Source organism: Clytia hemisphaerica, unplaced genomic scaffold (genome assembly GCF_902728285.1).
Source record: "Clytia hemisphaerica strain Z4C2 unplaced genomic scaffold, Clytia hemisphaerica genome assembly, whole genome shotgun sequence".
In the NCBI taxonomy this organism is placed as follows: Eukaryota; Metazoa; Cnidaria; class Hydrozoa; order Leptothecata; family Clytiidae; genus Clytia; species Clytia hemisphaerica.
In genome coordinates, this window is record NW_027103929.1 from 324,001 (window position 1) to 393,142 (window position 69,142).

At 34.3% G+C, this 69,142-nt stretch overlaps 4 protein-coding genes across 8 annotated transcripts in view; 1 reads left to right on the forward strand and 3 right to left on the reverse strand.

The window, feature by feature from the left end:
- LOC136809776 (uncharacterized) overlaps positions 1 to 1,181 on the reverse strand; it is a 2,486-nt gene extending 1,305 nt beyond the window's left edge. Inside the window, exons 1-2 of the mRNA XM_067066331.1 lie at positions 870 to 1,181; positions 198 to 273 (exon numbers count right to left, since the gene is read on the reverse strand). Coding sequence (XP_066922432.1) covers positions 198 to 273; positions 870 to 1,145 — 352 coding nt within the window. The 5' untranslated portion in view covers positions 1,146 to 1,181. The remainder of the gene's footprint in view (positions 1 to 197; positions 274 to 869) is intronic.
- Positions 1,182 to 8,050: 6,869 nt separating this feature from the next.
- Positions 8,051 to 25,331, reverse strand: LOC136809754 (innexin inx3-like). Of its 4 annotated transcripts, none has more exons than XM_067066302.1 (3): positions 25,266 to 25,331; positions 11,081 to 11,532; positions 8,051 to 9,803 (listed from the first exon to the last, which is right to left on the reverse strand). In XM_067066302.1, exons 2-3 carry the CDS (start codon positions 11,301 to 11,303, stop codon positions 8,812 to 8,814), a joined length of 1,215 nt encoding a protein of 404 aa, XP_066922403.1. In that variant the 5' UTR covers positions 11,304 to 11,532; positions 25,266 to 25,331; the 3' UTR covers positions 8,051 to 8,811. The 4 variants fall into 4 exon arrangements, with proteins under 4 accessions (XP_066922403.1, XP_066922406.1, XP_066922404.1 ...); XM_067066305.1 differs by lacking the exon at positions 25,266 to 25,331 and adding an exon at positions 22,481 to 22,559; XM_067066303.1 differs by lacking the exon at positions 25,266 to 25,331 and adding an exon at positions 17,217 to 17,289.
- A 725-nt stretch (positions 25,332 to 26,056) lies between these two features.
- LOC136809753 (pre-mRNA-splicing factor SLU7-like) lies at positions 26,057 to 48,491 on the reverse strand. 2 transcript variants are annotated; one of them, XM_067066300.1, is made up of 21 exons: positions 48,339 to 48,491; positions 42,069 to 42,131; positions 41,655 to 41,742; positions 41,320 to 41,397; positions 39,124 to 39,186; positions 38,465 to 38,502; positions 33,692 to 33,755; positions 33,406 to 33,477; positions 32,475 to 32,554; positions 32,269 to 32,314; positions 31,725 to 31,822; positions 31,334 to 31,401; positions 30,082 to 30,221; positions 29,730 to 29,786; positions 29,369 to 29,411; positions 28,935 to 28,996; positions 28,484 to 28,591; positions 27,931 to 28,053; positions 27,317 to 27,433; positions 26,660 to 26,928; positions 26,057 to 26,407 (listed from the first exon to the last, which is right to left on the reverse strand). In XM_067066300.1, the coding sequence occupies exons 1-20, from the start codon at positions 48,473 to 48,475 to the stop codon at positions 26,740 to 26,742; spliced, it is 1,734 nt and encodes a 577-aa protein (XP_066922401.1). In that variant the 5' UTR covers positions 48,476 to 48,491; the 3' UTR covers positions 26,057 to 26,407; positions 26,660 to 26,739. The 2 variants fall into 2 exon arrangements, with proteins under 2 accessions (XP_066922401.1, XP_066922402.1); XM_067066301.1 differs by having other exon boundaries at positions 26,378 to 26,426.
- Positions 48,492 to 51,414: 2,923 nt separating this feature from the next.
- Positions 51,415 to 55,064, forward strand: LOC136809755 (uncharacterized). Its single transcript, XM_067066306.1, has 3 exons — positions 51,415 to 52,384; positions 54,346 to 54,473; positions 54,920 to 55,064. The coding sequence occupies exons 1-3, from the start codon at positions 51,460 to 51,462 to the stop codon at positions 54,935 to 54,937; spliced, it is 1,071 nt and encodes a 356-aa protein (XP_066922407.1). The 5' UTR covers positions 51,415 to 51,459; the 3' UTR covers positions 54,938 to 55,064.
- The last annotated feature ends 14,078 nt before the right edge of the window (positions 55,065 to 69,142 follow it).

Sequence of the window (69,142 nt, forward strand, 5' to 3'; positions counted from 1 at the left end):
TGCCCGCTAGGCGTTCACAAACATACCCCTTGATCGAGGGACGTTTCAACTGCAGTCGGCTCAATTTCACTTAGTTCGAAAAACAATGGTGTTTCATGACCAGTTATTTTCTAATGAATTTTTCATTTGGAGCCTTAAAGAAGGCTGTCGTCAAAAAAGAGGTGGAAGGTAATGGCCATTTAAAGTAAAATGCTTACCAAGTTGATCTACATATGGGACGGTGGAGGGCGTGATTTTAGTATTGTTAGCGGTTCCTTCTTCAGCATTTGTCACCTAAAAAACGAAAAGAAAATGCACAAACGGTATTATCTCTTTTCTAATAAACAGCTTTTTACTCCGGTGGGTGTCAACGAAAAACTTGCGAAAGTTGTAAAATTGTTTCTTAAAAACTCAAGTCAGTTTGTTGACCAAATTTTTTTGCAAGTTCCCATAAGAAATTAGTGAGACTATCCTTTGAGAAAAAGAAGTAAAAGAAGTCTAGGGATTCAATAAAGTCTAAAATATCGAAAATATGAATATCGTGATGTACAGTATGTCAGGGGGGTCCAATGGCTGAGTAATTTATCCTTGAGGGTGAAAATGGAAATATTTTATCACCAGGAGGCTTTGTGATATACCTTAAGTGAAGAAATTTTGGCGGATTTGAAAATTTGAAAATTTCTTTTTTCCACCATCCGCCAAGTTTGATTCCCTCTGAAACTCACAGTCCACCAAATTTAATACCCTCTGAAAAAACTTTTTGCGCCATCCGCCAGATTATAAATTCCCGCCAAAATTTCTTTCCTTAAAATACATATTCAGAATATCAGATTTCAACTTATCATAGGGGTATGGCTCGACAATTTTTTCAATATTTACAATTTATTTACCTTCTTAAAAATGGTACCGTTGACTGAAGTGTTGTCACTGTTGTGTTGGATACTATCCAAACAATAACATTCCTTATTCTCACCATAGAAAGGTGTTTTCTTTAAACTTTTACATTCTAAAATACATTCCACTGCTGAACTTACAGACTCAATAGAAATTGCGTTGTTTAAAGATGTTTCAACTTGTTGCGATTCGTATAAACAACAAAATGATTGATAAATGAAGCAAAGTAAAATACTACTAGAAAGTAACATGAAATTAATTTTCAAATCCATTTGGAGCTTTCCATCGACAGTTCTTATACGTGTAGCTGTTTTAGGATCAAAGTTAAACTGAAAATTCACTCCAAAAATATAATTCATATGCTAATTTGATTAACTGGGACCTAACATTCAATATTTACTCAAGCCATAAGATTGATTAAATTGACTTTCACGAAAAGATAGGAAAAAATTTGGGTTTCTAATTAACATCCAGTAGGGATTTCTTAAATTTCTAATTAAACTGTTCAAAAGGTAGCAATTTCTCCCTTACATTAAACTGTCCGTGAATGGCCGGGAAAGAAGACTTTGCCAAAATGATATCAAAGTATTGTGATTGCATTGAGGATCTCATTCCTCGACATTTACAAGATAAAAATAGAACCTCCACAAAAAAAAGACATGCCTCTTTTATATAAGAGCCAGTAAAGCCCCCAAAAAATTTTGACTCAGACAGGGCTCTTAAATTTTTTTGAAATCTTCAGGTATAACTCTTTCATGACGGCCCAGCTAATTTCCTTCAATTTGGAACGATACTTTTGGCTGCCGTAATTTTTGTTAGGATTTAATTTAAAACTCTGGCACACTGAAAAGATAGAGCATAAAAAGAGCTCTCCAACGAACCCAAACATGGCCTACACGCTTTTTTTTTTATAAGAATGGTGTAAATCCATTTCATCATGGATATTCTTAACTTTTTTGGGAAAATCATCCTAAAATATGCTTACAGCATTCTTATTACTTGGGGGTAATTGGTAATTTATAATTTAAAATGCTCTAAAAATGACATTCTTTGCTTGAGTAGCAAAATTCCATGATGGTGATATTCTTAGCATATTCTTAATTTTTTGGCCATTTTCATCATGGACATTCTTATAAAGTGTATTCTTATAAAAAAAAAAGCGTGTATTTAGATTGCTCCAAAACTGAGATAATTGCATCTGAAGTTGTAACTTCTAAAAACGATTTTTTTGATTTTCGTTGCCCTGAAAGAGTTAATGTTCTTAAAATGTTCTTGATTCTGATTATCAGACGTCTGTATATTTTTCGAGCCTTTACAGATAAAAATTTGGCGGGAAATACTAAAATAGCTATTAACCCATGTGTATAACGGTTTTCATTTTTCTATATTCTTGATTAAGTCTTTGTCTCGTTTAGTTTCTTCTTATATATTCTCTAGAGCTGAGCCTCAGATTGCTCTTAATTTGTTTTTAGATTTTAGTCAATTTTCAACCTTGCGTTTTTGCAAAAGTATTCTTATATATAAAAAAGCGTGTAACATTTATCTATATAAATAAAAAAGATTGATCTGAAATTAACTAAGCATATCATCACTTGGCAGCCCTATTTATTCTCAAACCCACTTCGGCATAATCACCGTTGCTTTGAGTCACTTTTTTTGTTTTGAAAGTACCAAACAAATCCGTCACAGCGAGAAGTTCTCCATCAAAATCAGCAATCAAGTCATCACTTCCACTGTCAGATTCTTTAATCATACCATCCAATACAATGAATTCATTTGGATCGGTCACGTAACTTTCGTATTCATCAAAACTATGAACAAAAGTTACAACCCAGGGCCGACCTACAGGTTGTCTTGAAAACTTGTTTTGAGCCAATGACCATAATTGAATATTTTGGTTTTGAGGCAATCGACCGATACTTAACAAGAAGTTTCCATAGTATTCACAATTGTTGTTTGGATCACTTGTACACATCATCGATAAAGTACCAATCATTGAGTATCGGACTATTATAAAATACGAAAGTATACCAGTTGTCATTTAGTGAAAACATTTTTCTAAAAAAACCTCTGATTATGGAATTGTCATTCTAATCTAGCGTTTTCCACCCGGAGGGTACTACCCTTTCCATCAACCGACGGGGGTGCTCCACTGAGATTCGAAAAATAGACCATACGTGGGACTCGTTTTTTCAGAAAACTTTCCGGAATTTGCGAAAAAAATAAAGTCTGAATGGGACTGAAATTCCAAAATTTTCTCTAATTTTCTACTTTTTATCCAAATTTTCCAAAAAAGGCGAGGGACCTATTTTTCTATTTTGATGTTTTTGTGACCCTACCGGCCCCTACCTGGGACTTGCGGAGGTTGAAAAAGGTACCCTGACCAGCGGCGCATCCCCGTAACCCATTTTGCCCAAGTACCCCCTGGGTTTCCAGGCATCCTAAAGTACCCTATAAAGGTCGAGGTGAAAGAAAGTGCACTATAATTGTGTAAAAAAGTGAGAATAACAAAGTTTTTTGGACTAAATTTCTGAAAATCTGACTGAATTATTTGCCTTATATATGTAATGGACAAAGATTTTCAAGGAAATGCACGGGTCATGCAAAAGGGTAAATTTTCACCGAAATTTAAACAAATTTGGCTAGATTGTCTGCACTGTATTTTTAAAAGCCTAATTTTCGGTAAGTGTAGTCGGAGTCATTAAGAAAGCAATTTAACAATAAGTCCCAACGAATCAGACTAAAAAACTGCATTAAAGATCTGAGACAGGGGCTTCTCTTCATGTTGGTACGGTGGGTAGTTGATCCCGTCCCCAGGACTGTTGCTATTGATTGGCCAGAGTGGTAACGCGCTTAGTTTCTTGTCTTTAAAGCTTTTAGGCATGGTTTATACAAGTATTTTACACCCTCTTCTCACAGACCCACTGGGATACCGCCCCACTGGAAAAATCGGCTAAAATATTGTCCCCGGTGGGAAATTATACTCCAATTATTGTCCCCACTGAAAATAGACAATCAAATCAATCCTCACTGCCAAATATGTGCTATTTTCCCCATCCCCACTGAATTTTCTGACTTGAAAACAAAAGAATTTAAATCCCCATAAAAAATATGAGAACATCAATCCCCATCGAGTTTCAGTTTGTTAATTTATCCCCACTGGCTTAAAAAATCCTCCCGGGTCTGTGAGAAGGGGGTGTGATTTCGGATAAAAGCGTTATAAAGAAGTATACTGTAAAAAAGCTGTTAATATTTGTTTTACCTATTGGATTTGGTTTGGCTGGTTCAAAATCTGTTTCTCCCTCACCAAATTTTACCTGGAAAATAAAAAATAAATTAATAGAAAGTCAACCATAAGGGTGGGTTGGTGTACGGGGTTTGCGATTTCCGAGATATCGAATAATTTTGCCAAAATTTCCGAAATTCTGTAAAAAAATACTTGCAATTCCGATACCGATTCTTTTGGGTATTTTTCCTCGTTTTGGCTAATTTTCATCAAATTTGATTTTTCATGTATGAATTCTGAAAAAGGGGGATAAAAACTTATAATACCGAAATTTCGAAGCAAAAATTCATGGATTTCCGATACCGAAGCAATTTTAGAATTCCGAAATACCGAAGGAATTTTGCCCAATTTCCGAAATTCCGAAGAAAAAAGTGTCGATTTCCGCAATTCCGAAATACCGTACGCCGCCACCATAAGTTGTATAAATCTTCGTGGCGTTCAAGGTCTCAAATGACTAGATACGTTTACAAGTCTAGACACACCAAAATTATGAGTGCAATTAAAAAAAGACAAAAGTTTTGGAAGGACATACTATTAATTATCTTGATTTTAGGGCAAAAACATCCCAGAAATCAAGTTAAGTTAATTAAAAACATTTAAAATTACAGTTACAAATGCTCTAAAAATACACCCCTGTCTCACAGCCCGGTGGAACTTTTTCCTCAGTGGGGATAGAAATTCCTATTGAAATCCCAATGGAGATAAAAATTATAATGTTCCAAGGTTGAAAAATCCAATGGGAATGGTTTTGGAGCGCGATTTTTAAACATCGAATTTCGAATGGGGAAGAAATCAAAGTCAATTTCCCAGTGAGTCTGAAATTAAAGGGTTTTCTTCCCATCGGGGAAAAAATTTTTGCCAAACTTTCCAGTGGGGCTTGGGTCCCAGTGAGTCTGTGACACAGGGGTGTAAAAATGGCATTGAAGAACGCTTACAGACAAAAAAAAATCAAAATGCTAGGAAATCTAACCTTTTCAAATATTCTACCCGTTTTAGTAGTGTTTGTGGAATTATGTATTGTTGGATGTCCATTGAAGCAAAAACATTTCTTTTCTTCAGTGTATAAAGGTGTTTTCTTCAACCTTTGACATCGTAAAATACATTCCACTGATGACCGTGCATTTTCAACAGAAACTGTGTTGTTTAAAGATGCAGTAACTTGTTGACCTTCGTATAAACAACAAAATGTTTGAAGAAATGAACACGATAGCAAGAAAAAAATCAAGAAAAATTCTATGGTTTTTCCTTGAGGCATGGTTGAAGATGATGATTAAATTCATTCATTTACCAAGTTTATCAAAACCTATGCGAGATCCAATTTCACGTACAAGTGACGAAATAAATACTTGTATTATTTTCCTTGATACAAAATTAACAAGACGACTTAAAGTCGAAAATTTCGCCTAGAATTTAAACTACATAGGAAAAACAAGAAGTAGAGATTGAAGCCAATTTGAAATCTACTTTACATCGAGCCTTGATGAAACAATTTTACAAGAACAACGAGGCTTAAAATCGCTAAAAAAAGAGACCAATTTAAGAACAACTGTTGTTTAATTTTTAAGAACTAATAAACAAAGGTAATATCACCGTCTATCAAAAGTTATTTATTGGATTCTTTAAGCAAATGCTTATATAAGAAAAATGAATATGCTCATATTGTGCGCCATCTCTTGTTTATTTTGTAAGAGCTAATTACCGAAAGGTATATTACCGTCTATCAAGAGTTATTGATTTGATTCTTATAAAGTAAATGCTTATAAGAAAAATAAATATGCTCATAATGAATGTGCGCCGTCCCTCGATTACTTTGTAAAAACTAATTACCGAAAGGTATATCACCGTCTATCGAGAGTTATTGATTTGATTCTTATAAAGTAAATGCTTATAAGAAAAATAAGTAAGCTCATATTGTGCGCCATCCCTTGTTTACTTTGTAAGAACTAATTACCGAAAGGTATATTACCGTCTATCAAGAGTTATTGATTTGATTCTTATAAAGTGTATGCTTATAAGAAAAATAAGTCAGCTCATATTGTGCGCCATCCCTTGTTTACTTTGTAAGAACTAATTACCGAAAGGTGTATTACCGTCTATCAAGAAATATTAATTTGATTCTTATAAAGTAAATGCTTATAAGAAAAATAAATGAGCTCACATTGTGCCTCCGTTCCTTGTTTACTTTGGAACAACTAATTACCGAAAACTATATCACCGTCTATCAAGAGTTATTGATTTGATTCTTATAAAGTAAATGCTTATAAGAAAAATAAGTAAGCTCATATTGTGCGCCATCCCTTGTTTACTTTGTAAGAACTAATTACCGAAAGGTATATTACCGTCTATAAAGAGTTATTGATTTGATTCTTATAAAGTATATGCTTATAAGAAAAATAAATATGCTCATATTGTGCGCCATCCCTTGTTTACTTTGTAAGAACTAATTACCGAAAGGTATATCACCGTCTATCAAGAGTTATTGATTTGATTCTTATAAAGTATATGCTTATAAGAAAAATAAATATGCTCATATTGTGCGCCATACTTTGTTTACTTTGTAAGAACTAATTACCGAAAGGTATATCACCGTCTATCAAGAGTTATTGATTTGATTCTTATAAAGTATATGCTTATAAGAAAAATAAATACGCTCATATTGTGCGCCATACTTTGTTTACTTTGTAAGAACTAATTACCGAAAGGTATATTACTGCCTATCAAGAGTTATTGATTTGATTCTTATAAAGTATATGCTTATAAGAGAATAAAGAAAAAATCAAAACTGTGGAGCTAAAGACAGAAAGATATATGACGTAATCCAAAGAAAACCCAGGAAAATCGTCCGTGGTTATACGAGCGTGTAATTTGTAAATTAAATTTAGTGAGTTGGTCCACCGTATCAAGCACTTTCGTTTTCTAATTTTTTTTCCGATGACACCGCCGCCGCGAAAGGCTATTGTAATACTTTCGCTAAGCGAAATTAACAAATCTCGAACTTTCAAAATGAAAACCATTCGTTACCTTTATCTAAACTAATTGAAAAGTGAAAAATCGAGTTCACAAGAAAAGTTCCCTATTAATGGTCTACTACTGTCAAAGTCCCCTATAAAGAATTTGTTAACAAACAGTGTTTGAAGATAATCATCAAAAAATTTGTCACAAAAATTATGTGTAGAGACACAATATCACCACATTCAAGGTTTTCAAGGTAAAAGAAGGCGAGGGAAGGAAGCAAAGTCTCTAGACTGGACATTCCAAAAACCGGCTGAAATTTTGGGCAGGCGTTGAAAGTCAGGGAAGTGAAGTGACGCCCAATAAGGTATTCCTGACAGCTTTTAAAGGAAAATTTATAGCTTTCCAGGTATCTAAGAAATAGTATTTTCAAAAAAAAATTCATAGGGACAAGAAACGAATCTCTATTTTTATCCTAGTGAAGCTGGAGTTTTATTTTCCACCTTTATTTAGGATTACCTAACAGAAAGACTCTAGATAATTAAAGTCATCTTTAGATAACTAAAGTTATCAAAAAACGTTCGAAAAATTGTCTAAAAATCATCCAAAGTAGTTTGTAATCGATATACCGGATTTATGAGAAAAAATCCCATTAAACCCCTGTAAATCAAATCAACTCACGTCAGTTAAAAATTGGCTGTCATTTGGAAATCCAATTAGCGAGAAGACACCAAATGGTTAGGAATAGTTGATTTGAGTAATGACTTTTAGACAGACATCTTGTTTTGCGGCAGATTAGTGAGCGATTAAAATCTCTTTAATTGCGTCCGGAACCTTTTATCTTATGACAAGCGGACAGGTTATAAATCATATTAAATAAACCGCCAACTAATTGTACAAAATAGGGAACAAATTGTGCTATTAAGGATTTTTTTGTAATTAAAATAGTTCATCTTTTCTTTTCTGGTTTTTAAAAAAGTTTGCTTACTCATGCCCTTGAATATTTACGCATGCGCTTTACAGTATCAATTAAAATTACAATCTGTCAAAAGTAGAAAATCTAGTAAATTCATATAATACCGCCTAAGGAAAAAACGGCCACAACGCTAATTGTAAGGTATTAAGTCAATGGAGTCAATCAGTGGTTAGGAACTGGAGATTCTTTTTGGTAATACTAAAATATTATAAAACACTGCGGCCATTATTGGCTCTATTGGTCATTGGCTATTTACGTGCTGTGCTTATTGGCAGCAAAAATCTACTAAACGAGGAAATTCAAGATAGATTGGTTTCTTAAAATTCTATGTTACAAAAAAGAGATTAAAAGTAGTAAAAAATGTTGACCTCGTAATATCTGAGCTCGTAATATCTGAGAGGTCATGAAATAAAATGCTAAAAGTTGTCTAAAATCTTTACATAAAATGATGTGAAAATACTTACTAGTGTCTTTAAAATGTGTTCGGTGAGCACCACATATGAATAAAATTCAGTACTAAAAGTGTTTTAAAATCCGGCAATTCTGTAATGTTGTAGAATTATGACGTCATGGTCGAACAAGATAACGTCAGCATTACGTAAGAGTTCGGTTGGTGTCCATATGAAAGTACATACAAATATCTACTGTGTGAAGCAGCTTTGATAGAAAAAATCCCTTAATAAATGTTTTTGTTTTGGTAATGGTGTGTGTAAGTGTAGGTATTTTACAATTGTGCAACATCGTTTAAGAGTTTTTGACTTGGTCCGTACGGGTTCATTTTTTGATCCTCAGGTGCATATCCGTTGTTGCCCTGGAAACGATCTAATCTCTCTTCCTTCAATTTGCGGATCAACCGACCGTAGACCGGCAAGTTTTTCTTACGGACATACTCGAGATATTCACATTCCCGTAAGGTTAAGGATTGGTAGACGCGTCTAGCCTGTGAGCCTTGAGATAAGAAACATGTGATGGTGACTAAATGGTCGACCACTTGCATGATGAATCCAATACAACTAACAATCATACCGAAGATGAATAAAAACCACAAGACAATCAAAACGTATTGGTATAAGACATTCTGAGAGATTTCGCAAACGAATTTGTGTGTATTGAACAAGTGGTGTTTGATATCTTTGCTCAGTTCCAAAACTTCACAGAAACCGAATGTTGGAAGCATGATTTCTCCAGGTCTCAATCGTTTGCGTCCAGCAGTATAATCATAAGCTTTGCTATTGCTTTGTTTGCTCCAGTTAATCCATTCGGTACCGTATCTTCGGAAGTCACCATTCAACAGGTTGTCCGTTGCAACAAAGGCAATCACGTTAACGACGAGATAACAAATCTTACAGAAAATGTTCGCAAATAATCTCAATCGCATGCGCATTGGGGGGTTGATCTGGTAGTTGAAGTAATTCTTGACAATTCCATCAATGTCTGGTTCGACAGCTTTGATGCTACTTTTCAAACTGATTAGATCTGTGTTGATGTATCGGAACAAGACATAAGGGAGATAATAAAGGAAACCAATGACAGCGATGTAGAAGGGAAACCATTGATATTGGAGATAAAAGGTTTTCTCCAATGGCTCACATTGAGCATTTGTTTCAGTTTCGCAAAGAGCACCATTCATCATACCATCTTCTTTAAGATTTCTTGGGATACCATAATAAGCCATCTTTCCTTGGACCATAGGTAAGTCACGGTAAACGTAGAAGCCTAATGAAAAGCAAAGAATTGCAAGTTTAATATCATCAAAATACGGACAAGAATGAGTCTAATATGATATTGAGTAATCATCAGATGTGACTGTACTGAGGTCTGAGAATGCACAATAGTGTACGTTTACATTCCTTGAAATTCCTTCTCTTGGGATTTTATGGAGGCTTTTAAAGCGTATAAAGGTGGTATTCTCATTCAATATCAAATTTTTGAATTTATGATAAATCAAAGATATCTATGAAGATTTGATTTCTCAATGTAATGGTTTTTTTTTCTGGTAAAGGTAAATTACAAAGAGGAAACCATAACAAACTGTGGTGGTTTAGGAGAAAAGGCTGAGGAAGTGACTATTTAAACGCATACTTTCAAAATGTGCTTTTAATTAAACGAAATAGTTGACGCAGAAAAAAGGAAATGACTTTGGAAAGTATAATGATGATAACGTAAAAACAGGAGGAAACGACCAAATTTTCGAGTTCAAGTTTCTACCGCATTAGCAGTTAAGAAAATTCTTTTGGCTATCGAGTACTTTGTTAGTTTTAGATGGAGCTTTATTCTGACTATTAACTGAGTCTTTTCATTTTCGGACGAAAATTCTCTCGAGAATATTGATTTATTAGTTGTGAATCTTTTTAAAAGAATCGATAAACTGACTTGAATTTTCAGGAAATTTTCTTATAAAAAGAAGGTAAATTTTTTCGCTTTACAATACACGCACTTTTGAATGATATAACTGTTTCGGCTGCTCTAAATAATGAATCAATCGTAAGAAAATTCAGTATAGTGTTTACAAATTTCGTGCTATTCTTTCTGGCTATTGTTCTTTCATTGATAAATGTTTTATTTAACAAGATTTTTCATCTTCATTTTCAAATTTAAATTTTTAAAGAGCGTTTTTGAAGAAGTTGCTATGACATTACACCACATGTTTTACCGTTATCTTTCGACATTTTTACAATTTAGCGGAGCAAATAAAATCGTCCGAGAAAAAGCAAATGTATACATATGTAAAAGCCACTAAACCCCTCATTAAAAAAAATCTTAAAACCTGTTAAAACCACCTATTTGAAAAAATAAACATATGATCAAATGACTATCAATTCTTTATCTTATCTCCGCTTAGCTAACCAAACTATTTCCCTTCAAATCTTATTCCTTGTGAATTTAAAATTGAGACAAAAAACTGCTACACATTCATCTACTGAAAATCTGGTAAATTTCAGAGATAAAAGCACCAAAGTCTAAACACAGTGTAAACAATAAATCATATATACCTTGAATCCAGCAAGCTTCATGGACATATCCTTTGTCAATACCAGCAGTGCCAGGGATGACGCATGTCATTGTATCTTTGAACCAATTCAACCCTAACAGCATGCTGGAGACCATTGCCATTTTGACCATGAAAATACGGTTAAATTGATCAGTTAGCGAATCATGACGGGCCTTAAATTTGATCTGTAGCAGACCTTTGATACTTCCAGTGATCATCGACATTTTGGTGGTTGCTGAGAGTTATATATCGACAAATCCAAGTTTTTGATTTTTTTGAAGAGAAGCGTCTCTCTTCTACTATTTCACACACGCAACCCCCTTTTGCGTTTCGTGTTACGACGTTTACACACACTGTTTGTGTATGTGCTCACCTGCCTTCTTTGCTGAATGGTTTTTTGGACACTTTAATTTTTTGCCGCGATTTTAGAGGTGCACCGGGTTGGCGAGTTATCTGAAAAAAGAAATAAAATGTCACATTTATTTCAGGGTATTCAATGTAGATACGGAATATGGAATATTAAATGTGATATGTGCATTATAGTATTTTTGATTTTCTAATCAATATCTGATGCCATTTATTCATCTAAACTACGAGTTGGAAACCCAAACCCTCTAAGATTATGTTAAAAAGAAACGGTAGAAGAATTTTAAAGCTTGATTTCTAACTTGGTAAAAATATTAAGAAACGCGCTAAAACTTTAAAAAGACCATGAAAGTAGACGTAAACTAAAGAAATATATAACAAAAAACTTTTAAACCCATTCATTTGGAATTTATAGTAAAGTTAAAGATACAAAAAGAAAGAAAGAAAGAAAGAAAGAGAAATATTAAAATCATGATTTAAAAACTCGATTTAAAACAACGTAATTACATTCAAATATTACTCAGGAGATTCAACAGAGAAAAAAAACTCGTCAAAAGTCTTTTCATTTGTACACGTGTAGAAAAGCCACTTTTAAATGGATTTAAAAGGATTGAATGATACCAAATATCGAAACCTCTGACATGATACGGAATTTTAAAAGGATCGAGAAAAGATTGTTTCATAATCATAAATAAAGGTAACCTCAAAATTCAAACAAAGGGCGTGCAGATAACTTATAATCTTGAATGGTACGATTAGATTTTCGAATACCAAGCAATTGTAAATCAACCAACCTCAAAAGTTTGTAAACCATACTATTTGTTTAATTGGTCATTTTTGAGAATGGTTATTTTAGAGTCTGCTAAATGACGTGCCCTACGTGCCCACGTGCCCTCATTTTTTTGACGTGCCTTCGTGCCCTACGTGCCTTACGTGCCTTCGTGCTCGCGTGCCTTACGTGCCTACGTGCTCGCGTGCCCTCCGAAATTTTACGTGCCCGACGTGCTTACGTGTTTACGTGCTTGCGTGCCCAAAGTTTTGACGTGCCCTCAAGTTTTGACGTGCCCTCAAGTTTTGACGTGCCCTCGAATTTTGACGTGCCCTCAAGTTTTGACGTGCCCTCGAATTTCGACGTGCTCTCAAATTTTGACGTGCCCTCAAATTTTGACGTGCCCTCCAATTTTGACGTGCCCTCCAATTTTGACGTGCCCTCCAATTTTGACGTGCCCTCCAATTTGGACGTGCAAATCAACCAAAACTAAATAAAGAACTTTTCTGATTGGTTGAAAAAAGAGAAAATATGTGAGACGCATGCTATTTACTTTTTATCAGCTGGCTCTCTTTTTATTTCAAGTTAGGGGATATAGTATTAATTATAAGAACTTTCTGAAATAGGAAGGAATTTTTTAAGATTTTAATAGAGGTATGGCATTAGAAATCCCTTCAAATCTTAAGCATCACATTGAAATACAACTTGAAATTTTGCACAAAGACAGTCTCATAGTTTTTTGTTTCCTATATAAAAACTTTTTTAATTCGATGCCAAATTTTTTGGAAATTTCTATTAAAAAATGGTGTATGTTGTCTCCACTTTAAGGAGAATATTTTAAGTAAAACATCATAAAGTCAGTGACGCTGAAAATCTTAAATCCGCTGACCAAAAAGAAAAGTTTCTTTAAACACCACATTTTCTTATACAAATTGTCTGTGTCTGCACTTTTAATTAAAGTCTGTTCACAATAAGTGTGCACTCTTTTTTCTTTTACCTATAACTTTTGAAGGAATTCTTCAATCTTTATAAGTTTGGTATCATTGGAAAGATATTAGTAAGTGGAACAATTTGAAATAAAAGTCTTTAAAAAAATCCTAAAAACGAAGATGAAAATGAAGAAGAAAAAAATGAAGATCTTGTAGAGAAGTGCTATAACTTTCATTTTCACTGGATTCTTTGATCTTAGGAGATCATCACTGTGAAGAAATTTCACTAAAATATTTATTCAATATAAAGTTATGATACAAAGTTAATAAGTGATTGACCCCAAAAAACAGCAGAAAACAGCAGAAAACAGCGTTTTTAGACGTCAATCAGCTTATAACTTTGCTTGATATCTTTTGACTGAATGATTATTTTTGAGAAATTTTTTCACAGTGATGATGTTCGATAATCAAGGATTCACTTCAGTGAAAATGATAGCTATAGCACCTTTCTACAAGATCTTCATTTTTTTCTTCTTCATTTTCATCTTCATTTTTAGAATTTGTTTAAAGATTTTTTTATTTCAAATTGATCCACTCACTAATATCTTTCCAATGATACCAAATTTATAAAGATTGAAGAATTCCTTCAAAAGTTATAGGTAAATGAAAAAAGAGTGCACACTTATCGTGAATAGACTTTAAAAAGAAAATAGTAAATCAACGAGTTTGGAAACTATTCTAGTCGCGAGTTAGGGAGTTGCTAGTTTCGAGTTGGGGAGTTAAAAAATTACCGGCTACCGAAAAAGAATAACATATATCAAAAGTACGATTTTGAAAGTAAATGTAATATGACTAATGAGAGTAATATATAACACACATAATACGTATAATACATATGCCACCTGTAATATGCTTATTGCCTTAAACACGTGCGCTGAGAGGTGAGAGCACGGAGAGCTATTTTCTACTGTCAATTCATATCCATTTATATTTCCTGCATCACATTGAGTATAAATATAATTCTTGATTAAAGTGACTTTAGAACCATTGTATTTTATAATGTGATCAAAATTTTTATTAAAAAGTGTCAATTCCAATGATAAAATGACAAAAGAAAGTGTCATTATTTTTCTAGCTCTATATAAGCTATATCTAAGACTTTTTTGAGGCTAAGATGACTGTCAACTTATATCCTTTTATACAATAAGCATCGCTTGCAGTATGATCAATATTTTTTGGGGAATTTGTTTGACAATAATTGTATTTAAAGATTTTGTCAATATTTTTACAAGAACGTGTCATGTTGTCAGCATTATGACAATCACATAACAGTACTTAGTATTTTGGCTTTGCTAGCCAGCACCTTACCATTTTCATAATCTTAAAGTCAATAATATGTTTGGTACTGGCTAATTTGAAATTTGTACTTTTGGGCTACATTTGTTTAAATTAGAAAATTTTCGGTCGCCCTAAAGTTTTACGAACTCCCCAACTCGAAACTAGCAACTCCCCAACTCCCAAACTCACCAACTAGAACATTACATAGACTCTAAATCAACGATATTCTTATGTGTAAATAAGCGACATTCGAAAACGATGGCTTTCGCGAATATATTCAAGGACTTCAAGGACAATCTTATTAAAAGCTGTGAAGCGTGTGGTGTACTCAATATGATGATAAGTAAATACGGTGATTTTTGATTTTTACTCTTTTGTCTTTTGTGTCGACTTTTTGCGATTTTTGTGTGCAAAACGAGGAACAGTTTAACTTCACAGAAGAATTCATAGGAGAGTCAAAATTCGAGGGCACGTCGAAATTCGAGGGCACGTCAAAATTCGAGGGCACGTCAAAACTTGAGGGCACGTCAAAATTCGAGGGCACGTCAAAATTTGAGGGCACGTCAAAATTTGAGGGCACGTTAAAACTTGAGGGCACGTCAAAATTCGAGGGCACGTCAAAACTTGAGGGCACGTCAAAATTCGAGGGCACGTCAAAATTCGAGGGCACGTCAAAACTTTGGGCACGCAAGCACGTAAGCACGTAGGCACGTCGGGCACGTAAAATTTCGGAGGGCACGCGAGCACGTAGGCACGTTGAGCACGTAAGGCACGCGAGCACGAAGGCACGTAAGGCACGTAGGGCACGAAGGCACGTCAAAAAAATGAGGGCACGTGGGCACGTAGGGCACGTCATTTAGCAGACTCGTTATTTTAATATTTTCAATTGAAGTAAAATGAAAAAGTGATTTCACAAACAAACATTTCTAAAATATGCTGACATTCAAAGAAATTGTATTTCCATTGATGTTTAGGTGAAAAAGATCATTAATCACAATGCCATCTGTTTGCGAAATGAATTGTTCTGAAATCAGTTACATCATTTACGAGAAATGATCAATTTCACCACAACCCTAATTCTGAATAAACGAAACAAATCAAAACAAAAGAAAATGGAAACAAAAAAAGCCAAAGAAACAACAACAACAAAAAACAAAGACGAAAAGTAAACAAAAACAAAAATTAACTCACTTTTAGAAAAAATAACAATTTGGACAACAGAACAGACTGTATGTCTGACCATAAGAAGGAGAAGTTCTAAACTAAGCAAGAGTCTAAAACTAATGGAAAAAAAATGAAGTCAATAGAACAAAACAACAATAAAAGCAATCAATTGTAAAGTTTTACAATAGAGTGTCATCAATGAAAACGATAAAATCACTCCGGTAATGACTGCGTTATACAATAGAGTCTATTGAATATGACCAACCGACGCATAATCGATCATAAACCATTCGCATAATGGCTGTTATTAAAAAGCACAAAAGAAGGAATGCTGAAAGCCATCTTATTTTAAAAGAAAAATGCTTCTTTAAGCATGCTACGATGATTTTTTTTATCGCAAATACAAATCTGACTAAGACGCAGTGAGATGGCACGAAAAGTCTAGATTTTTTATAAGATTATACGTTTTTTATAAGAACAAGCTATATAAGAACATGAGCCTTCGATGGCAAAAATGTTAAGAACAAGTTAAGAACATTTTAAAGCTTTACGGACTCTTAAAACAGCTAATTTTTTAGGAAAATGGACAAAAATACATAAAAAATGGGGAAAATAAGAACATGTTGTGAACACTTTTAGGCTTGAAACTCTCAAAAAGTTAAGAACATCCGGAGGCTTCAAAAATTTTCTAATAAAGAATGACGTGTATACACCAAAGAAAAGCTTTTTGAAGCCCTCAGAGTTGGGATGAGCTGGAGTTTTTATAAGATACTTCACTAATTGGTCATTTGAAGTGATAGAGATGACGCGTTCTTTAGAAAAAGTAACAAAATTGTTTTATTACTAGTTAACGACCAACCAAATCAAATAAGAGCTTGTAAAAACTCCAGCTTGTCCCTCAGAGTTGTCTCTTAGTGATCTGTGATCGAGTAGCAGTGACTTTTAAACAAGATTTCCATGTAAATGAATGCATAGACATATGAACAGTTAGTCATTGTGAGTCTTTCTAACTGTTCATATGTCTGTGGTGAATGGCAGCAAAAAAACTTTAAATTCAAACTTGTTCTAGACTAAGTTTATTTGCAGGTTGAATGTATCAGAAAAGTGGTGGTCTTTCTTTTATATTAATCTAATCATTTTTTGAACTGATAAATTGGATAAATACATCGTCCTGATAAAATGCGACTTTATATGGTTAGCAAAAGGTTGGAAAGTCTGACCACAGCGTATGGTAGAAAGAAAACAGTCAGGAATTTACATCAAAATGAATTGACAGATATTCATAAACATGTTTTTTATAAAACCAAATAACTACATAAGCACATAAAGCTTTGATAGCCAAATTATTAAGAAAAAGTTTAAGAATATTTAGAGTTTATGGAATCTAAATTTAGAACACCCAATTCCATATAACTACGAATTTCTTAGGAAATTTCACAAAGAAAAATACTCACAAAATGGTGAATTAAGTACATTTTTAGGCTCAAAAAGTTGAGAACATATACGAAGGCTTCAAAAATATTGACAAACATCATCACATTTGAATTTATGCCAGTGAAAAAAGCCCTTACCTTCACAACTCTTTCGGACACCAGACAATTTAGTGCGCTAATCTGATCAATCAAAATAATTTTTTTTCTTTTCTTCGTTCTAATTTGCTCTAGAATTTATACTGATTAAGAAAAATAATTGGCGCTCTTAATTGAAAAATAATGACATAGCAAATTACCGAATCACATTTTCATGAAATCAAAAAGAAATGCAACTCATTAAAATAATTGAAATACGTTACTCCATTGCTTAATCATTACATTACTCTAGAAGTTTGTGCTATAGTCAATATAATATAGTGTATGAGAGAGAATATCATTTTTGTTTTTGTCAAATTGAGTTTTTGTCAAAAATCGCTGTCGTTCAATTAACAGTAAATGTACCCTTTGAAGGCTATTTGTACAGCTTCGCAACCGTTTTAAAGTTTCGGTCTTTTTCCCCTGATGATGCGTAGTAGTATAGGAAGGCATTTCGCAAATATCAGAGTAGGAAGATATGTATGAGTATAGATTTGAAAATGTAAGAATTTGATCTTTCAAATTTTTTGATTTTAAGATTCATAAATTTTTTTTCTAATATATTGATCAATTAAAACTGACGGATTTATCCCGCTGAAGCGCCCCTTTCATGTGTCCCAATAGCTCAAGCAACAAAAATCTTTAAGTTCCTTACATTAAAAGGCTACAAAGTAACAAAAGTAAATCATAATGTGAAATTTTATAGCATCGCAACTCAAAGCGAAAATGCACAATACAAACTCATACAGTACAGGGTGTCCCTAATTAAAGTATCGAGTTTGAACATGCGATTGAGTAGAAAAGTTTGTGTGTGTTATCGCTAAAATATAAGAACGTTCTGCATCACACAGGCTTATTACAAAAGGTAGTTACAACGTATAAATTAATCGTAATGACAAAGAAAAAAGAGGGAGAGCTTAAAATACAATTTTGTGAACACGCACATAAAACTTTCTACTCAATCGCATGTTCAAACTCGGTACTTTAATTAGGGACACCCTGTAGTGTATAAACTCAAGAAAAATAAAAATCGTTTTTTGTATCTTGAACCATTGTCACAAACGTATCTACTCTTCTGTTCTCGTCCTCTTGCCTCGTGCGTTTTCTAATTTCTTTAAAACAAAACATTTGAATTCGAACAAATCATTCGAAAGCGCATTAGTAAAATGCAATGTCTTCTTTTTTCTTTATATATTGTGAGTAGGGCAGAAACGGTGCATATCCCACACTGCACAGCTCCATGTGATGTCTTTTGGCCAACAGAATCGCTAGAATCTTACTGAAGATATCGAAGATAAAAGGACTGTTTGCCAAAATTGAGCTTCTCGTTTTCCTAAAAAAATCGTTCTTATAAGATAAGAAAACCTTGTACGAAGAAGCATTAACGAAAGGGAAAACAGGGTCAAAGATATTGAGGCTAAGGAAACAGGAAAACGAAAATAGCAAAACAACATATTTTTATGAAAAGACAAAAAGAACAAAAAAGCTGAATGCAACGTAATAACACAAAAGAGAAAGCATCAGCGTTTTTTCTCGTAACGTATGGTAATATTATGACATGGTACATAGTACAAAGTGAAATAGTGACAATTTACACCGACCAGTTAAAAGAGATCAATTAAATACTCTCTAGGGTGATACTCTCTAGCAATGCTTTCGTCAGAGTTCGATAACAATGTTAGAACGAGTTTATGAATGGCAAAATACGTTTTGTTTGTGTCATAAGATGACGAGTCATGAGTAAAGGTATACAGTGCGAGAAAAATTTGTCGTGGGATCGAAAAGTGGGACAAATGCTCTAAGGATTTCCACGAGAAAAAAAACGTTAAATTTTTTACAACAGTTTTATGAGAAGAATGAAGCTCAAAATTGCCAAAAAATAAGCACAATTCTTCTATACTTGGAATTGCTGAATTTGAAGCAATTTAAAGGTCAAAGTGGTTAAATTGGTTATAAAGCCTTTAATACCTCAATTTTGATCAAAAAGGATAAAAATAATTACAGGCTCTTATTTCACGAGTAAAATTATGCAAAATAGAAATTTAAACATTCTTTCAAACTCTAGAACAGAATTCGACCCAACATTTATCCGACGAATTAATAAAGCAATAATTTTTACGTCAATTTCCCGATACGAAAATGAAACTGAAAAGTTTCTCCATTAAGTAAGAAACAGGTCAGTTTTGAGATTTGTTTGAATCAAAACATCAACTATGAAAATAGTATCTGAGAGATTGGTATTTAAACTTCTCCTTTACAGTAGTATAAAGGTGGGCTTTGCCAGTATTGTAAGTTCAAAGAGGAAGAAAGTGAGAGCATGTTGCCATGCTACCTAAAACATAAAATATTTTTCTCAAAAAGAAGAATTTCTGTGAGACATCCAACTCGCTAACGAAAATACGTAACTCCTTTTTACAATCAATCAGCAAATCAGCGTGTTTTTATATTTTCTGCAATTTAACATAAGATGCGATTGGTGTCACCGTTTTTAAAATGTACTGGATTTGTAAATTGCTTTATCAGACCTATTACGGGTAGATATGAGGTGGTCTTTAGCGAACTTGATTTTTAAAAATTTTGTCCCTTCAAGTTCAACACCCCCAGCTCACAAATCCGGTAAGATTTTTTCAGCCAGTGGGGATGAAAATGACGGACTGAAACTCGATGGGGATTGGTATTCCCGTATTTTTAATGGCTTGGGATTTTAATTCTTTTGTTTTCAAGTCAGAAAGTTCAATGGGGACGGGAAGAAAATCATCATATTTTGCAGTGAGGATTGGCTTATCTGATTATTTTCAGTGGGGGCAAAAATTGGAGGATAATTTTCCACCGGGGACGATACTTTGGACGATTTCTCCAGTGGGAAGGGTTCCCAGTGGGCCTGTGAGAACGGGGTGTAGTTTAGAAATGGGCAAAATTTATTACTAGTCTATGGTCGATGTTATTCCCAACATTTTCTGAACGTTCAAAAAATGAACTCTGTAAATTCTCTATATATTTTCTCACAGAAAACAACGAACGGTCGAAGGTTTATGTAACCTCAGGAAGCAGTGCTTTTCTTTTCAATCAAAAAAGAGAAAAGTATCGGTAATTAGTCTGGATTACAAATAGCAAATGACTTTTGTAATTAAAAGATAATATTGACCGTACAAATTGGATAATAATGGATCAAGAGTATTGGACGTCCTTTGAACGTCTTTCAAAGGTCACAGGAAGGACATTCAATTACTTTTTCAGACATGCTTTAATATCATCATGCTGCGTAGAGTGAAAACAAAGTTGGAGTTCGAAAGGGTATAAAAGGGTTTAATATATCAATACAGAGTTCTGTTCATCTTTTTGTTCGAGATTAAGAAGAAGCAATATTTAAGGAGTACAGACTAACGAAATTAGTTCCATTCCAAATAAAGAGATATTCGAAATAAAGAGTAGTCGAGGATGGATAAAGAGAAATAGTGAGAGCTACAATGTTCTTCGTGTGCACAGACTTGTTAAAAGCAAACTAAGTTTTTAAAATGATCAATTAGGTCTATAAGATCACAGAAACGAGTGGTATGAAAATTTTTGACCATTTTGCTGGTCCCCATGTGACGTCATCACTTTTGCTTAAGCTTGAAAATGAAAGTGAAAATTAGAAGCTTAAATATGGCTCAAATGAAAGATATTTATCCAAGAATTCCCAAAAATATCACAACATATACCTGAAAATCTATATTTGAGAAGCTATAAAGGAAGACAGCTCAAAAAATGACGTCATCGATGACGTCATCGGCAATTAAAAAATCATCGGAATCGAAAAATTTTTGTTTGATTTGAAAAAGGACCGGCTTGGGAACAAAAGATATTACTACGGAAAACATTGAAATTAGGTATATGTTGTGATATTCTTTGGAATCCTTGGATAAATATATTTTATTTGAGCCATATTTGAGCTTCTAATTTTCACTTTCATTTTCAAGCCCCATCAAAAGTGGTGACGTCACATGGGGACCAGTAAAATGGTCAAAATTTTTCTCACCACTCATTTTTGTGATTTTATGGACCTAATTGATCATTTAAAAAAGATAGTTTGCTTTTAACAAGTTTTTGCACACGAAGAGTGTTTTCAGAACATAGTGGCTCTCACTAAAACGACAGTGCTATGATGCTAAGATAAGATGCTGACAATGGTCGAACAAGCAATTCCCAATTCTACCTACTTACAGAATCAGAATAAATACAGTAGTGGTACACGTTTTTTATAGAGACAAACTATATAAGAACATAAGGCTTTAAAGGCCAAAATATCAAGAACAAGTTAAGAACATTTTAAGGCTTTGCAGAGTCTAAAACACCCAATTTCTTAACAAAATGGACGAAAATACTCACAAAGTGTTGAAAATAAAAGGCTTGAAACTGAAAAAGTTTAATTTTAATTTTTTTTATTTTCCTTTTTTTCGTATTTTTTTAATGTTGGTCTGACGGACATCCAAAGTGTTCAAAATGTTTGGATGTTCTTATAAATAATGTTAACAGATCAAGTTAGAATAAGCAGTACCCCGTTGGTAAGTCATCCAACGTCTAAGCTTGACCAACTGCTCTCTTAATTTCCATCTACACGAAGAAGATTATGATTTAAAAACATAATTAAAGAGGCATTTTCCAGAAAATAACTTTTGACATAATTATGTCACCATTAACGTTACTCTTTGATGAACGAGAAACGGAAAAACATTAAGAAACTTAGAAAGCAATAAATTCTATTTTTGAAGAAGCATGTGATTGGAAGTAGAATGATTGTCCGGAATATCTTGAGAAGTAAACACACACAAAAAGAAATCAAGGAAGTTGGTCTGTGTATGTATTTGAAAAATATGCAATGTCATTCTTGTATGAGAACAAATTTTTTCTTTGTGTATGACAAAACAGAACAAAACATAGAAGTGACAAAACAGAACAAAACATAAAAGTGACAATTCCCAAGAACAAAGTAATCAAAAGATTTCGATTTCGTGAAATTTTCTGAAAGGCTACATATAATCAATAAGATTTATGGAGTGAGTGATAGAGTTTTAATTAAAATGTCCAGAATAAATATGTATAAAGTTAGAATGCCAATCTGCCGCAGAAAAACAAAAGAACTGAAAATATTCGAACATTCGATCGAATCTGAACAAATGATAACTGTTCTTATAGAAAGCTCAAGTTCATATCTAAACCAAAGTATTGAGTGACTTTGACCGTACTGAAAATATAACACAAAAAAGAAAAAACAAAAAAACACTTACAATGTTAGATTTGGTATATGTTCATTAAAAAATTGATTCCAAGTAAGAATTTGATTTTGATTGTTCAAAGTTCAATCCTCAACTGAAACTATGAAACTCAAAGCGTATAATAAAAAGATCAATGACTCAATAAAAAACGCAATTTCGAGAAAAAAATATTTTAAAACGTGTAGCAGATAATCATCGTAAAACGTGCACTATAAACACCGCATTTTATTTCGGACAAAAGCGTCATTAAAATAATTAAAGCCAAATACACATTTTTTTGTAAGAAAATCAATGATTCTTGAAACTTTTTTGAGTTCAAGCCACTGACCTTTAATTACTCTGGACCAAGTTTCTCAATCTCGGCCAAGTTTCTCAATCCCGGCCAAGTAAAATCTTTGATCAGAGTTTTTTGAAAAGTGGTACCCTAATGTCGGCACTACTCAATAGCGGTGTGAATGTATCGAGAGTGCTAGATCTACTATATGTAAAGGTCAGTGGAAATGTTCTTAAAATATTTAATATTTCAGCACTTTCGGTGTATCTATATATTAATAGCCGTAGTCTGTATGTGTGTTTGTGTGTCACTTTCGTTTTCGAACGCAATGTTTTGTTCTTTTACAAAATGACTTTTGCTTCTTGCTCCACAAATGTGTTAAATTAGATTCGCGCCGTTTTATAAAGACTTTGAGTTGTTCGATAAGTTTGTTTTGATTGATAGATTATAATATCTGCCCAGACGTGCCCGAGCCCGCCTCTTATGTTTTTTTCTTTTTTTCTCTCTATTCTTTTGTTTTATGTTTTCGAATGTAATTAACGACCTTATTTGATTTGAGACATTCGAATTCGTTTCAAAACAAAACAAAAGAAAACCTTTCAAACAAAATCTGTTTTAGAAAAGAACAAATTTAAAACATTTAAAACATAAGAATCACAAGACAAGTTTGTTGGAACAACTAAACAGCAACATTAACAATACATTCAAAAGGCGGTAAAAACAAGAGATCTTTCTTCGTAAAAAGGGACTTATAAACATCTATGTCGATAATTATATTGCTGTAAATCTAAGTCATTCATTGTTGAATTCGAAAAGTTATGACAAAGGTGCCTAGCTGCCTGACTTTTGGCCCTTGGACCCTTAGCGAGACTAGAGAGAAGAAGAAACAAGCGAAATTTTGTGAAGTTTACTTCCCTTATTGGGACTAATTTGATTAAATTTCTATCTTTCTGGGGGTAAAAAGATTTTTTTCCCTATTTTTACCGACTCTTAGTGGGACTGAAGTTTGATTTTCTGATTTTTCCAACCCTTACAGGGACTGCCATTTTAAAAAAGGCATCCTTAAGAACGGCTCATGCCCGTATCCTTCTCTTGCCTAAGTACCCACGGGCTGCCTTTTTTCGACGAATCTCGTGTCATGTCTATAATTTCACTCCTCTTATCTTGACATCAAAGTTTTCCTAATCATCAACAAGTACGGCAAATATAAAGCGAGCGAAGCGAGAAAAAAATCTAATTGCAAAGCCTTTTCGGACGTCGCAGGTCGCCGGTATGGTATAGTTTGAATAACGCCCTTTCTGATCATTTTTGCAACAATTTAAAAATATTTTTCAAAATATGGTTAAAAGATACGTGACCTGGGAGGGACAGAGTCAAACTTTGAAGATAATTTTTCCCTTTAATTTTGACTTCATCGTATTTTAAGCCAGCTTCCCAACATCCAAAGGACTTTAAAATGCGTTCAGCAACAGCTAAACCGGCGTGCGACGCCGGGTACCGGCTAGTTATTGTATATTTTCCTAAGGGATTGCATGTTCTAGAGATCGCAGGGCCTTAAAGAGTTCTTTAAATGTTCTGGATTTGTTTACCTTTGAAGCTTCATTTTCTTACAAAATTTTTTCTTATAGAAGAAACTTAAAGATAATGATAAAACAAGTTTGGTGTGTAGTGGGTGGGTTGTACTAATAGTGTAGTTAACTTTTTAATTGCGTGGTCATTAATATCTAATCAATATAAATAATAAGAACTAACTATAAAAAATTATGACAATTAATTTCATTTTCAATGTTTCAAAGTTCAAACCAGGAATCCGTTGATTGTCAACATTTAAAATTTCACTTTTTTTAACTTCAACGGAAATCTTCGAAAATTTAGTAAATACAATGCAATGTGATTTTCCCAGTCAAACTAAGCGAACAATGCACCCTTGCATCGAGCGAAGGTTAAACACATAACTTTAAGCCTAAAAAAATCATATTGGATCAACTAGTCTGGTATTTGCATTTAGATATAATGAAATTCGTCAGGAACTTGCTAATCAAATCAAACTTGGTAAGCGTCAGCAATTTCAACATTGTCAAAAAATGATATTTGACATGAAAAAGATGAACTGTATAAAACATTAAAATTATCTTTCGAAAGCGATACGGCGATATCAATACCCGAGATAAGAACGCAATGAATTGACAAGAAACAAACACAATACTATTAGAAAAAAAAAGTACTAAAAAGCCGCAAAGATATTTTTCAGTGGGGATTTTGTGAACTCGAAATATCTTTCTTTTTGATACAACAATCGACAAATACCTCGAGCATTCAGAAAATTTTTGTTCGCCCGGGGTAAACCAAGCGTTCTGACCATCGAACCATCGAACCATTTGTAGTTTTAGTATCCAGCTAAATTTTTTCAAAATTCAAAATTTTCCGGGAATCAGATCCAGGTCCATAAAAAACGTGAAAATAACTCTTATTAATAACGTCAATATAAAAGCTCAGTAAAAACAAAGGAGACAAAAATCTTACCTTCAATAAGTTTGCTGAATTGAAATTCGTGGTATCGGTTCCTGCAGAAGAGCGTGCCAATCTACAGACAGTCAATAAAAATAGACAGTTAAATAATACCGAATGTTATAGGCGTGATGAGAAGAAAAAAAACGTTTGAAAAATACTATATGACAAGTCAATGGAAATCCTATTTTGTACAAAACGCGGATGTCGCATAAATCTTATAAAAGATAGTGTGCACGCAATCGAAAGTAACGTTCAAAATATGTCTTAGAAAATGTTTTAAGCTTGTAAAGAACCTAATTGCGTGTTTCATTCATGGAAGGAAAATAAAAAGAGAAAAAACTTGACTAGTACCTTGTCTTATTATTACCGTCTTTAAATTAATTGTTTTTCTTCTTTGTTTCTCATCGGTGGTTTTCTCATAGCGTGCGTGTTAACGAACAAATGGCTTGCAATGAACCGGCTTTTAGGACCACGAGCACGATTTCAAATTCTATTGTCTCCACAAATTAGATGTAGTCTTTTTCGAATAGAAGATTTAAAGATTTCCGTGAACGTTAGATTTCGAATTCGAATGTAACTTAAACTCCGTTCTCTGAATCTCTGAAAATAGCTACCGACCAAATCGAAATAAATTTGAGTTGAATTTATCTCAATCTTGTCCGGCACTACTTATAGGTAGCTAAGTTTTTAGTGTTGACATTCTGCAAATCTATTTTAATCATGTAGTTCAAATAAAAAATTTGACGATACCAAGGTTATTCAAGAGCTCGCAAGTCAAGCATGGATCTTATTTAAAAATATGGTTAAAATTCAGAATTAGATTTTTCGTTTTAAAAAAGTTCTTTAAAAAAAGCTTTACCTTCATAAGGTAAAAATAAAATCTTAATTTTAATACCAAATAATGTTTTGATCGTTTTTTGTTTTTTTTGCCGTTCAAACCTGCCCTTTAGTTAAAGGTGGCAAAAAATGCTTCAATCATTGCTTATTTCATGTATCCAATGGTAACTGCCTCAAAAAGGACCAGTAGAACTATCGGTGATAGAACATCCATCGCAACATCCCCAGAGTCTAATCTGGGATGCATTTGAATCGTTTCTAGATAACCAACCAAGTAGACGTTCATCTCATCAAGGATCTGCATCTCTTTATTCAGACTAAAAATCAAAAATAATTCTGAAAGATTAAAGCATGCGCTATAGTAATTTGTTTCGATAAATATTTAAGATTCTAAAAGTCGCTGTTGGTGAAATATTTTGCTGCTGGGGAAACCCTCGTTACTGAGATAGAATTTTTCACTTTTTTCAAAACAGAGTTCACTAACTGACAAACGAAAATTACTTTTGAATTGAAGTAAGATGGGCGGTAACATAAAGACGAGCCATGAAACGGCGGAAAAAATTACTTACTACAAAGTATCCGGCCACCCGCCCCTTTGGTAGTGGCGACTTCAGTGGGTGTGGGGTGTACAGGGGGCGGGTAAGCCTCCTCATCGTTTCTTCTTCATAAATTGTGCCATTGGATCATCTTGTAGTGATCGTTTCATTCGGTATGCTTCCATTTCTTCTACTGTAGGTTCAGCATTATTCAAATTCAACGAGTTGTAACCACGCTTACGTTCGTCCAACTTGAGAACTTCATCCATTTTTCGATTACGCTCGTCCTCAGCTTCTAATGCCTGTTATATACGTGCAAAATAAAATATTTCATTAGGGTTATGTAAGAGACGCGGGGTTGACTAGCCTCCTCTATCATATAACACAATCCCCCCTTACTTTTGGTTTGATATATTTTTATTTTTGTATGGTTTTGTTGCTTTTCATGTCACATGTGTCACGTCCAATTTTTTTATTCCTACCCTCATTGCAAGTAATAAATCTCCCCTTTCAACATGGTGGGGCGGACGAAATTGAGATTTACTTCCATCCAGCAAACAAGGGTATCCTGAAAATCTTAAATTTCAAAAAAGGAACGTTCCAATTGGAACGCAAAAGGAAAAACTTCGCAATTTGAAAGTATTTTTGAAATATATAATTCGAATGAAAATCCAAAGTACATGTTTATACCTTTCTTAGTTTTTCTTTCTTGGATTCTTTGTCTCCATCTTCATCGTCGTCATCTTTACCTTTCTTTTTATTCTTCTTTTTATTGCTTTTTTCTTCTGCCAACTTCTCACGATGCATCTAAAGCAAAATAGTTTTGAAGTATTATGGAATCTCCACAACTCAAACAGGCACGGAGTGAGATATGGAGTAGGTTTAAAAGGCATTGTTTTAAACTGCTAGGACTAGAAAATTTGTTTGAGTTATGTTCGAATTATGGAAACTGCACTGTAACAATACAGCCCTAAATTACGTAGATAGCTAATTTTCACAATTAGACTATTTTAATATTAGACCCTTAAACCTTCACTAATACAGATATATTGTTAGCCAAGGTTCCGAGCGCAGAAAGTTTTCGAGAAACGATTACTTTTTAATCTCTAACAAACTCGTCAAAACCTATTTTTATTGCCAATTATTCCTAAGAGCTCAACAAATATGTTTGCAATCAAGTGCTCGGATAAGTGGAGATAACTCGTTGAACAAAGGTTGTTCCTCACGCTTGACACTCAGCACTCAGGCTAATGTAGTTTTATTAGTTTTTAAACACAAAATCGAAAAAGCTGAAGCAATCGTACCTCAACGAGAGATTTCTTGCCACTCTTTTCGCCTTCTTTTCCTTCTTCTTCATTTTCCTCTTTGTCTTCTTCTTGACCGCCTTTTCTTTGGAATAACGTCACTCGGTCTAATGGCGTGTCCGTCTGTGAAGAGAACAAAGACATGATTTAGAACAATAATTCGACAGAGCAAGGCTTGAGGTGTCATTCCCACGAAATACTTTATTCGGATTAATTTTCACGAAATTTAATTTCGCGAGGCAAAAAATCGCGAAAATTTTTCTGGATTTAATCTCGCAAATTAGCGTCAATATTTTTAGCGTCAAATATTTCATGTTGAAAATGGTTCTGAAAACGCTAATTTTTGTCCAAAAGAAAAAAAGCAAATACAAGAAAGTTTTGGTCGAGAATCAGAACTCATAACTTAAATCCAACAAAAGTACGTCTGAGAGAACACTCCGAGAGTTCTTTGGGAATAATGGGCGCTTTAATCTACAAGAATTACGGAGCTGATTTGACAACCTATAGCCTAATTTTGCAGCAGAAAACTGATACGTATTTTCAAATTACTCACGTTTCGAGCGACTTTACCAGCTTCACCAGTGCAATAAGATTGTTTGATGAACGAATGACAGCAAGCATATCCCCATCTGAAAGTCTCCCAAAACGATCCCCACACAGACTGAAAGGAATATCAGAAATAAATATAAATTCAGACTGAAAATAGATTATTAAAACGTCAAAGATATAAAAAGTGCATTTTTAAGGAAAAAGGTATGATTTCTGTTATAATTATATACCTATTAACATTTAGCTTTCAGATGTTTGGGGCGAGTGGGGCGATTTTTGCAACCCGGCCCGCGAAAACAAAAAAATCAATTGACGAATCTAAACCATGTTATTCATAATATGCACAACAACCCGTAACTTAATACTTAAGTATTTTTCAATCTCCCATCAGGGGGGCCATCAGCAGTGATATGAGGTTATGGGAAAGTAGCATATGAAAATGAAATATATCTTACAGTGTGATTATTAAGATAAACGTCTTCCTCGTATTTTGAACTAACAATTGCTTTCTCTTGACCTAAAAGGTACATAGAATACAAAAACAATAGATATGGATCAGGGATACAAATTGAGGAATATCAATATTATTCTTGGTTTGCTTGGGAGTAGGTGATAGTGAATTTAGACTTGGGATAGCAATTAAATGTTTACCCTAAAAAAATCAAAATGTCAAAAGGAAAATGAAATCTTTATTTTAATAAATCAAAGGAAGAAAGCAACAGGTTTGCTATAAATTCAATCTTAGATCAGTGATTACTAAACAATGATTAACCGAAATAGGGAAAAATGAATTTGGTGCTCTTATTCCCGTCTGAGAACATCGCGGATATATAATGAAAAAAGTCACCACTAGTCGCCAAGGTATGAAATAAAGTAAAATAATACCTACCTTTGACAACTTTGCCAGTTCTTGAGTATTCAACGTATTCTTCCTATAAAGAATATTTTTGTAAGAACTTATTGAGACTTTTAAGTTACACGGTATATATTGGGTCAGTAAACCGTATTGGTGGCAAGGCTTGTCGATACCCTTTTCATATTTCCAGAAAAAACAAAAAAACATTCAGAACTATCTATGTACTGAAAACTGTAAAAGTCGGATTAGATAAGGTATATATCCCAGCTCCTCGTGATGTCTTTTGACAAATGAAATCGCTAGAATCTTAAAGTTAAATCGAAATGGCTTGTATAAAATACATAACATAACAACGTGGAATTCTTGGAGAGAAATAAAATTGTATTAACCCTACCGTCTGTGCAAGAAGAAGTTCTTTCGGTGGCGCTTCCAAATGTTCAGCTCCCCCATACTGAAAATGGAAGAAACAAATATTTAAAAAAAATTTAATATATCGCAAAACTATTGTACTGTTTTCAGCTAGTGAAGCACCCGGTGATAAATGTTACCTATAACTTCAACTCAAATTAGAGATGAAGTTGCCTCTCCCTAATTCGAACTTCTATTATATGAATCTCTCCAAAATTCGAACTAATTTCAAGTCCCCCGTCATAGAGAGACCCTATTGAACTTCTTTCAATAATCTGAGTCTGTCTGTGATTCGAACAAATAAGATTTCCCGTTCGAACTCGAATTTGACGACATACTTTAGCGAGAACTCCCTCCTTTTGGTCTTCTTTGTAATTATCCTTCTTGACTTTGTAAGTTTTATGGAGCAATTCCAACTTTGTGGGATCAGCTTGTAAATGGACGTCCGAACCTTGCTCGTATGCTTCCCAAGCGAAAACTGTAAGAACGAAATGTTAGTATTATATCCATTAAGAAATTCTCTATCAAATCATAATATTTATGTGTAATTAATATTTCTTTTCCTTTCTTAGAATGATTTAAAAAAAACTGTGGGTACTGTATATTAGGGGGAGGGGGAGATAAAAAACTTTTTGCAAAAATTAAGGCTTGAATTAGAATTCCGGCAGGTCCAAAATGCATAAAACATAATGCATATTGCATAAAGCAATGCATAATAATTGACAAATGTCAATTTTAGAGGCTATAATAAAGAGAATTTGAAAGATAATACTTTCAACAAAACAAATACACCATTTTCTACCAGAAAATAAAGGGTAGAAAGCTGTAAATTTGAATTTTAGATGACGAAGAAAATCTATGATCCACTGAAAATGCTTGTCGCCATTTTTATTTTCATAGTTGTATTTTACAGAACGTAGTATAGTGTAGAAATAAAAACACGAAATATCTCCTCCGTATATTACTTTTCTAAGTTCTCAGAGATCTTTTCGAACAATTGCTAATAAATTTCAACGGGCTTTCCCTCTTACAAAGCATTAACCATGTGAATGCTTTTTGTTAGATAAGCCAATATCGAGCCAATATAAATTAAAGAGTTTCATGCAAAAGCTAGATCAAAGAAAATAGACTTCGAATCTTTTTACATTCGAATGTTTATGGTTTTTCTGAGAAAGAAGAAGGGGGAAACCTTTCTGATCTGTTGTATCTTCTTATTATTTATGCTGACGGATAACCCTTTGTTGTTATGATTCGAATGATTTCTCTTTCGCTCGGATTCGAAAAGTAAATATTATATGTCTGGGGAAATCCCTCTGATTGGAATGTTTACAAGAAACTCTTCTGAAGAGGTTTTCGCAGTTTTAGCCTCTACAAAGGAGAGTTTTAGAAAATAAAAAATCGTTCTGTAAATTACACAGAACTATTATGCATTATGCAATATGCATTATGTTTTATGCATTTTGTACCTGCCGATTAGAATTCCTATCAGTTGAAAATGAAAAAGATAAATTTCCTAAAGAAGTCAGGATGGGTCATAAAAGTAATGCAGAAGAGGAATAATCAATAAAAACAAAGATAGTCATCACTTACGCTGTGCGTTTGCAACATCTTTGACATTTCCAGACGCTCTGACAAAATTATCACCATAATAATTGACACTAAAGAAAAAAACACATGAGGTTAATGCATGACTCTCAAGCATTTCTGAGACATTTCTAACTTAACCCATTAAGTTCCACTACCGAGTCGAGATTGGCAATTTCTTTTTCTTAGTGGGGGATGTGTACGCAAAATTTGTAAAAAAATGAACGGTGTGATCAAGGAACTTGGTGTGATGGCATTTCATAGGCTTAAAGGCGCAAAAAAAACAACTACATCTGAACCTGTAAAGAAGCATAAATTATAAAGTCTAATTTTTAAGTTAAAAAACCAAAACGTTACGACACGTCAACAACGGATGATAGATGATGCAATCCCTTACTTTTTGCCTTTATCACCGTTCTTGTTGAAAGGGCTCTCCCTCATGGAACGTGTTTTCGGGTCGTAGAATGCCGAGTTTTGATCCAAATTATGCAAGTACTAAAATTAATTTAAATAGAATTTAATAATTCAGGCCTCATTTATATGGTTTCTTATCTTTTTACTTTTATCATAAAGCTGTGTTTTTCAGGGGGCACGATGCTTAATAATAGACCTTTAAATAAATTATGTAACGAACATCACTTGCCTCGTTTTGAAATTATTGCCATGGTGATTAACTCCCAGCAGATTTTATTACAACTACTTTCTATTCATAAAAAATTATCTAATATCTCAAGGGATATGAAGTTTTATTGAAGCCTGGTGGTTCACTTTTATTGGGGAAGATTATAAATACAATGCAAGAAATCGAGAGAACATCCTACAAACTTTTTGTTATTAAAAATCAGATAAAAGTTTTGTCAGTGCATAAAAATTGGGAAAATCGCTTTGATTACAGTATATAAAATTTGAATTGCGTAAAATTTGTAATAAAATTATTATACCTTGGCTGTATCTTCACGGATTCTCAAATTTCGAACAGTTTGCCGCCTGAAAAGTATATACACAATCAACATCAATTATTTTTTAAGGAAAGCATGTAAAATGTATAATAGAGTACACAATAAAAAATTTCTAAAGACAAACTTCGTAATATGCAGGATGCAGGGAGAAGTAAAATGCGAAGAAACATGCAAAATGTTTGACATACACATTAGAGTCGAATTTTTGGCCAGGCATGTCAACCTGGTCTGCATATTTATCCTCTTCTTCGTCGTCTTCCTTGTTGATCTAAAATGGAAACAGATTTGTGGTCAACCTCTTGAAACTATAAAACACAACACCTGGGAATACTTATAGATATCTAATAGCCCCCAACTACTTTGAAACTAGGCCAGTGCCAGCGCCTCCAAGACGTTTTGCTTTTTTCCAAATTTCAAATTGTTCATGAGCAAGCTTTTGTGATTTACTTTCGTGAATTTGAGGGTACTGGGAAGCCCACCAGTTTTTGTATATTGGCGTTTTTGAGACAAAATGTCATTAGCTTGATAATTTTGAGGAAGATGCCTTATTTTCATCATTCTTTTACTTACCACAAAAGCCCCATAATTATTGATCTAAAAAAGTTTAAACATTTTTGTCATTTTTCTGTCTTAAAAAGAACTCGGTATAATCCTATATCGCAAACACGGGTAAAGTACAAGAATCTCAGTATGCGGACTGCGGACTGACGGTATGTGCGGGCCAAAAATTGGTTTTAAAATTGCACCCTTACAGTGCAGCAAAAATCAGTGAAAATCATACCCTTAGAGTGCATTTTCCCCCAAATTTTCGATCCCTTTCGTGCAAAAAATGATCAAAATTCTAGTATTTTTGGTCAAAATATCTAGATTTTTCAATAATTTTCTGAAATTTCTACCCTTACAGTGCATCTCTAGTTTTTCCGACCCTTACAGTGCATTTTAAACATATTGGAAAAGGTACCCTTAGTTGAAGGAGAGTGAAAAATTATGTCAATACTGCGGACAAGGCTTGTATCTGAGAATTGGCAAAAATCAGTCAGTTGTTTTTCCAGTGTCTATGATAGTTCCATGGTGAAATTAAACAAATATTCAAGAAAATTTTTTGGTTCATTTTTTTACCGTTTTAATAATGTCGAGATTTCCGGATTCCAGTTCTTCCTCAAGCTTAGCTGCTTTCAACTGTCTTTTTGCCTAGAAATGAAGGACAAAAAGCACAATTAGCGTTATACGACATAATCGCAACAAGCATTACATATTGTATGCTTATATCCAAAAAAAATACTTCAAAGATAACGGAAAGAAACAAACACGTAAAAAGAAACAGAATTGACTATTACAGATTGAATGGAAGAAGCAAACTAGATCAATTTTTAATGATCTGGAAATCTTGGAATTATTTAATTACCTCATCAACTCTGGCATATTCTTCCAATACTTTGTGGTGCACTTTGACATCATACGCTGCCCATCTATATGAAAATCATTAGAAAATAAGCTATACTTTTATGGACCTACCTGACAATATAATTAGACAAATTTCTTAAGCCTGCCGTCCACTAGGCTATTTTTAGCTATCGCGAAATGATCATCTATAAATAACACTGTCTATCGCGAAATAAACCTGTCTATCGTGTTATTTTATTTCACGATAGGCGAGACCAATTTAATTTGTTGTTCTATGGGCAGATCGTTAGAAAAATATGGGTCGGTCGCTCGGTAAAATAAGAATAAATTTTTCATTTATCAGTGTTCGCAAGGTACCGAAAAAACTTTCCAAAAAATATCTGGATCAAATATTCACTTTTTTTATCTTCGATGAAGATCATATAAAATTTTAGTATATGAAATGCTTGATTTTCTGAACTTTTTTAATTTCTTGAATTAATTTTCAGCTTTATTCAAATTTGATTCTTACAAATAACTAGTGTGTAAAATATACTGTAGTGGAAATTCCAATATTATTATTTTTTCGATTTTAACAAAAATAGGGTCGATCGGGCCCGTAGAACAAAGGGAGTGAAAAAGTTTTCATTCAAGATTTATCCAATTGCGAAATCTTTGTTTCGCGATGATTTTTAACAATAGAACCACCTGCATTTCTTTTATTTCAATGTTTGCATAAGATCGAGTTACATGTGATCGAAGAAAAAATGAGAGAAAATCATTTTGCGATAAAAACATCTTCATCACATGAGAGCATTTTTGACTTTTGGTGTGTGCTCAAGTGTACACGCTTTTTTATTAGAACCCAGTTTATAAGAACATTGAGGCTGAAATTCGTCGAAGAATTAAGAACATCATAAGATGCCTCAGTTTGGAAAAAAATGACAAAAAACTACAAATTTTTTCAGTTTTAACCAAACTTAGGCACATATTTTCTAAAATTTATAGTCAAATATTGTCCAAATTTTAACAATTTCAAGTGCTCTTTAATTTGCATGATATTGTCCAATCGCGAAACCTTTCTTTCGCGATAATTCTTAACAATAGAACCACCTGCATTTATTTTATTTCAATGTTTGTATAAGATCGAATTACATGTGATCGAAGAAAAAATGAGAGAAAATCATTTTGCGATAAAAACATCTTCATCACATGAGAGCATTTTTTACTTTTGGTGTGTGCTCAAGTGTACACGTTTTTTTTATTAGAAACCAGTTTATAAGAAAATTGAGGCTGAAATTCGTTGAAAAATTAAGAACATCGTAAGATGCCTCAGTTTGGAAAAAAAATGACAAGAAACTACAATTTTTTCCTCTTTTCAAGCAGTTTTAACCGAACTTAGGCACGGATTTTCTAAAATTGATAGTCAAATATTGTCCAAATTTTACCAGATTTAAGTGCTCTCTAATTTGCATGATATTGTTGATTTAGAGTAGTCTGAAAAATTAAGAACGCATTTAAGAACGTTTCAGGCTGAAAATTGCTAAAAAATAAGCACATCCAGGCTCAGCCAAATTTTAGTTGTTCTAATTAAGAAAAACGTGTAGTGTGATTAAATATTTCCTATCTATAGGAAATATTTGTTAAAACGGTAATTTTTCTCCTTCTCCTCCTTCTCCTTCTTCAAGTCTAACGCTCGGTTTTGGTCAATTTCGTGAGTTTGTACATGAGTCTCTTTTTAAATTAAGCTCCGGCGGTAAAAACAGTAGGATGTTCTTTTTTCGAGGCGGAAGACGTCATTTCTTCGAGAAACGTCTGTGGTAAATATCCGTACGGCGCTCTATTCTCCTTGTCGATCGGGCAACGTCGGCCGTTTTTGAAGCGTATTGTTGATCGGACTGTCAAAACAAAGATGGCAGAAAATAGACAACAACTTTTGCTCTTTAGCTACTTTTCTTTGCTTTGGTTTATATGCTTTGATAAGTTGAATTGGATCATGATTTTTGTACGATTGTCACAAGGAATGGTCGATAGTGAACTTTTCTTAATATTCCTTTCTGGATTTGATGTTTCGTTTACATTCTGTTGGTTTTGAATGAGCTGGAATGAGAGATGATACATATCTCTTGGTCTTGGAAAAACTAGGACATTTTATCAACTTTCACAACAAACTAACTTCAATTTTGTTTGTATATTTACATAAATCATACGAAGGCAAGTGACTGTGAATAAATCTGACCATGTTATACCTGAAAAATTACATACTTGCAATATGAAAAAAGTTTGCACCCAACGAATGCAATGCCGACAATGCAAGTTTTTTTATCTACAACAATGAATTAACTGCTGGGGTTAGTGACAGTTAAGGAAAACTCGTTGCAGTTATAAATTTCAAATTTTAAAGCTGATAACCGGATCCGGAACACCACGGCCCCGCCAATACGAAGAATGTTATGTTATACTTCTTAAAAGGTTTATTGCATTGAATATGGATGTTAATAATTTGAAAACACCTCACATGTACAATTAAAATTTTTCTTGAACTTGGAGATTTTCTTCCCCGCGTGCATTTTAAAACGTGGAAAACTTTAGTTGTGAATTTAGAGATCTTTTGCAACGTGTGTTTTAAACGTGGAAACTTTTGTCGTGAATTTGGAGATTTTCTTACCGTCAACTGCTCCAACTTGGGACTATCTGACAAAGCATGGGACGGCAATTTGGTCACCATTTCACCGAACCTCCAAAGTCATTTGACTTGAGTTAATGAACGGCGTATTAAAAAAATGGCAAAACGATGGAGCGTTTGACGTCACTCGCGCAGCAAGTTACACGTTCTCTAATTCTACAATCGGCGCTATCAGTGAAAGTTATCGTGACATGTTATGAAAGGAAGTATGATTGATAAACTTGGTGGAGTTATCAAAACAAATTTGTTGTCAAAGCGATTTAACAAGTTAGTAGTGAAAATACAGACCAGATATCAAACAGTCCCATGTTTCGACCAATCGTCCCAAGTTAAAGCAGTTGACGGTATGTTCATTTAAAATGTGGAAACTTTTGTGATAGATTAGATAGATAGATAGATTACACGTGCATTCAAACCGTGGAAAACTTTTGTCGTGAACTTGACATTTTCTTCCACATGCATTTAAAAAATGAAGAAAACCCAAGTGATTTCCTATGCTTTTGGAAATCATAAAATGGCTTCTGTTAGGGGAATTTTTTCCTATCGACATTCTTTCAGATTATGAAATGTTTCCCAGTATATAAAAATGTGATTTTTTTATTTCCATTCTGTCGGAAAATATGAAATTGTTTCCCTGTTTTGAAAGATTTGCACTTTTTAGCACGTACATTATTTCAAAAAACTCCAAAAAAGTTACTTTAAATTTTTACACTTTTTACAATATTTCATATATGAAAGTATAATGCAAAATATTTCATCTCATTTTGAAAATATATAAAAGTTTCTTTGGTTTTCTTACTGTGAAATATTCTCCTTTTTGTCATTCTTTCATTTTAAATATTTTCCCTTTTTGGCTATATAATATTTCTGGAAATCACCGCTCAAAATAATAATTATATAATCAGGTCTTTTGATGTGTTCAACAACACTCTACTTGGCGGTGCGACGCCGGGTGATCGCTAGTATAATACTAAAATCCATTTAAAGTTCACCTAACGAAAATTAAAGTTCCAGCCAATTTGATTACTGAATTGTTATTCTCAGTCAAGTTCAGCTTGGATATATTCCGTGATCCGTAGCTTTGAACCTACAGTCATCTCATGAATAATCCTGTAAATACTGGCAATAACATAAATGGAAATTTGAAATTCTTAGGGACTTGTGCTGGCTTGATGTTATCTGAGAGTTAAAGCACTTTGAAATCTTTTGAGGATATCAATTATTATTTTAACATTTGTAAAGGAAATATTTATCCGCATCTTTGCGGCTCTTGTTGTATTTTGTATCAACATGCCAAGAGGCAAAACTAATTTAGAAGAAGATGAAAAACTATCTGAAGCCGTCAGGAATTATACATGCTTGTATGATAAGTTGCATCCCGACCAAAAAAAAAAAACACTCAAGAAAAACTATTGGAGCAAAATCAGAAAATTTCTTGGAATGGAAGAACGTAAAAATATAATCCACAGATTTGTCTGATTTTTATCATCCAATTTCTATTACTTTATGTGGATATTGCAAATAGTTTTACTTTATCTATCCTACTCTTGAGTTGAGATGGTATTCGATCTAAATGAATAATTATTTTAATTTTCCAGATACCGCTGAAAAAACCTTCGACTCATCTTGAAGTTGGAAAGAAATTATATCTATTTCGCAATTATCCTACTTAATAGTGGACATGTAAAATAACTTCAGACATGAGATAACATTTTGCGATTACATTTCGCGATAACCAAAAATAGCAGTGCCGTGCACTACACAGCAGGCTTTACTAATCATTTTTTCAAGTTGAAAAGTGAAAAAAAAAACAATTTCTACAATCGGCGCCGAAATATTTGGCAAAAAAGAGGAATTCCTTCAAAACTTTTAAACCGCAAGCAGCCGCATATGATTTTTGAGGGCTTTGAAGTACGGTTTGAAAGTAGAGTTTTAACTCTGGGTTTTAACATTAGACTTTAAGACTTAGACAATTCTCGCCCGAGCTTCAAATTATGAAAAACGTTAAAATACCCAAAATTGTCAATATATTTCGGTGCCGATCGTAGCATAAAAATCTTTGCGTACAAAATAAAGCTTTTGTAACGATTCCAACGTAACATAACTTACCTATCTCTTTTACCATCAAAGTCAAACTTCAGTTCTCCCTAAAATGTAGGAGTTGTTGTATGCTACTTATTTGATAAAGAGACAATCTAATAGTGATACAATTTAATCCACTGGGCATGAATATGAATATGATAAACGTAGATTTAATGCAATCCTTATTCTTTTATCTATTGTAACTATTTGTTACCTGAAGGAGCAGCAAACATTACATATAATTTGTCTCATAACTATCAGAAGTTTTCTGACTAAAGTAAATCTAGCACTTTTGATGGAGATACAAGATCTTCACCCTTCACATAAAAATCCCAAAAAATACTAACTGGGAAAATATCAGGAAACAAGTTCAAGAATTTAACTTCAAAGATTTTAACAATACACGCTTATACTTATACAGAGGAAGATTTTTTAGTGTACATAAAAATGGAATAGGAAAATCAAAAAAATGTAACTATGAAAGGTATCGAAAATCCCCCATCTGAATAAATGATGAAATACGAATATAGGTATATATCCTATTCTATAATAAAGAAATACTCACTTAAAAAAAAATTTAGTTCGAAATATTTTTAGTATTTCTAATAAAAAGCTTCATACATTCATTCATTCATCCACAGATATGAACTGTTTGTTTTTCCTATAAGCTTTTCAAATTTACTTACAGGTAGGAGTTCGTCAGGTTTTATGTCTTCACCAGAAAACTTAGCACCGACTCTTCTTGGCCTCTGAAATACAAAAAAATATAAATAGATCCCTCAGTAAATAGACAAAAGATTTTTCAACTTTTCATTATTTATAAGTTTTTTGTATACACATTGTTTTTATAAGGAATCTTAACTTCGAGCTTGGATTTCCTTACTTATTTTTCCAACGAATTTCAACATTAAAGTTCCTTATCAAGTGACTTGATTACTTTACTTGAAAGTTTGGGCATACTGGAGAAGTGGGACGTGGGACGGTGGGACGCTCAAGTGGGACGGTAGTGGGACGCTAAGGTGGGACGGTAGTGGGACGCTAAAGTGGGACGGTAGTGGGACGCTCAAGTGGGACGGTAGTGGGACGCTAAGGTGGGACGGTAGTGGGACGCTAAGGTGGGACGGTAGTGGGACGCTAAGGTGGGACGGTAGTGGGACGCTAAAGTGGGACGCTAAGGTGGGACGGTAGTGGGACGCTAAGGTGGGACGGTAGTGGGACGCTAAGGTGGGACGGTAGTGGGACGCTCAAGTGGGACGGTAGTGGGACGCTCTTTTATATGTATTTTGTCTTTTTCTTTTTATAATACAGTGAAGAGGGACAGGTCAAGTACTTATAAACAATACACAGATCGATCGAAATGTTTTTGACTTTTTTCATAGTGAATGGATTATAAAATAATAACATAATCAATTTGATCGAAGCTACAAAGACACAAAAAGCTAGTCAGTCAGAATCAAATCAATTTCTGGCTCCTCCTCTTGGCTCTTTTTGTGTAATTCAATTGTGTAATTTACAGAGCAATTTCAACAATTCTAACGCTCTTTTTAGCCTAGAGGCTAAATGTCTAAATCTGCGAGAACTGATTTTAAAGAGTATCATATAAAACAACATTCCAATCACAGGGATTTCCCCAGAGACAAGATGTTTACTTTTCGAATTCAAAATTCGAATGAAAGGAAAACATTCGAATCGACAACAAAGGGTTACACCATCAGCATGAATAATAAAAGTATCCACATTGTTCACGTGAAAGGGAAAACCCGTGAGGTGAAACATACACGTATAATTATAAAGACAAAAAGACAATATTCTAATAAAAGAGCGTCCCACTTGAACGTCCCACTACCGTCCCACTCATGCTGAGGGGAAAGCCCTTTATTACAATTAGAATGTTTTCTTTTCATTCGAATTCAAAATCGTGTTTCTGGGGAAACCCCTCTGATTCGAATGATTACTTTGTTATTCTCAAACTCTTCGAAATATAGTCAGGCTGCTGCTGGATTAAAGGGGGTAAAAAAGTTTTACTGGCCATTAGTTTTTCCCAGATTTAGCCTAGACAAAGTTGCAAAGGATTGAAAGTGTTGGAAAATAATAAAAATGTTCTATAAATTAGACAATATGAGCCTGAAGATAAGGAGCCAGAAATTGATTACACATTTTCCGGTGTTTATTTTTGACTCGCACGCATATTGCTTGGTAGCTTTTCGATCAAACATCCAATTTGAATATCATTATTATTCGTTTATCATCCACTATATGATAAAAAAAATCAATATATATATTTTGGCCGAAATCCTGTGTTGGTTGAAAACTGAAGAACAGATCATGTATATGTGTTTTGTGAAAGTATTCATTTACTCATATTGAGTTCTTTCTTACTCGTACATAATTATCAGAGAAGCAAAAATACAAAAGCCTTACGAGAGAGCGTCTCACTACCGTCCCACCTTAGCGTCCCACTTGAGCGTCCCACTACCGTCCCACCTTAGCGTCCCACTACCGTCCCACCTTAGCGTCCCACTACCGTCCCACCTTAGCGTCCCACTACCGTCCCACCTTAGCGTCCCACCTGAGCGTCCCACTCGAGCGTCCCACCTGAGCGTCCCACCGTCCCACGTCCCACTTCTCCAGTATGCCGAAAGTTTGGACTGATTTGATGCTTTATTAAACAATGGATTGCAACATAGAAGAAGACTTTTATTGAATGTTTTTTTCATAATATTTTATAATCTTCTTGTTTAGGTTTTTGTAAATGTGCAAGTTCAAGTTTAATAACTCGTATTTATTTTTCGAACCAATTCCAGTTTCAAGTTCCTTATAAACATGTTCCTTATAAAAAAATGTGTAAAATAAAAAATAATTTGAATAGAAAGTAAAATTACCTCAAGACAATCCTTCTTTTTATGTGTCAAGGCACCACAATTTTGGCATGCACCTTTACGGAATTTGGTTGCAGATACCTTGAAAAATGAAACATTGGAAATTATATGTCATAATTTGTTATCTTCATTTTTGAATTTACAAAGTCTTACATAAAGCCTTTAAACTTCTAAATTCAAAATTTTCTTTCAAAATAAGGCAACCTGTTTGTTTTATAACACATAGACAAAATTATCTTAAACAATATTATATGTTTTCAGCATTTATAATGCCACATAGCACAAGTATTAAAAAGAAAAGACAAAGTCCAAAGAGTATAATTTCAAACGTTATTTACCTCTTTTACACCTTTTTTGTAATAAGCATTAATATTTGCAACTTCTTTTATCTTTTCAGGTTGCACTCGCTGATGTTTAAGTGTAGGTCTAGAGTGAAAGAAACCTTTTGCGTAAATATCCAATACAATTTAGATGTTATTTTTTCTGGATACCCATTTAAATAAATTTGATGTATACTAATTCTTTTTTGAGTTGAAGCTCACTAAGAAATGCAATCTTCTCAAAACGTACGAAACTATCACAAGCAGATGAGATATTTCAATATCATTAGACATAATTAGTGTTTGTGATGACTTGGATTATCATTTTTGGATTAATAACATATTTTAACTGTATCTTTATTATTATTGAAGAATGAGATGGATTGCAACATTTTACAAATAAAGCATTGCTTAAAGTAATTGGATACTCACCTGTTTTCACCAACATACCAGGGAACTGAGGTGATATATTGTGGAATGTGAGGATTGATATCTCTGAAAAAGTAAAAAGAAAAAGAACAAGCTAGATGCTAAATGGACCTACCTGATGATGAAAGTTAGATAGCAATGTGAGGAGAAAAATGAAAAAAATCAGTCAGAAAATGTAGCGTTTAGCGAAAATGCATAACGAAAAAAATTCATCATTGATTGTTGATGGGGGGAGAGGAAAGGGTTGTAAGGAAAAAATAAATAGAAAGTTCTGGTCGCAAAAATCAGTTTTATTGACAATTGAATCATGCTTGATGGTGAGCATTGTTATCAATAATATTTTTGTTTGAAAAAAATTGGAAATATAAGGGAAAAATCCAATGAAAATCTGCAAAAACGGCGATTTCCGGCATTTCCCACCGGAAGAAATTTTTCTCAAAAATCGAACTCGGCCATGTTTTGAGCATTGCGAATACGCATCTCTCTGCAAAATATCAGAAAAAACAAAAGATGAAAATTCGAGGAAATGTCATAAAACCGGTTTTTCCAGCATATTCCCGGCATTTTCGGCCGGAAAAAAAATGTTTCTCGAAAATCGAGCTCCGCCACATTTTAGGTATTGTCATTTTACATCAGTGTGAAAAATTTCATAAAAAAATATAAAGTACAGCTTGAGAAATTCAAGAAATACTGTCTTTCCAGCGAAAATAGGTTGTTCCAGAGATTTTTAAATAGTTCCGGCTTCAAAATTCAATTTTATTGAAAATTGAAACATGCTTGATGGTGGGCATTGCTATTGATAATGTGTTTGAATGAAAAAACAACCATTTAAAAGGAAAAAGCCCAATGAAAACCCAGAAAACGGCGATTTCCGGCATATTTCAGGCATTTTCCGCCGGAAAAAAATTTTTCTCAAAAATCGGCCATGTTTTGGGCATTGTTAATACGCATCTTTGTGCAAAAAATCAGAAAAAACTAATGATAAAATCTCGAGAAAATGCCAAAAAAACAGTATTTCCGGCATATTTCCGGCTTTTTCGGCCGGAAAAAAATGTTTTTCGAAATTCGGGCTTCGTCACATTTTAGGTATTATCATTTTGCATCAGTGTGCAAAATTTCATAAAGAAATATAAAATACAGCTCGAGAAAATCAAGAAATACCATTTTTCCGGCTAAATGGGCTGCACCGTTGATTTTTAGTAAGTTCCGGCTTCAAAACTCAGTTCTATTGACGATTGAACCATGCTTCAAGGTGGGCATTGCTATTAATAATGTTTTTGTGTAAAAAAACAATGAAATATAAGGAAAAAGTCCGATGAAAATCTGCGAAAATGGCGATTTCCGGCATATTTCCGGCATTTTCGACCGGAAAAGATTTTTTCTCAAAAATCGGACTCGGCCAAGTTTTGGGCATTGCTAATACGCATCTTTTTGCAAAAAATCAGAAAAAAACTAATGATGAAATCTTGAGAAAATGCCAAAAAAACGGTTTTTCCAGCATATTTCCGGCATTTTTGGCAGGAAATGAATTTTTTTCGAAAATCAGGCTCCGTCACATTTTGGGCATTACCATTTTGCATCATTGTGCCAAAAATAAAAAAAAGTAATGAGCCAATCCTGAGAAAAGCTGGTAACAGACGAACGAACGAACGAACGAACGAACGAACGAACGAACGAACGAACGAACGAACAAACGAACGAACGAACGAACGAACGAACGAACGAACGAACGAACGAACGAACGAACGAACGAACGAACGACGAACGAACGAACGAACGAACGAACGAACGAACGAACGAACGAACGAACGAACGAACGAACGAACGAACGAACGAACGAACGAACGAACGAACGAACGAACGAACGAACGAACGAACGAACGAACGAACGAACGAACGAACGAACGAACGAACGAACGAACGAACGAACGAACGAACGAACGAACGAACGAACGAACGAACGAACGAACGAACGAACGAACGAACGAACGAACGAACGAACGAACGAACGAACGAACGAACGAACGAACGAACGAACGAACGAACGAACGAACGAACGAACGAACGAACGAACGAACGAACGAACGAACGAACGAACGAACGTGGGTTAATTCATAGGACCTCCACCGGGGCACCCGGAGGTAGGTCCAAAAATAACTTTAGAATACCAAAACATTTAAGTACAAAGTCTTGCTCCTTATATCACTCTTTTTGTGTTCTATTTCTCTATTGTTTATTTTTACTTTTATAGTTCGTCCCCCCCCCTTTCTTAAGGGGGGGGGGTGACACCTTCCGAAAAGTTGAAAGGGTGGGATCAGACATTTTCATGAAAAAAGGGGGGAGGGGAAGCAAAGAAGGGGGGGCTTACATATTATATTGTAGATTATTTTCAAGCACAGGTTATGAAACTTGGTCTTCAAGAAAGGAAGTTTTCTGTTAGAGTAGTCTGAGTCAAAAAGAAGAAAGAAGTTAATTATTTTGCTTTCTCTCCAAGATATTTCACCATATAGCTGATAGCTATTTTTGTCCAAAATCTTTGGGGGGGGGATGCCAAGAAAGGGGATCAGACCCCTTTCTGCACTATGACTTTTTTACTTCCTTACTGTTTTTTCTGATTGATAAATTCCCTTGGGTATAAACAAGAGGAAGAATGCCTCAATCCCCACAAAATTTTCAACATCTTTCTGAGAGTTTCCGAAAGTCTTTCTGTGTGTGTATCATCGGTGAGAAAAGTAGAGCAGGAAGTTTTGAGAAAAATGCCTTGTTTAATCTGTTGCAGCTCATCTTGATTTACAGACAGTGAGAATGTATTTACATAGATGTCTAACCTTGTAAATAAGTGCTTTTTATATAATGGAAATACATTTCCTATGCTTTAAAATTGCCTTGTGTCTCTTTTCATTACAATCAATTTAATACCCTCGTTTTTCTGCGTTCTTTGTCTTTTTTACATTTTTTTAAATAGAAGTTTTAGTTTTTTGTACATAACTTTTGAAAAAATGAAGTAAAATTAAAAAGGGACACACCAAATTTTAAGTTAGGCTTTCTTCTGAACAACTCAGAAAATTGATTTATTTACTTTTTATTTTACTGCATTTCTCTGTCTTATTCTGCTGTAGTAGGCAATTGAAAACTCCTATTTTTTTGTTTCGGTCAGTGTTCCTTTGGCAGTCATTTAGAATTTTTTTCGATGTCTGTACTCGGCAACTTCATGACCTCTACAAAATCGACAATTTTGCCTGAAGGGAACAGCTGTGCGTGGGTTATAATAGGGGATTCAGCCAAATAGACCTTTTTTCAAAGAGGCCACCCTGTTGAATAATTATGTAGTCCAGCAGAAAAACAATGATAAAACCATGCATAATTATTATAATATGCATGATACAGTAATTATGCATGGCTGGCTCTATCATTGTTTTTATGGCTGGACTACATAATTATAAAGGTCTATTTTCAAACATAATCAGAAGAAACAAAAGTAAGCTCATCTGATAGCCCTATGCATAAGAAGAAAATGAGGGGTCATCTTTGAGAAATGGTAAAGTACGTAATGTTAGGAACATTTGTCGAGTTCCTGTATGCAACACCGTGATCCAAAAAATCATTTATAACAACACTTATTAAAAAATGACGTTTGTGTCTTTTCGCACTTTTTTTAGCCTAGACGATGTAACAAATATGTAAATATATGCACACTGTGCTTTTGATTGGCTGAAAACTTTTTTTTGCCCTGGAAAAACTTTTTCAAACTTTCAGCAATGATTGACCAAACTGTTACAATGGTCAGGTCAAAATTTTCAGGGTCAGGGTGGTTATGCCAAATAATGTTACAACAGGAACCACTGCTGTTATGGTGTCCATTTTGACAGCCAAGCCATATTTTATCATTCTACAGAAATCCCCGCTTGAAAAATCAAAACATTGATACATGGTCGAGTTTACTAAACTTTGCTGAATTAAAACGCGGGAAAATATCATATGACATATGACCATGGCTTCCGTTTAGTCTGATCATGATACTGATCACGTGATATAGCTTGATGTTTTGACTTTTTTAAACCAATGAAATCATTTGTTTATACCGCACCAAAGGCTGTTCTAGATTACCGCGAAAAAAAAAAACATGGGTCAACATGAACTTTAAAGCCTGCTGCGGGAAAGGTGAATGGACCAACATTTTTAAGTCAAAATTCATTGCAAGTATAATGCTGCAGCGTGGCACGTGCGTTTGGTTTGGGAATGCGAAACACGAACGCAAACTACCCATGTCTAAACTTTTCAATATATCTCCAGAACTAACAGATTTTTTGAAATTCTGTAAAAAGGTCTCAGTTCCTGAATAGTTTTACTATGTTCTATGAAAAAATCATAAGCATCAGTCAAATACTCGTTCATCTATTTAAGATTGAAGACAAAAATTTGCGAAGAAAAATATACCTTGAGCACAAAAAATGCTTTTTTAAACACTTTTTTCCACCGAAAAACAAATAACTTTTACAGACTTACCTTCCCCAAACATTGAAGAAGCCTCTACTAATTAAAGTAAATGAGATAAGATAAGATAAAACCTTAAAATCAACCAGAATTTACAACCTTTCGTCCAAAGCAAAAGACGTGCTTTTCTCGCCGCCATCTTGAATTTAAAATGAGAATTCTAGAGAATTCCATTCGTTTCCAGCTCCCGCGGTCTTTTTTCATCCAATCAGATCGCGCGATTTCACTTTCGCTTTCTCTAGTCCAATAAGACTGCGGGATTTGAGTCATGTGACTTATCTATTAAAAAACCCGCGTGAAATACAGGGGGTCAAAAATAGAAATACAGGGGGTCACACTACTGGCTACAGGAACTGAAAGCAAGCAATTAAGGCCAATATTTTTGGTTTTTCTGAAGGACAAAAGGTATAGGAAGCTTTACTGAAAGAGGGATAAGGCTGGGACAATCTATTTAAAAGATATGGACATAAAAAGGCACTTTTTTGGGTGATAATTAAGATTTTACTTAGAAACTTTAATTCTCTTACCCCCGTCTCGGCCCCCCCTGATATGAGCAAGGAAACCATGATGGCCACCCCTACTGAAAATTTCAGATCAAAACAAACAAGGAATTAATTCCTGTAACTCGAAGAAAATTGGAAAAAACTGGTTTTTGACTGTTTCTGATCCTAAAGTGCTATTTTTTGGTAAAAGCTATACAATTTATGTTTGGATTTCTAGAAAGCTTACCCATTCATTGTTAATACATTTTTTATTTGAAAGTAATCTCTTCATGGAATAAAAAGATATAGTCAAATCTTGTAGGGTCATTTTTCAAAATTTTTTTGCCAAATTCGATTTTCGCATTTCGCCATTTTACCCTACGCAAACGCACGTGGTGGTTTGAAACCTTGTTGTAGGTCTGGTGGAAAATGGATTTATTTCTGAATGTAAACATTACTGCAGCTAGAATATTTTTTTTATTTTGACAAACAAAAGGTTCAAGGTTTGTTTACTTTTTATTTTACTACATTTCTCTGTCTTATTCTGCTGTAGTAGGCAAATGAAAACTCCTGATTTTTTGTTTTTGTCAGTGCTCGCTCGGCAGCCATTTTGAATTTTTTTTTTCAATGTCTGTACTTGGCAATTTCGTGACCTCTACAGAATCGACGATTTTGCCTGAGGGGAACAGCAGTGGAACTCGGCAAATGTTTCTAATTGACTGATTAATTGTTACAATCCAAAATTCCTACCGTGAGATTGGATACTTGCATCAGTGGAGGCTAACATGCATAGCCTTCAAATGAAAGACCTGGCTGGTCATTAAAATACAATTATGCAGATCCGCTCGCAGCTCTACTCTACCATTTTTGTTTTGATTTAACTTTGTATTTTAATGACACCAGCCTGTTCGTTCATTTGAGGGCTATGCATGTTAGCCTCCACTGATGCAAGTTACCCTATCTCACAGTATTATTCTGATCTCTAAAGAAGGGTGACGGAATTAGAAGATGTATGTCAACAGTTGTCAACATACATTCATTAGACCAAATAATTATGATGGTAGCTAAGTTTTTGAAAATAAAATCAGACATCAAAATCAGGAAAAATCAGAATGAACATGTTATGAATATGTTTTTCATGCTGGTTAGCACAGTCTAGACTAATTTTTCTATAGAAACAAAGGTCAGTCTCGCGCTGGGTGACTGGGGAACAAAAATTTTTACAAAATGAAAAATGGCCAAAAAAAGGTCTTTTCCCTATACAAAACATGTTTTTTTTTAGAGGAAACTATCATACCTTCCTTCTTCATCAACTTCAGGTGGTGCTGTTCCTGCTTTTCTTGCTTCTTCAAGTTCTTTTTGCTTTTTCCAATCAACTCTTTTATTTTGAGTTTCATTTTTTTTGGGATCTGTACTGACTGCTGAGGACGCCATGTTGGATTTGATGTTAAGATTCTAGATGTATAAAGGCCTATATATTTTAAAGTCCGGATTATAAATATGCCGGATCAGTGAGTTACCGGTATGTAATTTTTAAAGCCTAGTCTACATGACCCTTTTTTTGTATGACCGTTTGCGAAAAAAGGAAGGAAAGAAGGGTGAAGGGGCAATCACCAAACATCAAACAGTCAAAACCAACTCAGTGAGTCTCTGACAGCTCTGGACAGCTTTCAAATTTTATATTTATTGTTTCCTATGATCATACTTTCTGACTATTTGACCTTTTTTAAGAACAAAAATATATTTTTCGATCCGGAACATGTGCCGGAAAAGAAAAGCTATGATATGATATGATATGATATGATTTCTTTTCTAATAATAGTTTCCGAAATATGTCTATGTACACAAGTCAGCCCTTTTGGGCTTTGGTTCTATGTACATTTAAAAAATAGAATATCTAAAAAAAAAAAACGTGGCATCAGTCAGTCAGGAACAGTCGCCTTATTTAGGAAAATCAACATTTAGGGAAATCAACAACAAAGATGGCGGACGCACGCACGCGAATTCAAAATGGCGTCCGATTTCTTTGAAATGCTTTTAAATAACAAAATCAAAATCTAACAAAATCTAACAAAACTACAACAAAACAACAAACAACATCTTTACAACACTTATAAACGCTTATCAACTACAATCATGGGACTATCATGGGTGGAAGCAAGAGATCAACCAAAAAGAAAAAACAAATGAAAAGCAACAACAACAACAATAATGATAGTCAACAGCTGAATGCATCTATCCTTATGTCTATGTCAACACCATCCCAAGAATTCTTACCAACTCATCTAAAATCACCACCACTGGCTCTGTCCCCTGCTGTCGTGGATTTAAACAAAAAGTTCGAATCGATCCTCAACTATGGCGCGCCAAAAGGCTTTTTAATACTAACTTTTTTTTATAATACCAACTTTCACTTTTATAATACCAACTTTCATTTTTATAGTATCAACTTTTTTTTATAATACCAACTTTTTATTATTATACAAACTTTCATTTTTATAATATCAGATTTTTTTTTTAAATAGCAACTTTTTTTTATAATACCAACTTTTTTTATAATATCAACTTTTTTTTATAACACTAACTTTCATTTTTATAATATCAATTTTTTTGGTCTCGCTTAGTCAATTTTCTTTTTTCACCATGTAGACGGGCCTTTACAGTTCTTCACTGGAAAATCTACATGAGGCACATGGTCATGGATGTCCTGTCCTTGACTTGGCTGTTGGCTGCTTGGGTAAAGGGTAAATTGAGTAAACGCTGAGTTGAGTAAAGTAGACGAGAAGGCACTTTCGATTTCAAGCGCAACTTTTTGTCGTCTCCATGGAAACTTTGAATTTCTGCTGAAAAGGGTCTGGATCGGTTGATGGATTTTGGTTGGCAACAAATAGGCCATTTCACACTCGAAATGAATCATGGGTAATCAGGACTGGTTGCGCTCTAGTAACGACTTCCGGTTGGCTAGACGCAAAAATCTTTAAATTTTATCAAAACTTTGGACCAATAATAAGTCGTCATCAGCGCGCAGTGGCCCTGATTACCCATTACGCTTTGCGACTGTGAAATGGCATCATCCAGTCTATCAAAAAACCTTGGTGGTCTCCAGGCTAGGTATAATCACGCTAAGACTCTTTCTACACTTGATCGATTATACACGCATAGTAAGCGAGACAAAAATTGGTGTTATGAAAACTAAAAAAAAAGTTGGTACTATAAAAAAAAGTTGGTATTATAATAAAAAAAGTTGGTATTATAAAAAAAAGTTGGTATTATAAAAAAAAAGTTGGTATTATAAAAAAAAAGTTGATATTATAAAAAGAAGTTGATATTATAAAAAAAAGTTGGTATTATAAAAAAAAGTTGGTATTATAAAAAAAAGTTAGTATTAAAAAGCCTTTTGGCGCGCCATACTCAACACTGAAGGCTTAGATGGTCTACCAGACGTATTCACTACACCTACCTCTGTACAATCTCTTGATCGAGGACAAGATGGAAGTGACAAAGAGGTGACATCTGACATGATTCTTTCAATCTACAAAATAAACAAATGTATCATGGGTAAGATCGCCAGTCTCGAACACTTGCATCAAAGTAGATTTGACCAAATAGTCAGTGGCATGAAGATCTTAAAGGACGAAGTTGAAGACATCACAAAATCCCAAAGTCTTATTAATTCTAAATTTGAGACTCAAGCAAAGGAGATTAAAAACATCCAGAATAAAATAAAATCTATGGCAACTGAAAACAAACAAAAGGATAATGAGATTGATCAAATTAAAGAAAGACTACGTAAACTAGAAGAGAAGAATAAAGAAAGTCGATCAAAGATAAACGAGCTTGAGCAATATGGTAGAAGGGAAATGCTCAACATTTTTGGGGTCCCCAGGAAAGACAATGAAAACACTGATGACATTGTTTTTAACATTGCAGACCAACTTGGATTTGACCTTTATGAAGACGACATTGAGGTAACCCATCGAACCTCTACCAAACCAACCGCTCCGATTATTGTTAAGTTCAATAATAGGAGACTTAGAAATCTAATGTATGAGGCTCGTTGGGACCTCAAACGTATAACAACAAAAGATCTTGGCTTTCTAGAGGAAAATAGCATCTTTTTTAATGAGAGTCTCACTGACACAAACAGAACAATTTTTAAAGATGCCTGGAGAAATCTCAAACAGACTAAATTATTTGATCGAGTTATTACTCAAAATGGAATCACGTATGCTTGGAAAACTTACAATAAGAACACTAAAAGCGAAAAGAAAGTCATTCTCTCGCAAAGTGATATCATAAAGTTAGTTCCAACCTCCTGATTTTCTAATGTTTTTATTACACTTTGAGTATATATATTTTTTTTTTTTTTTCTTTTTACATTATGCTATCTTCACATTATTCCCATTTTTTAGCTCAGAATGACCAGCCCTAATCTTGACTTTTTACGTGAGACATCAATTTGCCACGTCTGTAGGACCTGCGTCTTTGACAATGGGGTTTTTTGTGAGATCTGCTACACGTGGCTTCATATTAAATGTATTAAAATCACACATAAACATTATAATCAACTTGCTAATTCACCACTACCTTATTACTGTCAAAGTTGTATTTCTAAAACCCTACCATTAACTGATGTAACTAATCATAGCCTTTCACTAGAAACCTTTAACTCCAATACAGTTAAAATCAACAATAACACCTGTGAAGAATGCACTAAAATCATTGGTTATGATAAATTCATTCACTGTAAACTTGGTAACCATCTTTTTCATATAAAATGTTTACGTGACAGTAAAAACATTAATGAAATCAACCGTAAAATTTGGTCATGTGATGACTGCTTAAACTTTCCTTTCCAGTGTTTAGAATCTAATGACATCATAAATGAACTCAAACCTATAACAAAGCCAATAACCCATAAGGTTAAATTTGATAATAACTTCACACAATTTAAACACCTCCCAGCCCTTAACATCACCTCAGGTTTGCCCAATGATGAAGATGACTTGATAAACTTTGAATATTACAATGTTGACAGTTTCTTGTCTTTAACTAAACGAATTGAAGATGATTATATCTCTGTCCTTCATACAAACATTAGATCTCTTAACAAAAACTTTGATAAACTTGAAGCCCTTCTAACAATCTTGAAGTATGATTTTGACATTATAGGAGTTTCTGAGACATGGGACAATGATAACAAGCTCTTTGTTAAACCCACAATCAGTGGTTACCACCCTTTTGAAGCAAGGTCTGGAAACAGTCAGAATGCTGGTGTTGGTTTATTTATCAAAGAAACCTTGAATTACAAAGAGAGGAATGATTTAACTTTCTCATCAACAGGTAAGAATTGTGATTTTGAATGTCTTTTTATTGAACTTGACTGTAAGATGCTTGTAGGGGTAGTATATAGACATCCTGATAACAAAATACAAATTTTCAATGATGAGTTTGAGAAAAGAGTTCTTGAAAGAATAAAAAATGAAGATAAGAAGGTTATTATTATGGGAGATTACAATATAAATTTAATGAACTGTGAATCTCATCGTCACACAAGTAATTTCTTTGACAAGATGGTTTCATTTAATTTTCTTCCATACATAATCCAACCAACTAGATTTAATGGTAACTCTCACACTCTTATCGACAATATTTTTTATAACGACATTTCCAATGAATGTATCAGTGGTAACTTAATTCCTCATATCACTGATCATTTGCCAAATTTCCTTTTTGTACCTCATTCTGATAATAAAATAACACAAAAATTTAAAAAATATCAAAAAGAGACTTCTCTGATTTTGATATCTTACGCTTTAGGGAAGATCTTTCAAATATTGACTTCACCAACAAATTCCTTCAGATGGAAGATGCTAACTTAATGTATGAATTTTTTCATAAAGGCATGAATCTTTTATTTGACATACATGCCCCATTTAAACTATTGACAAAAAATCAAAGAAGAAAAGAAAAAAACCCCTGGATGACCAATAAGATTCTTAACAAAATAAATATAAAAGATGCACTATATGGGCAGTTTATGAAAGACAAAGACCAACAAATTTTCAAAGAATATCATGAGATCTTGCGAGAGTTAAACAAAGACATACGTAAAGCAAAATTCATCTACCTCAAAAACAATTTACACAATCAAAGAATGACATCAAAAAATTTTGGAAAAATATCAACACCTTCCTTGGTAGAAATAAGACCAATCATTACCCAAGAACTATGACTCATCAAGATAAAACATTTACTGACTCTCATCAGATTAGTGAAGCTTTTAATAAATACTTTTCAGAGGTTGCTCCAAATCTTCTCAAAAAAATTCCTAAAAACGCAACTCTTAAACACGAAAACTACCTTACTAGGATGCAGTATAACAACTCTAGCTTCTTTTTCCAACGAACCAATAGGTATGAAGTCTTAACGCACCTTAACAACATAAACATTAATAAAGCCAAGGATATTTATGATTTCCCTACACGGATTATCAAAGGTATTGCTGATCTACTAGCTGATCCTCTTGCTATTATGATAAACAACTCCCTATCCACAGGTGTTTTCCCTGAACTTTTAAAACATGCTAAAGTAACTCCTCTCTTCAAAAGTGGACTTAGAAATGATATAAAAAACTACAGGCCAATATCTGTTCTCCCAATTTTTGACAAGATCTTTGAAAAAATTGTTCATGAAAGAATAACTAAATTTCTCAACAAAAATCACATTATATTCAAAGGACAGTTTGGTTTCCAAAAAGGTAAGTCTACATCTTCTGCAGTTATTCATCTCACTGACATTATAGCTAGGTGCAAAGCTAAAAAAGAAGTTGGATGTGCAATTTTTTTGGATCTGGCAAAAGCTTTTGATACTGTAAATCACAAAATTCTCATTGACAAGCTTGATAGAATAGGTATCAGAGGCCCTGTACTATCCTGGTTTCAAAGCTACTTGACTAAGAGAAAACAAAGTGTCTCCTGTAATCATGTAAAGTCTGAACCCAGGTTCATCTCTCATGGTGTACCTCAAGGCTCAGTTTTAGGCCCCCTCCTGTTCTTGATATATGTCAACGATTTAGCACTAAGTTCGTCTTTCTCACAAACAATGTTTGCTGATGACACATGTCTGTTCATGAGTCATTCAGATCCTGAAATACTTCAAAATCTCGTAAATACAGAACTCAAAAAAGTATCTGACTGGCTTGTTGCAAATTGTTGCAAATCAACTAACTTTAAATATCTCCAAGTCCAACTATATCATCTTTGGTGAAAACAAAACAGCTAACTTTCATGTCTCTATTTCAGGTCAATCTCTAAACAAGGTTAACGAAACAAAATATCTGGGTGTTGTTATTGATCACAAGTTGAACTGGAAAGAACATCTGAAAAGGCTACATACTAGAATCAAGCAAAATACAGGTATATTACGAAAGGTAGGATGGTTCCTTCCACGAGAGAACCTTATATCTCTATACTTCAGCCTTGTTAATTCACACCTAATCTATTGTATTTCTTCCTGGGGCTCTCCTAATACAAATGGTTTAAATATCATTAATGAAACCCTTTCTAAATGCATTAAATATATTGATCATGTATGTCCATCCATTGATAACAATAAATTCAACCCTCTAACTGCTGATAAACTTTTTAAATTGGAATCATGTAAACTTGTCCATCAGTATTTAAATGATAACATCCCTTCAGCTTTAGTTAATCTATTTCAAAGATTTAAATCAGACAGTTTAATATCAAGAAAAAAATTCTAAGAATAATGTTGCTACCATCCATTATGATCAATCTTTTCATCCGCTTATGTTTTATGCACCACAATTTTGGAATCAAGGAAAATACTACAAATCTGCAAGTCTTTCCTTTTCAGCTTTTTCATCTTTCATGAAAAAAGAGCTTGGGAAATTGGATTAAATTAGAGTTTTTAATGTATATAATGTATATGTTGTCAATAGGGTTTGTTCTTTATTTTCTCTACATTTATCGCTTATAGTTTTCATGCATCATGTTTTCAATTTTGGTAATCCTTTAATTAAAGTTTAATATTCAAAAAATTTTCTTTCATTAAAGTGTTTTCTCTTTTATTACACACTACTGTAAATACTTGGTATTTTGCTGACTTTACCCATAGTTTTTAATTTTATTTTGTTGTTGTTTTTTGTACTAGTCTTGTACTAGGTTTTTAAGACTTAACTGTGAATGACTTAGAAATCCTCATATAGGATATTTTTATTCCCAGACTTGTATTTATATTTAACGTTCGTACTATCATAAAGATAAACAAATTGAAAAATTGAAATTGAAAGGAGACGCCTCCTGATTACGCATAGCTGTCAATTTCGCCTCACAAATATGCGGGAGAGCTCCGGAAAAATTTTCCCCGATTATCCGATTTTTCAAAATCCAAATTTGTTGGAAATTTTTTTCAGGAAATACACCGTTTAGGAGTCTTGCCATTCCACGGTACTCCATTGCAGAGGCCCGGTAAAAATGGTAGGTAAAAATGCGCACTTTAGTACTGTGAAAGGTTAGAGGAATGTAAACATTGTGAATTTTTGTCTCTCCTTTAAAGAGAATGATTTAGATATTTGAACATGATATCAATGATAATTTTATAAGTCTCTCCTGAAAATTTCACAAAAATTCATCAAGAGGAAAAGAAGTTATGATTAAAAGTAGTTCTTTACCTACCGTTTTTCTGCTATGTTTCCTTATGAGAACCAGATGTTTACCTACCGTTTTTTTAACGGAGGAGAATGAATTTTCCGTGATCGCTAAAATCAAAACAATGGAAAATTGGATTGACGCGTGCGCAGTCGACACTCCTAAACGGTGTATTGGGGAATTTTTCGTTCCAATCTTTCAAAATCTAGAAGTTTCGCCGTTTGGTTTTTCCAAAATCAGAAAATTTTTGGAAATGCGGGAGATGCGGGAGAAAATCCCAAAAATGCGGGAGATTTGGCAGAATTTTCTTCACGCGGGAGAAATTGTTGACATGCGGTGTAATTATCTCGTGAACGAGCAAACTGCGCATGATTTGATTGCTCCCAATGGAAAGAGCACAAAAAATTGATTCCATATGGTGATTTTCAGAAAAATCCACCGGTGGAATCAATCACAATTATAATAATCCATAAGAACCAATCAGAAGTAAGAATCTGTCTTCTGAACAAAAGCGTCTCAAAAAGAAAATGGCGGACATGTAAAAAATCAAGAGTAGACCAGGTCAATTGGGGGGGTCAGGGTCCCCAAAGTGGGGCGAAATTTTCCAGCTAGTTATAGGTTGCTAAAGACCTATATTTTTAGGAATGGGATGGTAAACGGGCCCTAGTGGTGGCAATAAGTGACCAGAGACCACTGTTTTGAGGGTATTTTTCACAAAAATCAATTTTATAAGGGATTTTGCTTGCATCTAAAATCACCTAATATTTTCAAAACATGACTGAGAAGTAAATATTTGTCAAAATTACATGAAATTTTCCAGATGTCTTCCCAATAGGTGCAAAATTGTCAAGAAAAAAAAAAATTCAAAATTTTTATTCAAGGGGGTCTGTATAAAAGAAAACAGGGGGTAAAATGTACGAATCCCCCCAAAAACGCCATTTTTTGGCTTAGATCTGGCTCTTTGATTTCCAAGAGATTTCTTAAATGACTAAAAACAATATAAAACAATAAAGTACAATAGATATGTTCCTAATAAACAATATATGGACCCCCTGGATCACTAGAATTGAAAAAAACGGGGGTAAAATAACAGAAAATTGTTATTTTTAGCGAAAAATGTGCATTTTTCTGCAATATCTCCCTTTTTTATCGCTCTAAATCTTTGCAAATGATGTTTGATGCTGGTAAATATATCAATAAGATCTAATATGTTACTCTTTGTGTTGTGGGGCTCTTTAAAATGAAAAAGACGGGGGTAAAATTAGAAAAAAATTTGACTTTTCAGTGAAATTCCTTCTTTTGTTGCTTTAGAAACCTTTGTTTTGGAATCGATTATCCATTTATTGTTTGATATTTATACTTTCCCCTTGAGATGTTTTTTGGCAGTCTTTTCAGTTGTTTTTACTCATGAAAATTCAATTTAGTGTAGGAAAGGTTGAGTTGAGAACTTTTTGCTTTGATTTGATTCTATGGACGTTGAATGATTAAATATTGAATATGATGTACTTTGTTTTCAACAAGACAAACTACGCAAGGTATGGAACCTGGTACACACACACAATGAAAAACATCGACTCATTCTATCCTGGATTGAGGGAAATCCTGAAAACATCATGCATGTCCGTTCAAGCTCAATCTTCCTACCCTAGTCGCACCGCAGTAGACCAGCGTGGTGAACAATCAATCAACCGTGACGCTAAAACGTCAGGTAAAAAGTATACTTGTGTTGGTATCATAGCTTTCTGGTGTGCACTACTTCTCTTCTTTGACCAGAGTCTCAATTTATTATGTACCTAGGTATTAAGAAAATCAAAACTTTGTAATTCCTAAACTTTTCAGGTGGTATCAAATTCTACGCAAGTAAGAAAGAATCCGTTCTCAGTGCTGCCTTAACCGTTCTGATGCCAAAACAACACAAGAGCTCAAGAAAATGACTGGAGTCACAAAATCTTGCTACCAGTATAAGCCCATGCGACCATCAGAAATCATTGAAAGTGAAAAGCATGTGACAAAAATCGTCAAAGTTCTGAAAGAAAAGTACATCAATCCTTTCGACATTGGGTTGAAGGATCTGCACAACCTATCCTCAGGAGAGGCAGTAGAAGAAAACGCAGCAATTGACATCTTGAATGTAAAGAAAGAGGGAAAAAGATTATACGAGGAGTTCGTGAAATCAAGAATTTTGGAGAAGACAAAAGGCTTTCATGACACTCTGAGCAGAGTTACAATCAACAATTTCAAAACCTACTCAACATCTGAAGTTCAGTGTCAACACTTTCCAAACACAGTTGAGATAAACCGCGACATCATTGGCAGCGTACTGGCTTTTTTCATCAAAAACGAAAGGGCGATTGATGTACCTGCAGCTTTAGCATTCCCACTCTCTTCAATCCCTCTCAGCATTGCTCATGGAAGTGGTACCAAAAGGGAAACTCCTAAAAGTAAACTGATGAAGCTTCTCATCACCGATGCAACAAAAAAAGATCCGAATACAGATACCTCCTTAAAATCCACCAAGGTCTAGAAAACCCTCGTCATTGATCTCATTGCAGCCATCCGACCAAGCACCCAGACACCTATCAACAATTTATTTGGAAATTCATTGGGGATCTTCCAAAGGGTTATAACCGCGTTGACATTGTTGCTGATACCTACATACAGAATTCCATAAAAGGTGCTGAAAGAACTGGCAGAGGAAGAGGTTAAAAAGTGATCATTGCATCAGTGGATTCCAGATTCCCTCATGACTTCTCGGATTTCATGAAGAATGGAGAAAACAAGACCAATCTTGTAGCATTAATGTCGGAAGTTTTAAGAGGCAATATTGAACGAGTTTTATCAACCCTGCGATGTTCAAAGCTTTTTTTTTCCCAAGAAGACATCACTTACTGTCTTAGTGAATCAGGAGTAACAATTTCAGAAGAGCTATCGTCCAATCAAGAAGAGGCTGACACAAAGATCATTCTTCATTGTAACCATGCCCTCAAGGAAAATTCCAAATCCATTGCTGTTCTCCGATCACCTTCTTCAGATACTGATATCTTCATTCTCGCCGCATGTCTTTTAAATCCTTCAAAAATTTACCTTGATTATGGTAAAAGGTAAACAACGAAAGGGATTTTGGTTGAAAAAGCTTGGTAAAGATGTTGAAAAGTATCGTACTTCCCTCATTGGTTTCCATGCCTTCACTGGAAACGACTATCTTCATTTTTTAAGAAAGGGAAATCAACCTGCTGGAAAAAAATGAAGAAGAATCGAAATTTTGTTGAAGCTTTCAAGGTGTTGAGGATGGGATGTCGATGATGCTACAATCACAACCTTGGAGCATTTCGTTTGTGCACTGTATGGCTATCCACGCGAAACATCGATCAATGTCGTTTGAAAGGCAGAAAACAATCTGTTGTTGTAAATGGCTTCAAATCCGAAAGTGCCCCTGTCATATCAGGAGTACCTCAAGGAACAGTACTTGGGCCGATTTTGTTTCTTCGGATGATTTCTGATGATTTCTGATATTGATGATAATATCAGGTATTCAATCCTTGCAAGCTTTGCTGACGATACTAGAATGCTTAAAGAAATCCAAGGAATAATTGACACGTTCAAGTTGCAACATGATCTCAACATAGTTTATGATTGGACTGAGAACAATAACATGAAACTAAATAGTTGTAAATTCGAACATTTGAAATACGGTAAAGATACTGAATCAAAAAGTTTATCAACCTATTTCACTAACAACAAAACTGTAATTGAAAACAAAAACTCTGTCAAAGATCTTGGAGTGTGGATGAGTAGTGACTGCTCATTCACTGATCACATCAATAAAATGATAGCAAAAGCTAAGGACATTTCTAGTTGGATTTTGAGAACATTCAACAACAGAAGCAGTGATGTTATGATAACGTTATGGAAATCCTTAGTTCTCCCTCACCTCGACTACTGTTCTCAGCTTTGGTCACCAAACAGCATCCACCAAATTGAACAGATTGAATCCGTACAAAAGAACTTCTTCAATAAAATCAAAGGCCTTAGTGCTTTCGATTATTGGGAACAATTGAAAATGTTGAAAATGTATTCTCTACAAAGGAGGAGGGTAAGTTACAGAATTATTTATATTTGGTCGATACTAGAGGGTATAGTACCAAGGAGATGGCACTGTAAAAGGTGGTGTCTCGTCTTCAACTACAAGCCGTCATGGTCGAAAATGCCAACTACGAACAATCGAACGAAGTAGCTTTCGCAAATTATTTGTGAGAGCTTAGCTGTACAGGGTCCAAAACTCTTCAACAGTATTCCCTCTGACATACGAAATATCACTGGCTGTTCAAAAGACTCATTCAAAAAACGACTCAATAAATATCTGTGCTCTATACCCGACGAACCTCACACTACGTCGCGACAAACAAGATTGGCTGAATCAAATGCTCTTTTCGGTCAAATTATACGTGTTGGGCTCAACGAGCTGGACAGATGAATATCATCAAATCACAGTTTTGATACTTCACACAAAAAGGGCAAATCATCCAAATTATGGAAGTCGTCTTTAACAAGCTGGCTGGACCATGCTGCCATTGCTGACAATGGTTTGTCTCCTGATGGTTCAACAGTTTGGGTAGAGGATGTGTTTCCGAAAGAAGTCAAAGAGATCTTGTGTGACGCAACATATATAGTTGACGAAACTGAAGATGGAGAAGGCGAGATATCTGACTTGGAAGAATCTGATAGTGACTCAGAACCTGATGATAACTTAGACAGTTCTGATGATGAATCCACTTGAATGTGAATGGCAACGGTTTTATTAAACTTTCAATGACAATATGTGATGTTATAATTCAACTAATTTTTGTTATTGACTTGAAGCACAATACTTTTTTATTACTTTTCTTCCAACCGAAATATTCAAAATGCCCCGCTGAAAATCAACATTTTCTGCGGAAAATTGGCAATTTTCTGAATTTTACCCCCGTCTTTTTCATTTTAAAGAGCCCCACAACACAAAGAGTAGCATATTAGATGCTATTGATATATTTACCAGTATCAAACATCATTTGCAAAGATTTAGAGCGATAAAAAAGGGAAATATTGCAAAAAAATGCACATTTTTCGCTAAAAATAACAATTTTCTGTTATTTTACCCCCATTTTTTTCAATTCTAGTGATCCAGGGGGTCCATATATTGTTTATTAGTAACATACCTATTGTACTTTATTGTTTTATATTGTTTTTAGTCATTTAAGAAATCTCTTGGAGCTCAAAGAGCCAGATCTAAGCCAAAAAATGGCGTTTTTGGGGGGTTTCGTACATTTTACCCCCAGTTTTCTTTTATACAGACCCCCTTGAATAAAAATTTTGAAATTTTTTTTTTCTTGACAATTTTGCACCTATTGGGAAGACATCTAGAAAATTTCATGTAATTTTGACAAATATTTACTTCTCAGTCATGTTTTGAAAATATTAGGTGATTTTAGATGCAAGCAAAATCCCTTATAAAATTAATTTTTGTGAAAAAATACCCTCAAAACAGTGGTCTCTGGTCACTTATTGCCACCACTAGAGCCCGTTTACCATCCCATTCCTAAAAATATAGGTCTTTAGCAACCTATAACTAGCTGGAAAATTTCGCCCCACTTGGGGGACCCTGACCCCCCCCAATTGACCTGGTCTAGAGGGGCTTCCTTGTAGTGCTTTATATTAGATAGGATTGTGATCGATTGCACCGAGAAATTTTGATAATTTTTTAAAAACTTTACCAATTCGAGGCTGCTCTTTCCATTAAAACTAGTTTCAAAATGCGCGGAAAAGCCTAAAGCCCTTAAAATTGAGATCAAAGTTTTATGACTATGTCTCCTAATTAGGAGACAGGTCTCCTAATCAAGCGACCCCAAGCGACCTACACGTCTCCTAATCAGGAGACGTCTCCTAATCAGGAGGCGTCTCCTAATCAGGAGGCGTCTCCTAATCAGGAGGCGTCTCCTAATAAGGCGACTGTTCTGGACTGTCAGTGCACAGTGGAGGTAAACATGCATAGCCCTCAAATGAATGACCTGGCTGGTCATTGAAATACAAAATTAAATCAAAACAAAAATAGTAGAGCAGAGCTGCAAGTGGAGCTGCGTACCATAAGTTGGTCTAATCTCGACATCCGTCTACTAATTTGACACCCTTTTTTAGAGATAGGAATAATATGAAAGTCGGAATCGGTGATTGAAAAAAGATTTATCCTCCCTTACCACTAAGCAAATAAAGTAATTTTGACCTTTTCTTAATTTTTCAGCTCTAGAAAAGGGTGTCGAATTTAGAATAATAGAGGAGGAGGAGAGATTTCAACATTAGACTAAGTTACGACGGTAGCTCATTTGCTTTGAAATTTTGCTGCTTAGATTTGGTCAGTCATTTGAGATTGGAGGGCTATGCATTTTAGCCTCCACTGATGCAAGTTACCCAATCTCACTGAAGTTCATTTAACGCTTGCAGCTGCTTGCAGAACGCCCACAGAACGCCCGCGAGCCCGCAAGCGCCCCCGCGTGGGTGAAAAATTTAATCTGTCAATCAACTTCTTAAGCGAAGAGTTCGCAAAGCAATTCTAGCTTTACGATAGTGCCGCCGGATCATCAGTGGATATTACTCAATTATTATTATCCCTTTATTTTCATTCCTAGAACTTTTGCAAAAAAAAGAAAAAATAGAAAAGTTGTATTTTTTACTGCTCTATTCAGATACCGTAAATCCTCGAATAAGCGCCGGGGCGCTTATTTATTTTCAGGCTCTAAGGGGGGCACTTATTCAAGCAGAGCGCTTATTCGAGTGGGGCGCTTATTTTTTTATTTCAGAAATTTGTATATCAACAAATTCGGAATCTGCTTATAGACCAGCTCCTGAGTGCGGGGTAGCACCCCCTAGGGGGGTCCTAAATTACAATACGATTTTCGTGTTGCTTAGCATCTCTAGTTTATGGAATCGAAAGGTAAATAGCGTTTAGAAGGGACTTTTGGTCTCCAGAGGGTCTGAAGTAGGGGGTCCTAAAGCGCTAGGGTAAGGAATTACTATGGAGAAGCTGTTTTCCTGTCAACAACATCAGACAATATCTTTTGAACTAGCCAAGAAAATGACTTGAAATTTTGTAGAAATACTCAAAATAAGTAGAACAACTACAGTTATTTGAAAAAAAAAATTTTCGAAAAGAAAATTCCCGGGGATTTGCCTGAACAAAAATGGGTAAGAAACAGCCATTTTTGCCTATTTTTGGCGTGTTTTGACCATTTAAACCAATTTTGAAAACTTCAAAATGTTCAAAAACTCCTTAGAAATATGGGAAACGTTAGACTCTATCATAATTGTGAAAAAATCTCAGTTTGTGACGTCATCATCGGCAATTTTCAGGGTTTCAGGGGGTAAAAATTGCTATTTTTGCCTATTTTTCACTTATTTTGATCATTTAAACCCATTGAACTGTTAAAGGGCTCATATATCCTCAAAACCTCTATAAAAATATGGAAAACTCTATCAAAGTTATGAAAAAATCTAAGTTTGACGTCATCATTGGTAATTTTTAGGGTTTCAGGGGGGTAAAAATTGCTATTTCTTCACCTTTGATCATTTAAACTCATTAAAAAGCTCATAAATCCTCAAAAACTCCATTAAAATATGGAAAGCGTTAAACTCTTTCAAAATCATGAAAATATTTCAGTTTGTGACGTCATTATTGGCACTTTTGAGGGTTTCAGGGGGTAGAAAGTGCTATTTTTGTCAAATTTTCACCTATTTCGATCATAAAAACTTATGGAAGAGCCCATAAATGCTCAAAAAGACCAAGTGGAAAACTTTAGACTTCATCAAAATCATGAAAAACTTTAGTTTGTGAGGTCATTATTGGCAATATTTAGCCTTTCACAGGGTAAAAGTTGATATTTTTTGTCCATTTTTCACCTGTTTTGATCATTTAATCCCATTGAAGAGCTCAATAAATTTTCAAAAACTCAGAGAAAAAAGTGGAAAACGTTGGACTTTATCAATATCATGGAAATCTTTCAGGTTGTGACGTCATCACAGATGATGTATAAGCATTTGAGTGGGCAAAAATTTTTCTCCATTTTTATTTTTTTCAAGTCATAAATTTAAGTCAAGTCATATAATATTTGCAATTAGAAGTGGCTTAAATTTGACGAATTCCAGGAGGTAACAGTTTAAAAGGAATATAGTTTATGGCGCAATTGATGCCAATGATATTGTAGCGCGGGAATTCCAACATCACAAGCACTGTTTAGGGAATTTTTCTCGGAAACGGAAAAGTGAAGAACCAGAAACAACTGAAATCTTTTACCAGCCGAAATGTTCAAAATGTATAAAACAGCTGAAGAAGCGGTAAGTCACGTTTCGTCTTTACAGTCTTATTCTTGTTTGTATTTCGAAATCTGCTGAAAGGCCACAGAATATTTGTTCAAATTACAGGAAATCAAATGTAGATCTAAGTTTGTAGTCCTTTAACCCGTCGTGATGCTCAAATACGTAATCTCAATTGCTTTTCATCTACCTTCAAGGTTCGGGTAGGTTGCTCTATATGACAATTATTTTCTAAAGTCTCAAAATCATCATCTAAGAAAACTCAAGCAAGTGGAGACTTTGAGGCAGTTACGAAATACGTTGACGATGAAATAATTGGCAAGCCAAGGGTAAAGTGGTTCGATGAAAACTTTACAAGATATTCATGGAACTGGTCATGATTGCCGCTATCGTCATAAACTAAAACAACGCTTGAAGGAAAGAAAAATATGTTGATGATATTGCATTTTTTCAAGTTAACCAACAATGTGTTAAGGTTGTACTGGTTGTACAAATAATTGGACGGAGGTCCTGAGTTTCATGACTGATACAGACAATTGTTTGTTAGAAGTTACACGCCCACTCCCGCGCCGACTCAGATCAGATTTGTTGAACTGGTGAAAATAGTTGGCCACTGACTATTGAAAGTGTCAAGGAAGAGTATGACGAACCCCTACATCAGTCCAACTATTTCTGTCATGTGTATTGAGGGATAACGACGTTAGTAAACGTCAGAAAGGTAATACATATACTCTGTCACGATTGGTAGAATCGTTTACCGCTGATCTTGTCAACACCGTCAGTAGAGGAAAATAATGTCTTACTTTTGTTACCAGAAGACGAAGAAACTATTGGGCCTTTTTTTAATAAATCACACTTTTTGAAATTACGTTTTCTTGATTTTGGCGAGTTTTAGTGGCAACCGGATCTTAGTTCAGCCTTCCTAAAATCGAATTTTGTTCATATTTACCAAAGAAAACGCTAAAGTTAGCATTTTACCTAATTTTGAATTTTTATGGTAAAGAAACCGTTTTATCTGTCGGATGTATGCGTACATCCAACAGATATTTGAGCTTCAATAGCGAAATACTTGGTAATACCTGTAAGCCAAATTTGATACCACCGAAACTACTAAACAAAATCTTTCAGAAAATATATATTTTGAAAGGTAACACTTTTCCCTCGTTCCAGGATTCGATAAACCAAAACTGGTACGTCCGACAGTCGACTCAAGTTTTTGATGAGCCATTAGACTTATTCATTAACAGAGAAGTTGATATCTATAGTTAACTCAATTCAAGTGTCAAAAGACTAATTTTCATGGAACTGTATCACTCTTGGGTTAATGTCTCTCCATTTTGAGTGCAGGAAACCTCAAAGTTGGACAATAAAAAAATCATATTTATCGATGTACGTCCGAAAGACACATAAAAGAGCCATTAGAAAAAATCCAAATCAAAAGAGGTGGTAATTTTTACCCCCCTGAAATGTTAAAAAAATGACAGTGGTGACGCCATAACCTGAACCTTTTATGATATTGATGAAGTCCAAAATTATTTACTTATTTGAAGACTTTTTGAGTTCCCTTCAATAGGTTTAAATGATCAAAATAGGTGAAAAATGGGCAAAAATAGCAATTTTTACCCCCTAAAACCCTAAAGATTGCCAATGATGACGTCACAAACTGAGATTTTTCATGATTTTGAGTCTAACATTTTCCATATTTGTATGCAGTTATTGAGGATTTATGAGCCCTTCAATGGGTTTAAATGATCAAAGTGGGTGAAAAATGGGCAAAAATAGCAAAATTTTACCCCTTGAAACCCTAAAAATTGCCCATATGACGTCACAAACTGAGATTTCTTCATAATTTTGATAGAGTCTAACATTTTCCATATTGTTATGGAGTTTTTCAGGATTTATCAAATGATCAAAATAGATGAAAAATGGGCAAAAATAGCAATTTTCACCCCCTGAAACCCTAAAAATTGCCCATGATTACGTCACAAAATGTAATTTTTTCATGATTTTGATAGAATTCAACGTTTTCAATATTTTTAGGGAGTTTTTGAACATTTTGAAGTTTTCAAATTGGTTTAAATGGTCAAAACAGGCCAAAAATAGGCAAAAATAGCTGCTTCTTACCCAATTTTGTTCAGGCAAACTCCCGGAAATTTTTTTTCGAAAAATCCTTTTTTTCAAATAGTTGTACTACTTTGAGTATTTCTGCAAAATTTCAAGTCATTTTCTTGGCTAGTTCAAAAGATATTGTCTGAACTGCTTCTCCATAGTAATTCCTTACCCTGGCTCTTTAGGACCCCCTACTTCAGACCCTCTGGAGACCAAAAGCCCCCTCTAAACGCTATTTACCTTTCGATTCCATAAACTAGAGATGTTAAGCAACACGAAAGTCGTATTGTAATTTAGGACCCCCTAGGTGGTGCTACCCCGCACTCAGGAGCTGGTCTATTAAACTTAACTGTTTCAAAGGGTTGATTTTTCAAAAAAGGATGAATAAAAGAAAAGTTGGAAAATCCAATTGACAATTTCTATCATTTTATTCTTAATCGCATTCTTTCTTTTTAAGACACAAGTATCTACTCAATATCTTATTCAATCAATAACAATATTCGAATAAGCGCCCCTCCCTGGAAGGGGGGTGCCTATTCAAGAGGGGCGCTTATAATATTATTTTAACTAAAAGGGGGGCGCTTATTCGAGCGGGGTGCTTATTCAAGCAGGGCGCTTATTCAAGCAGGGCGCTCATTCAAGCAGGGCGCTTATTCAAGGATTTACGGTACTGAATTTGAAAGATCTTCTATGTGGCGTTTTTTGCAAACTTCAAAAAACTGATTTTTGTCCCACCTTTGCAGGATTGTGGCTTTGCTTGTGTGAAGCATAGGGTATATTTAACGTCTCAATTGATCCTTTTGTTTTGATAATAACATCAAAGCGGGAATTAATTTTCTTCTCGTTTCTTTCCTTTTTCTTTCTTATCAGTTCACCCTTTCTCTCATTACTTTCAAAGCGTGGTTAGCTCAAGCGGTTAGATCGTCTGTCTCATATGCATGGGGCTCCGAGGTTCGATTCCAATGGGTGTCCAATTTTTTGAATTCTTGATTTTGTTTTTGTGATTCACATTGTATCACATTTTCATTAGAGTGAAGAGATATCGACGCGTTATGTAATGTTAATTGCTATTAATAATTACTCGTTCAATTTGAATCTATGATCTGTTACCTCCTAGTGAGGAGTTTAATACCCTTATAACAGCCGTATTTTATAAGCATTGAATACTGAAATTCAAATAACGACCAAGCAAGAAAGATAAGCAAACGATTGGATCACGTGTCAAATATTTTGACCCGGAAATCAATTATTATTCTGCCTTTAAAGTATAAAACGAGAAGTTCAATGATTCTGAAAGAAGTTACTTGACAATTTTTTACAAAGAATCGCTCGCTCACTCGCTGGCTGAAAGTGAAAGTAGTGAAACTGAAACTGAAACTGTCAGTCAGCAAACGCAGGCGCAAACGTCTACAGGGATCGAATTAGTGTATTGCATTTCGCAACTCGCGATGCGTTTTTGGATTACTTACAAGCTAAAAATTGAAAATTGATCCATTTTAGGATACAAAATCATGCTTATCAAAAAATTGCGATGCACTTTCTATCCCTTATTTCGATGCCTGGTCTATACCCGTTCTTCTATATCTCAGCCTTGATTAATCGCTTGTGGCAAAAAAAAGATTGAAGAAAAAAAAACTTAAAAAAGTTCTAATTAAGTGATGCTATCATAGCTTATCTAAACGTTAGACAGAGAGCGGAGGTAATATATGCTAGCTACTTCTTTGATTGACCTTCATTATAAAAGAAGGAGAATTAAAAAAAGAAAATTGAAGAATGAAAAATTGGACATCCATTGGAATCGAACTCGAAGCCCCATGCATATGAGAAAGGAAAGAAAGAAACGAGAAGAAAATTTATTCCCGCTTTGATGTTATTATCGAAAGAAAAGGATCAGTCATGCCGAAATTCCTTTCCACACATCAGCAATCTACTTTCTGTAAATATAAAAACTAGATTGTAAGGTATATTCTAAAAAAGAAAAGTTAGGGACAGCAGGGGCGTTATATACAAAGTCCAAATATGCATTTCCTGTAATTTTTGTATGAAGAGTTAGGTCTATACTGACAGTTAGTCACACTAGGAAACCAAGCTTTCGAAAAAAAACAACATCAGTCATCTACAGGATGTATTTGCAACAGCAAGGATGAGAGTGTTACCTGAATCAAGTTCAAGTTCCCTAGACAATAATTAAAATTTAAAAACTTAAAATGAGACAAAATGACCAATTGCAAAAGTGCAGCATCAACCAACCAAATTTTGTCATTCAATTCCTGAGACAGCATTTCAATTTTTAAGGCCTTGTTTATACGCTAAAGTAAAATTAATTCCGCACATGTAAATGGGTCAGTGTTTAAGGTCTGGCAAAATTTCCGGGAAATAGCCTTTCCGGCGGTCACGGATCTAGGTGGGTTCCGTTTCCCCTATAGATCTTTTTCTTGGGAAGTTGATCTTCAAATTTGTTTTTTAGGTTGGTTTGGCTCAGATTTTTGGACCTACCTGGGAGGTCCTATAAATTAACCTTTGTTCGTCCGTCCGTCCGTCTGTTACCAGCTTTTCTCGAGATTGGCTCATTAGTTTTTTCGGATTTTTGGCACAAAGATGCAAAATTGCAATGCCCAAAATGTGACGGAGCCTGATTTTCGAGAAAAAAAAATTTTCCGGCCGAAAATGCTGGAAAAACGCCGGAAAAATCGGTTTTTTGACATTTTCTCGAGATTTCATCATTAATTTTTTCTGATTTTTTGCTTAAAGATGTGTATTAACAATGCCCAAAACATGGCCGAGTCCGATTTTTGAGAAAAAAATTTTCCGGCTGAAAATGCCGGAAATCACCGTTTTTCTTTATTTTCATTAGACTTTTTCCTTATAATTGGTTGTTTTTTCATTCAAAAACATTATCAATAGCAATGCCCACCATCAAGCATGTTTCAATTTTCAATAAAATTGATTTTTGAAGCCGGAACTATTAAAAAATTGCGGG

What these genes read in the sequence shown, in the direction of transcription:
- LOC136809753 (XM_067066300.1), bottom strand. Translation starts at nt 48,475, where the DNA reads ATGGCGTCCTCAGCAGTCAGTACAGATCCCAAAAAAAATGAAACTCAA. An exon ending in TTTGATGGTAAAAGAGATAG is followed by an intron (nt 33,756 to 38,464) that starts GTAAGTTATGTT and finishes ATTTTCATATAG; the next exon opens with ATGGGCAGCGTATGATGTCA. An exon ending in TCCGTGAAGATACAGCCAAG is followed by an intron (nt 31,823 to 32,268) that starts GTATAATAATTT and finishes AATTAATTTTAG; the next exon opens with TACTTGCATAATTTGGATCA.
- LOC136809755 (XM_067066306.1), top strand. Translation starts at nt 51,460, where the DNA reads ATGACCAGCCCTAATCTTGACTTTTTACGTGAGACATCAATTTGCCAC. An exon ending in TTTAACTTTCTCATCAACAG is followed by an intron (nt 52,385 to 54,345) that starts GTAAGAATTGTG and finishes TCTCTATTTCAG; the next exon opens with GTCAATCTCTAAACAAGGTT.
- LOC136809754 (XM_067066302.1), bottom strand. Translation starts at nt 11,303, where the DNA reads ATGTCGATGATCACTGGAAGTATCAAAGGTCTGCTACAGATCAAATTT. An exon ending in TGAAGCTTGCTGGATTCAAG is followed by an intron (nt 9,804 to 11,080) that starts GTATATATGATT and finishes GCTTTTCATTAG; the next exon opens with GCTTCTACGTTTACCGTGAC.